Source organism: Hydra vulgaris, chromosome 15 (genome assembly GCF_038396675.1).
Source record: "Hydra vulgaris chromosome 15, alternate assembly HydraT2T_AEP".
Lineage (NCBI taxonomy): Eukaryota > Metazoa > Cnidaria > Hydrozoa > Anthoathecata > Hydridae > Hydra > Hydra vulgaris.
The window spans coordinates 21,580,689-21,652,777 of NC_088934.1; the positions used below are offsets into that span (position 1 = coordinate 21,580,689).

Here is a 72,089-nt window from a genome sequence, read left to right on the forward strand (position 1 = left end):
AAATATAAAATTATGTAGTATTATACCAGATTCTCATCAGGAAATGGATATAGTATTGACCCTTATAAGGATTCAATACTCTGGTATATGACGTTTCGAATGTTTTAATGCTCATTCCTAAAAACCCCCGTCGGGATATCATCCTCAAAACAAGCAAGTAAAACCCACTTCTACGTCGTCAAAGCCTTCTTATGTTGCAACATTTGATAGGGCATACTACTGTAAAGCCAAACATCCTAACTCTCTCCCTTTTAAAAAGATACGTGCTGATATACTTTTAAGAAAGTTAGTAGAACTTATTGCGCAGGAGGTAGTCTTAAGGATCTAAATCTAAAAAATTATACCAAACAGCCCAGTAAGTGCTGAATACTTATTTTGTACTTATATTAACTAATAAAGATTAAAAAACAAATTGATAAAAATAAAAATAAAAATAAAAAGTGAACATTCAACTTACCATATCTTGATTGCAAAAAGTTTTGAAATTTGTGATACTAAAGTGGACTGTTTGTGCAACGCGAATGAGCAGATAATTAAAACGCATGTAAAAGTGTACCACGATGCTCTATGACGCATGTTGCGGTAACACGGTGAAAAGCAGAAACAATAGAGAATATGCTCTTTGAGTCAAATTTCAACAGATGTATATGCGGTTGGTAAATAAAAGTGCAAATCAATTGGTAGATAAAAGTGCAAAATGATTGGTTGATGAAAATGAAGTAGTTCAAGTGTATTTTAAAGGGTAAGTAGAAAGTTCCAGAAAACAGTCAGCAAAAGTAAGATACTTTTGAAACAGTTGTGAGGGAAGAGAGAATATGAATAATATTATTAGTGTAAACTATAATTTATTAGTGTAAATTATAACTTTGTTTTTCTCTGTTTCATTATCACCATAATGAAACAGAGAAAAACAAAATTATGCACCCATCTGTCTCTTAGGTCCCTCACGCACGACAAAATACATTAAAGAGAGCTCCCTAGGTAAATAAATTTAAGTCCAGAAACTGCAAGGTTTAACTTTAAATTGGGTAAAATTAGTTTCAAACGGCCTGAACAATCATTTGTTTGTCGCAATGTTTTAGCAATTGTATTTAGCAATGTACAGTACACAAAAAAATGCGCGAATCTACACGAACAACCTAATCCACTAAGCGATAGGGCAATAATTATTTGAAAATATTTAGCCACACAAATAATAAATTCAAGCTGGGTATTAAATTAGGCATTTTTTATTCAAATTGTTCTACTATTTTAAAATGTCATTAAAATCCTCGTTCAAAAACGTTTCAAGATTTTCTGACAAAAACACTAGTGTTTCATTCACTTCTGTCGTCGTATCTTCTTGTATCATCTGTTCTTGCTCTTTTCCTTTCTCTTTTTCTTTTTTGGCTCTTTATACTTAGTTATAATTGGCTGGAAACCTAAGGGGATTGAATCGGTGCCTAAAAAGAAGGTTTATTCATAAAAACTTGTTTGGTTCAAATAAAAAAGATATTTCAATAACCCTAAAAAAAAATTTACATGTCCAACTTCTCCCCACTCTCTCCTACTATTAAAAAATTTTATTCTTTTTGAAATTTTTTTATTTTTGAGTAATAATTTTTTTTTAACTATTAATTAGTAATTTAATAATTTTTTTTTAACTTTAACTTAATATTTTTATTTTTAAATATATTTTGATATTGTTTGCAAATAATATCAAAATATATTTAGTAAGTTTCTTAAGTAAATCAACCATGGTTGTTGATTATTTACTAAAAAATCAAAAAAGAATGCTTTTTTAAGAAATCCTCCAACATAGAATGAAACAGCCAAGACCATTAATATTTGAAATAACATATATCTTTGATTTCTGTTTTTTTCTATGTAATAACGTTGTAATTGTTCAACGTAATAAACTTTGAAATTTTGTGTTTTGACTTTAAATTAGTTCTTGAGATAATTTGATACGACTGAGTGATTTTAAAGAACCCAAATACTTTATAGAAACAAGCTTTTTATGCCAGTTTTTAGAAAGTTTAGGCGTAAAAGCTTTGTAAAAACTTTTGACAGCCATTTTTTGTAAAGCGTCTGACTTAGTATGGCTGAAGTAAAATATACAACTCAGCTAACTATTCTTAAACACTAGAAAGAAGGTCTAAACAATATTTAAAAATATAGTTACAAATGTGAAAAATTGAGTCATTCATGTTGGTCAATGATAAGCAAAATACATTTACAAAATAATCAACAATTTTTGCATCAATCCAGCAGCATGCATTTTGCTCTATGTTTATTAAGTACAATTCATATTCTGAGAGATAACAGAATAAACGTCACGATAGATTCAAATATGTTTGCACGAATAGAAATAAATTTTACATATAGTATTAGCAACCTTTAAATCATATAAAATACGGATTAGTATATCATTCACTTTAATAATTTTTATAGATACTCTAAGATTATTGTATGTTTCATGTACATTTTTATTATTGGCAATAACGAACTGACTTTTGACTTGTGTATTGTATGGAATTAAACTTGGTGGTAAACGTACTTATTTTGATAAATTAATTATTAAACTCATTTTTTTAAACTGACACCTGATCATCAATCCCAATTTTAGTGCAATAATTCTGTAATCAATAAACACGTTATTTTTAAAAGTAGTTAAAATAAATAAGAGTAAAAGGTATGAACTCACTCAAAAGGAACAAATTTTGAGATAATAATGATAAAAATGTTATTTCTCGTAAAGTTTTGTTGCGTTTTTTTTTGTATAGTTACGTAGCTTGATTCAATGCCGTGGCTAGTGGGTTAGAGACCCCTCACCAGAAAAAAAACCAAAAAAAACCCTGGTCATTAGGGCCCCAAAATCAAAAAACTTTTTTCACTCGGTATCAACGAAAAAAAAAGGCTTCCTATATTTACCGCCCCCCCTCTCCCCATGGGGTGTGGTAATAAAAGTGATTATTTTAATGTCATTTACGTGAATATTAGAAGTTTAAAAAAGAATTTTAAAAATTTAATTTATGAAACCAACAATTGATTTAAAGTGATATGCTTTACCGAAACTTGGAGTTCTAAAATAGATTTTGAATCAAATTCTAATCTCCTTCTCCTAGATTTTAAAGAAATTTTTTTAGAACGAAAGAATAATAGGCGCGGAGGAGTATTTTTTATTTGAAAAAAAATATTTTCTATTAAGTTAGAAGCGAAACGAGTGTTTCTGATACGGATCAAGAGATCTTAACAATTGAACTAATAAATAAAAATTCTAAAAACATTTTAATCCGCTGTTGCTATACGCCTCCAACGGGAAGAACAGAAAAACTAAAGGTGAAAATGGTATATTTTTGAAATACAATCTAATAGAAAAAACTAGTCAAGATAAAAAAAAAAGTTATATTTTGAGTGACTTCAACTTGGATTGTTTTGAGTATAGCGAAAACCAAAACATAAAAACATTTTATAACAATTTATTTGAAATGGGTACCATACCAATAATAGGTAGACCGACTAGAATTACAAACCATTCGTCGACTTTAATTGATAATATATTAACTGCAGACTATTTCAATAAATCTCTAGAAAAAGGAATTATAAAAACTGATGTTTCTGATCATTTCCCCATTTTTTTTTTTATTAGATCAGATTATTAAATAAAAAACGAGGGCAGAATGACAATAAAAAAACGAATTGTTAACAATAGTAACTTAAAATCATTGAAAGATAAATTTTAGAGCAGGACTGGAATCACATAAACTTTTATGATAACATAAACATTATTTATAACACATTTTTTTAAACTTTCTTTAAAATCTATGACGCTTATTTTCCAATGTGTGAAATAAATCTCAAGGTCAAAGACGTAATATATAGAAAAAGCGGGTTCTGTTCCAGAAATTATGGTTATGAGCAATTATAGTTAAAAAGCTTTATATAAAAGAGTGTGACCATGATCAATCTATACATTTTAATCAATTATAGCCTAAGCGTAAATGTAATATAGCTACGCATAATAGTAAAATTGCCCTATTAAAACATAAAAATTTCCAGATTGTCCAATTTGTTCATCTCCAGAGTTTAATGCCTATTTTTTATTGACTTATAAACTCTGTATTATCAACACATGAGTTGAAGGACTCAGGATACGCATACCACTTTACTAAAGATTTGTTTTTGAGTTTACGAATAACTTTTTCAATTTTAAATGTTTTTTGTTCAGTTTTTTGAAGTTCTTGTTCATTAAAAGTACCTTGTATTTCATCACCATTATCGTCAGTTATTTTATCCTTCGGCGGAACTGTAAACTGAATCTGTGACACAGTAAAAAACCTCCTCAGTCCATCTCGGCGTGAATCCTTTCTCTAACGCTGTCTTATTTTTAGTTATCCTGACTCTATTACTAATTGAAAACTTTAACAGGCTCTCATCGTGCATTTCCATTTAGATTTAACCAAACAATACTTTCATTCTTTTTATCGCTAGCTGCAACTGGTGTCACTTTAATTGAAGTAGGCCTTGTGTTGTTGTATTTATTTACCATTGCATCTAAAACGTTGATATATTTTCTAGTACAATTAACTCAAAAGTATTTGAACATTTTCTCTTTCATTGTCCTATTCCAACGTTCAACTTCACAACATTTTCCTTCATTTTCAGTTGAATATAACTCAACAGCTAACGCTTTAACATGCTTGTTATAAAATTCTAATCCTTTATCCACCCACATTTTTTGACACCTTCTTTCTTTAAATATTTTATTTAAAGCATTAGCAACATCAACTCCAGTTTTACTCTTCATTGGAACAATCCATCCATACTTTAAATATACATCTATCACCATTAATAAGTATTTTATACCGTCATTGAATTCAGAGTCTGATTGCATGTCAACTAAATCAACAGTCCATATATTTATCATATACCAAATCCAAACTTTGCTTTGGTTGATATGATAGGTTTTATAATACTTCTAGCATAGCTTTATCAGCTTCATTTCTTCTTGCTATGTCTGTAAAGTGTTTATAAGCAAGATCATGATGGTAAGCTGCATTATCAACTCTATCTACTGGTTTACTTCATTCTTTATAAGCGTCAGTAGAAGTTAATCGTTCATCTAAATAAGTACCAGGACCAGCAAAGTTCACACCAGGTAAATGCATTTCAACTGGGAACTTTGCCAATGGTAATTTTTTTTCTTTTGTTACTGAATTAATCGAGCTAACTAAATCACTTCCTGTTTTTGCTGATACTATATTGATTTTTTATTTTTTGTAAATAGTACAAGTTCCTCACAACATATTTCTATTGTTTTTCATCACAACGCTTCGCGGATTCAGTGTATTTGCTTTATTTTATATTTTGACACAGTACATTTTTTTATTTACTATATATAAAAAAATGGATATTATAGATTCATAATGGAATGTAAATAACAATAAGCGATATAATAATAACTTGTCAGGTTGTGGAAAAACTTATTATTATATTTACTTTTAAGACCTGGTTGGTTAGACTATAATAATTTACAAGTTTTAGGAAAATTTTCAACCAGAATACAAAATATTAAAACAATCTTTTAAAAAAAAATTACATAAAGGAGTTATTCTTGAACTATTTAAGTTACAAGACAAAATAAAAAGATTAAATGCGAACCCTGAGTTTATAATTGAAGACATTTCAAAAAATTTAAATGAGAAAACAGATATAGAGTGCAAGTTTTTTGAAACAGCTGAGGATGTCCTGAAGATCTTGATTTTAATAAGAATAATTTGATAATATTTGATGATTTACAATTAACAAAGCGAAATAAGAGTGAAAAATATTATATAAGAGGAAGGCATGGTAATGTAAATTGTTTCTATCTTGCACAAAATTATTTTATGTTGCCTAGGCAAACTGTACAAGAAAATACACATTTTATTTGCTTTTTTCCCGAAGATTCTAAGAATTTAAGTCGTATTTATAAAGATTGTGTTTTAAGTGGTATGACAAAAGACGAGTTTATAAAATTTTGTATGGATGTTTGGTCAGAGCCTCATGGGTTTGTTATTATAGATCTATCTACTAAAGAGTTTGTGGAAAATATAGTGGATTAGTGGAAAATAAGTGGATTAGATAACTTTTATATACCAACTTGCGAATTTTAAAATATTTATATATAAAAAACAATAATGATTTATTTATTGTGGAAATAGCAATAACATAAAGCTAAGTTTGCTCCTATTATTCAACCTAGATAAGATAAAGAATATGAAATGGCTCTAGTTAGTTTAAAGACATATTACAGTTTAGAGACATATTTCCTAATATTGATTCTTCAAACAACAATTTTAGATATAGCACAGATAATGGAGCAACTTGGCATGACAAAGACATCCCAGAAGGGTGTTATGAAATTACTGATATAAATGAATATATTTAATTGATTATGGCAGAAAACGAGCATATAAGCGCAGGATTTGCCGGTATTAAACTTGAAGGAATACATTAAGATCAGTTTTAAATATTGTATCTGGTTATAAAGTTGATATTACAACTTCAAATTTAGTTAGAACTGTTTTTGGTTTTAACAGTTAATATGTTTACTATATTAGTTGTTATATATAATATGTTTACTATATTAGTTAACACTTAATATGTTTACTATATTAGTTGATTCATGGTAACCTGATGAATATATTCCAATATATTCATCAGGTTACCATGAATCAACTAATATAGTAAACATATTAAGTGTTAATAGTATACGTGTTACAAGTGATATAATAGAATCATCATATATAAATGGAGGAACAAAAAACGTTATATATTCATTTTTCCCAACTGTAGGTCCTTGATTTAAAATTGTTCAAGAGCCGTTAAACTTAATTTACTTACCAGTAACACTAAAAACAATTTCAAAAATGGAAAATAAATTGCTTGATCAAAATGGGAATCCTTTGAATTAACAAGGAGAAGATTTATTTATTAGATTTCATATAAGAGAAAAAAAATAATCTTGTATTAAACAAAATGAGTAAATATACTAATACTAAAGTGTATGTTTCGCAAAGCCAATTAATAAAACTTAAAAAAGCAATTGAAGATGGTTATGGAGCTAGTATTAAATTATCTCATTCAGATCTTAATGGTAAACATGTATTAGCTGTAACAAATACACAATTGAATAGAATTACAAGAGCATATGAAAAGGTACTGATGTAATAATTAATTTCAGTAAAGCACAACTAGCTCACAATTCTAAAATAGAGGGAGGATTTATTGGCGCACTTTTACCTTTACTTGGTACAGCAGGAAGATTTTTATTATCAAGCGTTGCTCCGGCATCTGCAACAGGACTATTAACAAGAGTAGGTTCAGCAGCTGGATCAGCTATAGTTGATAAAATTTCTGGAAGGGGTATTGTGTACTTAAAAAAGTATGGACAAGGAGTTAAAATGACAGCTGAAGGATCCGGTTTATATTTGAGACCATGGAGTAAAGGAGGTTCTGTAGGTGATGGAATGTACTTACGTAGTGGGAATGGATATACATCAGCTGGTTCTGGTTTATTATTAGGACCAAATTCACCATTTGCTAATATTCCATTTTTAAATATGATTCTCTGATTTTTTTTGAAAATCTTTTTTCAAATTTATAAAATGTCAAGAAATAATCCGCCAATGCATAAATTTATTAACAAATATGAAAGAGTTGAACTTCCTCAAATACTTTTGAAGCCACACAAAGATTTAGAACACCCTTCAGTATTAATAAATAAGAATAGATATGAGATATTTGGGCAACATGACAATAAATTACAATAAAATCTTTATCACATCAAAATATTCTTTTAAAGTTTGGTGTATCAATTAATAAAAGTGTTGCGTTAGTTTCACTACAAAAAGAACTTGAATTAAAAATGTTTAGTTTACAAGATTCTGTAATATCAAAGTCTATTGCTGATATTGTAGTAAATGCTGTTAATAATTCTGTTTCTGATGTATTAATTAAAAAAGGAGGAAAAGGAGAAAAGATATCTATGTTAAGTAATAAGTATCATAGAGCTGTGAAAATAATTTCAGCAGTTGATAATGTATTACTAATAAGCACTATGGCACTTGGAACTATTGGAATTAGTTTTTTGACAACAAGAGTTGCAGCACCAGTAGTTATTTTATGTGAGGGTATAGATTAGAAGCAGGTGTGTTATCAATAATAGGTGGACAAATTAATAAAAAATTAAATTTAAAAGCAGAAAAGCATGACAAAATTAAGATACTTGCTGATTCAAAACTAAATACAATAAGTGATTATATTTCTAAAGCTTTAGTAGATGGACATATAAATACCAATAAATATGAATTAATACTTGGTGAACTTGAAAAATTTCAAGGAATGCTTGAACAAATTAGAACAAAAATAAAAAATGAAATTGATGAACAAACTAAGAAATCATTAACTAAACAAGGAAGAAATTAGGCAATTAATATACTCCAAAGTAGATTTAGTAAAAATGTAAACGTAAAAACACAAAATAATTTATTAAAATAAAACGTAAAAAAACGTAAAATAAAAAAAACGTAAAACATAAAACGTAAAAAAAAACATAAAACACAACGATTTATGTTGTGTTTTTTTTATTATATAGTAAATAAAATGCCATTTTTAAAAATTGAAGATCCTGAAAAAAGAGATCAAATTGTTAAAGAATTCTTAGATAATAAAAAAAGAATACACCAGAATAATTTATATGAAAAGATGGGTGAAGCTAATTTACAGTTAGATTTGACAAAATTGTACAAGCCATTAATTGATAATAAAGCTGGAATAAAAGTAAACATATCTAAATTGCACGATCAAGCTAATAAATTTGCACTCACTTTTTCAAATGCTTATCCTGAAATAATGGCTGAGCATACATATAAAGAACTAATACCTTCTTATAAAAAAACAAAGAACTTGAGACTCGGAAAAATTGCAACAGATTATCTAAGAATGTATACTAATAGTAAAAAGTCTACAGATACTACATTTGGAATACATTCTAAGGATGACAAGTTATACATTGGAAAAAGTCCAGTATTTATTAATGATGATGACATAACTATTGATAGTAAAACGTATTATGGTACTCCTGGTCTTTGGGAGTTGATAACAAAGTTTAATCCTGATAAAAACTTATATACTGAAGATGATCTTAAAAATTATAAAATATATTAATACAAAGAGATGCAATTACTACTGAAAACCCAAACAAACCAAGGTCATCTAGGAGTGGAAAATACAGAGAAAAAATAGCTCCAATTTGGAGAGATATAAAGAAAAATGAGAATTGTGAATCAAAAGGAACAGGATTACCAACTATAATTCTTCCTAGCGACCTTAATGCACTAATTGAGATGTTTGAATTACGTATAGCTGCATGGAAAGCAGGTAACACTGGATCAAGAAATGAAGCTTTTGCAATTTATGATGAATTATTACAGCAAGTTGTTATAAATAGTGCACAGTATAAAGCAATACAAAATAATTTATAATTATATCTCAATGCATATAAAAAAAATATATATTACATAAAAATGCTAATTGTTCATAATAAGAGATATAAAGAAACATGCTATTGGAGAAAGTGGTATATTCGAAAGTATAAGAGATTTATTTAAACGAGCAGCAGCGTCAAAAGTAACAAGAGTATCATCAGCTATGTTAAATAGGCTTGCTGCAACCAAATTAGGAAAAACTGCGATAAATGCTGCTAAATCAGCAGGAAAAGAACTTTCAATATCAGCAATAGAAGCTACTTGAAATGCTGCAGTTGAAAAAGGAAAACAATTAACTGATAAAGCATCTTCAAAAATAGTTTCCCAACCAAATACTGCTATTAATAAAAAAATTGAAGAAACAATTTCAAATTTAATCAATAATGGAGATGATGCAACAACAAATATAAATAAAATAATGACGAGGGCTGCGATAAAAAATCAATAGAAAAAAATCTCAAATGAAAATGCTATAAGAATAGAAGATCTAGTTACAATAGGACGCGGTCTTAGACTTGCGTAATTTTTTATACAATTATTAGTTAGCAAAAATAAATTTTTTTATATTGTTTAAAAAAAACTAAATTGGAACTTCTGAAGTAGTAAATTTTACAGAAATCCCAACTGTGGATGAAGGAATTGAAAGATTTGAATTCCATGCACATGAGCCAGTGGCTCGTACAAATCTAAATAGTTCTGGAGAAATAAGAATCAACGTTGAGCAACAAAATTTGTTCACACTTTCATCTGAGGCTTTTTTCTTGTTTGAAGGAAGACTTCTTAAAGCTGATGGAACAGCTTATGTTTATGCAGATGCAGTGTCACAAATAATGGTATTATGCATTTATTTAGTCAAATATCATATCAATTATCAAATCAAGAAGTAGAGGCTGTTTATCATCCAGGTCAAGCAACTACAATGTTAGGATTGCTTAAATACCCAAACAACTTTCAATCAGCGCACAGTGGGCCAGTAGGTGGACAAAATGGGAAAAATTTTAGTTGTCTAATCTTGAAAACCTATTTAATTTTAGTATCTACATATATTAGGAGAAATCTATTGATAATTTATTTATATTAAATCCCTTAGTTACCAGGACTCTAAGCATTTGAATATTGAGATAAAATTAAAAAATTATAAATAAGTAATTAACGGTGACATCAACGTTGTGTTATATTTCAATTACATCTACGTTTTTGAAACAAAAAATTAGTACATGTTATTCTAGAGTATTTAGAGATAAGAAAAACCAATGTGTGAAATAAATTTGTCATAGCATGTTATCTCAGTTATACTTTGAAAATCACAGATTAAAAAAAAAAATTTCTTAAGAAACTTATTTTTGCCGCACAATAACTAATAATTACCACAATTTGCCATGTGTTGTCTTATATTTATTTGAGCTATATGATGCTTCAATCGAGTTTTAATTGATTGCTCGTCCCCTTAAATCCCCGTTCAGATTTTATGTATGTTTTAACTTGGTTGCTATGGTACTAAATTTTGCATAGCAACAACTCATTTTTACATTAACGTTGTTTTAACAGTATTTTACTTGCGCTAAATACACAATATTGGGGGTATGTATTAAAATGAGATTCAGAATTCTTATGAGGTTAACTTTTTTTGGTTACTATGGATACCTTACTTTGCATAACATAGCAACAACATATTTTCGGTAGTTGTTAGTAATTTAATTACTAACACTGACAGTAATTTAATTACTTTTAATTTTAATTACTAACACTTGTAGTAACTTAATTACTAACAAGTATTAGTAGTCCAGGCGGCATATATATTATAACATTTTACTTTTAAATACAAAATACTTGTTACAATAATTATTTAGATATGGTTTTGTTAAACTTAGACATTCATAATTTTCTCCAAAAAAACAATCTTAGTATTTCAAAACGAAATATTACTGAAGATATATTAAAACTTATTCAGCCAAAATTTGCTGATTTTAAAGACGTTGATTTTAGACATGCTGTTCAACGATTTGTTTACTTGTATAAAAAAAAGTGGAAATCTGCAAACTATACTGTGAAAAATTTTGAAAAGAAGTTTGTGAACTGGCTTAATGAATATTTAATTGTCAGAAAAAAAGACAATGAACCAACTGCAAGTAGACGTGGTCGAAAACCAGTTGCATTTGATAATAGTTCTAATAAAACTAAAAAACGGCGTGTATCTTGTTTAATTGAATCTCATTTATCCAATGAATTATTTTTTGCTGCTAATAAAAAATTTAGAGATGAATCTGTTGTTATTGCTTGCAAGAATGTTTTAAATATATCAAATACAGATAAAGCAGCTAAATATTCAGCAGACGAAGCACTGGCTTTAATAATTGATGCAAGTCTGACAAAAGCTTCCTAGCAATTGATTAGAAGCGGAGCCTTGGAGAAAGAATATAACATCTACCCCGCTTACAATGATGTCAGAGATGCAAAATTGAAATGTTATCCTGCAAACATAACAGTGGAGGACTATTCAGCTTCAGTTCCTTTAAAAGATTTAATGACTCATACTTTGCAAAGAATCTGTGCAGTTCAGGAACCTGTGCTAGGGCACTTGATATTGAACGACAAAGCAATAAAAACAATGACACTAACGTGTAAGGCTGGTTTTGATGGTGCTACTGGCCAAAGCATTTATAAACAAGTTTTATCAGAACCCGACATTAACAGAGATTTAAAGCGCGAAGAATCATTATTTATTACTTGTCTTGTCCCATTGGATTTGACTGGATTTAACAACAGCAACGAAAAGGTGCCTATTTGGAGAAATCAAAAGTCGTCCTCCACAGCCTATTGTAGACCCATAAGATTTGCATACAAAATGGAATCCAAGGAATCTGTGATTGAAGAAGATCAGTACATTAAAAGTGAGATAGAAAGCTTGGGTATGATTTTATTAGAGGTTTGCGGATCTTCTATTGAAGTGAATTGTATTATTGAACTTACAATGATTGATGGGAAGGTTCAAACAATATTATCTGAAAAAAATAACTCATACCAATGCTGTTCAGTGTGTGGTGTCTCTCCAAAAAATATGAATAGTCTTGATATCCTTAATATAGATTATACTAACAGAGAGTTCAAATATGGTCTTTCCAGTCTTCATGCATGGATTCGATTTTTTGAGATGTTATTGCACATTGCATATAAAAAAGAAACAAGAAAGTGGCAAGCAAGATCTAAAGAACACAAAGAAAAGGCATCTGTAGCTAAACAAAAGATTCAGACTGATTTTATGAACAAAATGGGACTTGTTGTTGATTTCCCTAAAAGTGGTGGTTCTGGAACAAGTAATGATGGCAATACCTCAAGGCGTGCTTTTGCAGCATATGAACAAACAGCTGAAATTCTGGGTATTGACCAAAACCTTATATTCAGATTTTACATTATCTTGGTAACGCTCTCTTCAGGATATGAAATAGACTGCTTAAAGTTCAAGGATTATTGTTTTGACACTTTTAGACTATATGTGTCCCTTTATCCATGGTATTACATGGCTCAATCAGTTCACAAAGTATTGATACATGGACATGACATAATTAAAAGCCTTACATTACCCATCGGACTTATGTCAGAGGAAGCTCAAGAGGCTAGAAATAAAGACTTTAAATCTTATCGCGAAAATTTCAGCCAAAAAACATCCAGAAAAGCAACAAATACTGATCTTATCAATAGACTCCTAGTTTCCAGTGATCCTGTTATTTCATCATTGCGTAAATCAACATCACACCAAACAAATCATAAAGCATTTCCTTCAGATGTTTTACAATTACTTAAACAATCTTCAAATGATATTATTGTTTTATAATTTTTTGATGTAATTTAAAATTGATAACGTTTTCTTGCACTATTTTTTGCTTTTATTATTCCTAAAACATTATTTACCTAAATACTCAATTTTTATTCAATAAAGGTGGGTCAAAAATCCGATAAGATATTCAAATATCAATTTACCACTTTGTAACTAAGGAAAGTATCCGGTAACTAAGCAATATAAGTATCCATAACAACTAAATTTAAAAAATTATCACTTTTGTGAGAAGTGTGATCTCATATTGGTACTCATGCCAAATTTAGTGAATATAGCACTTATAAAATATCTGCAGATAACAAAGGTAGGTTGTTGCTAAGCAAAATAAAGGTATCCATAGCAACGAAATAAAAAAATATTACCTTCATAAAAAGCGCAGACATCATATTAGTACTCATACTAATTTTAGTGAATATAGCTCTAATATTAAATTAGTTATGAATTTTGTCCAGTAAATGTGCATTCTGGCCCACTGTGCAGCGCAAGGATTAAATCAATTGTGGTGTCAAGATTCTGCAGCAACAGCAGTACTTGCTGATAACGCAGTGTTTGCATTAAGACAATCACACATAGTTCAGAAACCAACTACAAAAGCAACATTTTTATTTAGCATACCTTTAAGGCACATTTTTGGATTCTGTGATGGTTACAACAAAATTATTTAAACATACACTAACTCTTTTAAAAAAGTGATGATGATGCAATTTTTAGACTTACTGCTGCAGCTGCAGGAAAAGTTAATCTTGATAAAATACCATTGTTTATACTACATGTGATCCCATCAGATGTAGAAAGAATTAATCTTTATAAAACTATTGAATCAAAAGTGACACTTCCAGTATCTTTTTGTGCGCGGCAGTGTGATACTATATCTAATCCACAATCTGCTACATTTTCTTGGAGACTGAGCGTAAAGACATCTCCTGAAAAACCAAGATACGTCATTGTTGGATTTCAAACAAATAAAGATGGAGATCAAGAACTTAATCCTTTAATATTCGATCATTGTAGCTTGAAAAATATGAACATTATGCTTAATCAGGAAAGATATCCTGCTGTTGATTATAAATTATCATTCCCAAATCATCAATTTTCAAGAGCTTATAGAGATGCATCTGTGTTTAGTGAAAAATTTTATGGAATGAATGAATTGATCACGCAAAGCAACACAAATCCTTCAGACTATAGAGATTTGTACCCACTTATGGTTTTTGATGTTAGTAAACAATCAGAAAGAATAAAATCATCAGTGGTAGATGTTCAAATTAAAGCAACATTTAAGCAGCTGTTCCAGGAAATACTGAAGCATTTGCTGTTGTAATATCTGATAGATTGTTACAATTTCAATAAAACAGAAATAAAATGAATATTGTTTATTAAAAATTTTTTGAAAATAAGTTAAATTTTTTTTCTTTATATAATAAAATGAATATGAAATAAACAAAGAAAAATTTAAAAAATCTATTAGAAGAAAATAACATTTCAAAAACACCTGACAATCTCGCTATATTGCTAATGATTGCTATAGATAATGGGTTATTAAATAAAGAATCTATTATGACTGAAGTGAAAGAAGTAAATAAGAAAAAACAGGTTGGGAAACCTATAATACATCCAGTGAAAGAAGTAAACGAGTAAGACCAGTTGGGAGACCTAGAAAAAATCGTAAAACACTAGAAAAAATTATAGATACAAAATATGAAAGATTAGGGGCAATTAGAAATAATCCAGTGTCTATTAAATTAACTAACATGGAAACAGGAGAAATTAAAATATATCCATCATTATATAGTGCTATGCGTATAACTAAGCATGGATGGAGATATTTCGAATTACGTGATGGAAAAGTTAATAATGGTGTTAAAATTGAGATAATAAAATCAGAAAAAAATCAAGAAACAATCGTAGAAATCATTTAAAATCTTTACATTTATAAATAAAATTTTATATATGTATTATTTAAAAAAAACTTTATGTATAGAAAATAAAAATATTAAAATGATATAAGGAAAATAAAAATATAAAAAATAATCTAATAAAGGACCACTTTTATTTCTCGTTTATATTAACGACTTATATAAATTTTCTAACATTTTAAACTTAATTTTGTTTGCAGATGATACAAACTTGTTTTATTCTAGTAAAGATATCAGTAAATTATTTCAAACAGTAAACAAAGAACTTGAAAAATTAACCCAATGGTTCAAATCAAACAAACTATCTTTGAACATCAATAAATCCAAATACACTTTGTTCCATCGTCTTCATAAAAAACAAGATATTCCATTAAAACTTCCTGATCTTTTTATTGATAACGCATTATTAAAAAGAGAGCAATCAATAAAATTTTTAGGTGTGGTTCTGGATGAAAATTTAACCTGGAGGGACCACATAGGTCTAATTGAAAATAAAGTATCAAAAAATATAGGTGTTTTGTATAAAGCCAAGCAGTTTTTAAATCTATCTTGTTTAAAAAACTTATATTTTTCTTTAATTCATTGCTACTTAAATTATGCAAACGTTGCTTGGTGCAGCACAAACGCAACAAAAGTAAAAAAACTGTTTAGTAAACAAAAACAGGCTATAAGGATAATTACAAACGTAGACCGTTTCTCTCACACTCAAACATTATTTAATAAACTTAATATTCTAAATGTATATAAGCTAAACCTTTACCATATTCTTATCTTCATGTTTAAACTTGATAAAAAAATATCACCAATGTTATTTAATTCACTTTTTGAAAAAATAAACCACATATACCCTACCAGATTTTCAAAAAACAATTACATTCAATCCAAAACACATTATTCAGCAACCAAATTCTCAATTGCTAACCGAGGTCCTAAGCTGTGGAATACAATATTAAATAATGAGCTGAAATCTAATTATTCTTTAAACCAGTTTAAAACAAAACTTAAGCAATTACTGATGATACATGAAAATGAATTAAAGTTCTTCTTAAAAGCTTTTTAAACTAGCAAACAAAAACAAAAATTAACCTACTAATTACTCTTTAATATTATATTTAATATTCTAAACAATAGTCTGCTATTGTAAATGTATTTCTTATCTTATAAGTTTTGAATTTACAAACGATTTTTTTAAGTTTTATTATTTGAAATACTAATTACTAAAAATATTGTAAAATTTTATAATTTCAATTTTTATTAAAAAAAGTTATTGTAAATTCTTTTTGTAATATTAATACTTATATATCATCTTATTTTACTAATCAGTTCTTAAATATAAATACTCTTTGAATTACTAAATATTTTAAACGTTATATATTTTATTTTTTGCATTTTGTTAAAACATTTTATTTGATGAATATGCATTTTTTTTTGGGGGGGGGGCTTAATGATAAGATGAATTTTGTCTTCTTCAAGCCCCAGTCATGTAAAGATTTGTTTTTATAAATTACGAGTGTAAATTATTTTCAATCGGCAAATACAATACTAAAAAAAAAAAAAAAAAAAAAAATCTTGTTATATAAAAATGGAAAATAAAAATGTCAGAGAATTACAACAAATTGAGCGAAAAATTAAATACTTATTATAGAATGCAAAAAAGTGAATTATTAGAAGCGTTAGTGCACACACCTGTTGAGCACACACCTGTCGAGCACACACAAACGCAATCTACACCATTTAGGAACACACCGACACGCAATCTACTGCAAGCTGGCTAATGTCATATGTTTCTAATACGATTAAAGATACAGTCAATACATCTACAAATTGGCTTATGCCATATGTGCCTAATACAACTAAAAATACAGTGACAGCAAAAAAAGAATCAGCTGAAAAAGTGAATTTAATTCTATTGCAGATTGGATTGTATCGTATGTACCTGATGCAATTAAGAATAAAGTCAATCAAAAAATTAACACATTAAAAAGTTTATACAATAAATTAAAAGGTAAAAAAAATAGCGAATCTGAAAATAAAGTTGAACAAAGAAAACCAATGGAATCTAAATTAACGCCATCATCTGTTAAAAATGTGACAAAACAATTTACAGCTATGGGTGAAAAAGATTATGATGCTTTATCATTTATGAATTTTGTAAAAAATAGTGCAATTAAGTACTAAATAAAAATAGAAAATCAAAGGTTTATGAAGTTCTCACTTGCGAAATGGAACATACTGATATTAAAACAGGAGAAACTAAAACCACAACTGCTGCATTTTTAAAGAAGAATGAGGTTGTATTAGAATCAACAGATTTAAAAGAATTATATGAAACAGCAAAGTTAAGAATTTTAGAAAATTTATCATCATTTCTACAGTTAGGGTCAGGTTGAAGGTTGTTTCTATTAAAAAGATGGATATAAATATTATAGAGTATAATTCTCTTAAAGCTAAGTCATATATTCCACTTGTTAAAAATTTAGCAACTAAAAAGGCAATAGTTAATATAAAAAATGAAGATAATGAGTGTTTTAAGTGGTGTGTCACAAGAGCATTAAATCCTAAAAACAAAAATTCTGAAAGAGTAGAAAAGGAACTTAAAAATCAAGCTGAAAAAATTATTTGGTATAAAATAGAATTTCCAGTATCATTAAACTAAATTACGCAATTTGAGAAGAACAATACAGATATAAGTGTTAATGTATTTAGTTATGAAAACTCATCAGTGAATATTTTGCGTTTGTCAAAAAATAATAATCGTCACCATTTAATAGATTTATTATTGATATCTAATTTTTATTATTAATATCTAATTTTTATTAATAATATCTAATATTAATAATTTAATAATTTAATTTAATATGAATATCAAATGGTAAATCTAATCACTATTGTTTAATAAAAAGTTTTAGCAGATTACTATCTTCAAAAACATCCAAGAAAAAATGTACTTATCACTATTGTAGAAATTGCTTACTTGGGTTTAATTCTGAAGAATCTTTGTCGAAACACAAATTACATTGTTGCACATATAATTCAGTACGTATTGAACTTCCAGAACCAAATTAGTAAAAGTAAAGTACGTGACCAGTAGCGGATCTAGCTTTTTGGAGGCCCAGGGCTTAAAAATACCAAGGGGCCCTAGCCCTACACGAATAAAGATTTTTAATTGATTATGCAATTAATTGATTTTCGGTTCATAATTTAAATAAAATGAAAGACGATATTAAAGATTAATTATTTTTATTATTATTATTCCTATTCACTAACAATCACAAATATCGTAAATATTTAAGCATAATAAATTCATAACAAAAACAAGTTATTTAATTTTAAGATTTTTAATGACGCAGTTTTCGAACCTTTATTAGGACATATTCCTTTATAACCTCATTGTAGTTTAATGACTTTGTAATTTTATGTTCTATAGATAGAAGCATTAAATCAGCCAATCCGTCATCACTCATTGTATTTCTTTGCTTATTTTTAATATAGCTCATTCTGGAAAATGATCTTTCTGCTTCACAATTGGTTATAGGCATTGTAAGGAAAATTTTCATTACTGTGTACAAATTCGGAAAAGTATCGATAAGGTATTTGTCATAAATTATTTTTAAAATTTCAGCACAATTAATTTGGCTTTGCTCGTTAACTACAATTATGTTAATATATTCTTTAAAATGAATGCATTCGTTTTTCAGCGTGGCAAAATCTTCAATATCCTCTTTATAAAACTTACATGCATTCTGCATACTGGATTCATCTATTATTTTTGTTTTCTTGTTTCCAATATCAAATTAGAATTTAAAATTCTCAGAACTTTCCTTGTATATTTTTTTTCTTTTTTGAAATTCATTTTGAAATTTGTCCAAAATGACATTTAAGATTTCAATTTTAAATTTGTTTTCCCTGTTAAGTTGCTCCCACACCCTGTTGTACCGTCTGAGTATCTTAGTATTCTTTTTCTTTTATCTTTATATTCCGAACTAAGGTAATTAGTCAAAGTTTTTGCTAATATCTCGTATTGGGTCAATTCGGTGTCGATATTGTTTCTTTTTTCTTTAATGAATCCTTCAAGTGATGAAAGAAGAGCGGAAGCGTCTAACAAATCTAGTCCGGCTGTCTATAATTTTTTATTTACTTTATTAATTCTTTCCAGAATTTGTTCCCAAAAAATAACTAAAATTCCATTTTCCAATGAAGTCATTTTTGAAAATAATGTCTTCGCTTCTTCTCTTTGGTCCATTTTTTCTTGGTCATCGTTTGCAATTGATTTTAAAACCGTTAAAATTTCTTCATAATTATTTTTCAAAGCTTTAACAGCTTTATAATGGCTGCACCATCTAGTTTTGCCTAAATTTTTTAGGGTGTGCGAAAAATATTACAACTTCATGCACAACTTTTGCGGCTTCTATCCCTATCAGACTTAAACTATGTGCTGCACACGGTGTATATACTGCCAACTGATTTTCTCTCTGCAGTAGTGGCCTTAAGCCCTTATATTGGCCTGACATGTTCGCGGCATTGCCGTATGATTGGCCGCGACAATTTTTGATGGACAAATTATTTGTATCTAATATTGTTTTGACTACATTTAGTAGAGATTTTCCAGTATGTGAAGTGATTGGGGTAATTGTTAAAAATCGCTCGAATACACCTTCGAATTTCGAATACACCTTCGAATACACCACCTTGATAGCAATATCTTAGTATAATAGCAAGTTGATCAACATGCGCCACATCCGGGGTTGAATCAACAACAATCGAATAATATTTTGTCGAATTGACTTCCTCTATAATTGTTTTTGTTACTTTTTTCGCCATTAATGCAATAATTTCTTCATACACAGTTTTGGTTAGGTAAGAAACAGAGTGTTTTTTTCCTGAACATTTCTGTATGTGCTCTTAAAGAAACGGATCGAATTCAGCAATCAGTTCCAAACAGCCCATAAAATTGCCATTATTTGGAACACTAAATGTTTCATTGTGACCACGAAATGCTAAACCTCGTTTACTCAAAAACTTAACAACAGCAACAACACGCTTCAAAATTTTATAAAATTTATCTGATTCCTGCTCTAATTCTTGCATTAATTATTTATCGATTGTATTTTTCCTTTCTTTTCGCTTTGTCCAATTTATAACGGCGTTCTTGTGCGGCGTAGAATTTTTGTGGAGTATGACATTTTGATCATCATGTTTATCTTTAATTTGAGCTGAAGATGTTTCGTCGATCTGGGATTGGATTGAAAAGAAGTTGGTTAATGTTTTACATTTTTTTATTGCGTCTTGCTTCTGTTCTGCTAATTTTCTTTTTTGACACCCACTTTTATATTTACGACCCGTCATCGTTAAACCTATATAGAAATAAAATTTATATAAATTTTATTTAATGTGTTATAATTTTAATACCGAGCGAATGAAAAATAATTAGTGGAATTTGCACAAAAATAAACTTAATCATTCAAAGCTGAGTCGCAGGTGCACTATTTTTACAAAAGCTAGCAAAGACATTTAACAATTTTTCAATACAAAAGCATTTGAACATCATCGTAGCGATAACAATGCCAATACAATTTTTATTCTCTATTCTAAAAATTTAGTTTTCGGTCGCTTGAATTTTCACATACACTTACTTATGTTTGAAATAATTAATTATTTAACCACTTTTACATTTGATAAATGAATATTCACAATAATATGTAAAATTTCTCTTTTCATACGGGCCCCTTACTGGTCGGGGCCCCGGGCTTAAGCCCTATTAGCCCATATATAGATCCGCCACTGTACGTGACCACTGTCATATTACTGAAAAGTATAGAGAGGCTGCTCGTAAAATTTGTAATTTAAATTATAAAATTCTTTCCAGTTATATTTCACAATTTATCTGGTTTTGATTGTCAGTTGTTTATAAAGAAATTATCAGGAGGAAAATTAAAGTGTATACCAAACAATGAAGAAAAAAATACTAGCTTTTCTATAAAAATTAAAGTTGGTGAGTTTATTAACAAAGATGACAAGAATGTTGAAATTAAAGTTGGTGAGTTTATTAACAAAGATGACAAGAATGTTGAAATTAAGCGTGAACTTTGTTTCTTAGATAGTTATAGATTTATGCCTTCTAATTTAGATAGTTTATCAAAAGATTTAACAAAAGATCAATGTAAAAATATTGAAAAATTATATTCGGGTAAAAAATTAAATTTGTTACTAAAAAAAGGTGTGTACCCATATGCCCATATGATTGGATTAATTCTATTAATAAATTTTCTGAGACAAAATTACCACCAAGAGAATCATTCTTTTCAAAATTAAACGATGAAGATATAAGTGATGATGATTACTCAAATGCACAAACTGTATGGAACGAGTTTAATTGTAAAACATTTAGAGATTACCATAATTTGTACAATGTTTCAGATGTGCTGTTACTAACTGATGTATTTGAAAATTTTAGAGATGTTTTTATTAATTGTTATGAATTAGATCCCGCTTGGTACTACACATCACCAGGATTAGCTTAGAAGGAGGCATTAAAAAAACAAAAATAAAATTAGAATTGTTGAGCGATTATGATATGATATTGATGATAAAGAAAGGGATAAGAGGTGAAATTAGTATGATATCTAATAGATTAGGAACTTCTAATAATAAATACATGGGTCACAAGTATGATGAAAACAAACAACCAATATACATATAGTATCTAGAAGCAAAAAATTATATGGGTGGGCAATGAGTAAGCCACTTCCAACACATGATTTTGAATGGATGGATGAAAATGAATTGATAAACTGGAAATCGATTCCATGTATACTGGAAGTTGATTTAGATTACCCTGAAAATCTACATGATGATCATAATGATTATCCACTTGCACCTGAAAGAAAAACTATTAATAATGTTGAAAAATTAATACCTAACTTGAATAATAAGAAAAATTATATAGTTCATTACGAAAATCTAAAACTGTATGAAAGATTAGGATTAAAGATTACAAAAATTAATAGAGATATAAGGTTTGAAGAAAGAGCATGGTTAAGTGAATACATTGAACTAAATACAAATCAAAGAACTAAAGCAACTAATGATTTTGAAAAAGACTTTTTTATACTCATGAATAATTAAGTATTTGGAAAAACAATGGAGAATATTGAAAATTATGTTGATATTAGATTAGTTACAAACAGAGATGAAGCTGTTAAATTAGCATTTAAACCCAACTATGAAAGTAGAACAATATTTGATGAAAACTTAATAACAATACATATGAAAAGAATAAAATTACTTTATAATAAACGAATTTACATAGGTATGTGTATATTAGATTTAAGTAAAACACTAATGCATGAATTCCACTATGATTACATAAAAAATAAATATTCTGATCGAACAAAACTAGTATTCACAGATACAGATTCTTTAGCATACGAAATAAAAACAGAAAACTTTTATGCAAATATTTCTAATGATGTTGAAAGCAAATTTGATACAAGTGAATTTGATCCAAAGCACCCAGCAATTAATAATGTAGGTTTTAAAGTTGGTGCTAATAAGAAAGTAATAGGAATGTTTAAAGATGAATCAGCTGGAGCACAAAGTCTCAGATCAAAGTTGTATTCTTACAAAGTTCACGGAAAAGATAACAAAAAATGTAAGGCAGTAAAGAAAAATGTTGTCAATAAATATATAACACATGAAGATTACAAAAAATGTTTATTAAGTAAAGAAAATAAGATGAAGAAAATGAATGTAATAAAATCTCATTTACATGAAAGTTACACAGAAGAAGTCAATATAATAGCATTAAGAGCAGATGATGATAAAATAGTTATTTTAGAAGATGGCATACACACATTGGATACTACAAACTAAAAGAGATCAATAGCAAAGAGGTCAATTAGGCAAAGAGGTCCATAAATTAAAATTAGACTCTACAAAATGAAAGAAAAACAATAATTTATAATTAAAAATGGAGAAGATTAATAACAATTATCATAAACTTATTAATGTTGAAGGAATAATTTTACCAAATGAACCACTAACAAATTTTTAATTGATAAAAGCAGCAAAAAAGCTAAAAATAAAACATTTTAAAGGTGTATTTGTAAGAGATGAATTACCTAAAAATACACACAAAAAAAAGAATGTGGAATATTAAATACAGGAGAATCAAGTACACAGGGATTTCATTGAGTTTGCTGGTACAAAGACAGCGACAAAAAAGTTTTGACTCTTATGCACAACCGCCACCAGTATTTAAAAAACCCTGTTTATTATAATTGTGAAAGAGTTCAGCTTGGAAATACTTTATTTTGTGGACACTTGTGTCTATATGTTTTAAAAAAACTAGATAAAGGATGTGATTTTCAGAATATTATTAATAATCTGTGGTAAAAATTTTTTATTCATTTATACAAAAATGACTGTTGATAAATTCGCAATAATAATTGAGCTGCAAATCAAGTAGCAAATGGTTTAACAACATCTCAAGCTACTAACTTGTTTATTAGGAGAGATGGACAAAATAATGCAACTAGTAATATTAACATGAATTCTAATAAATTGATAAATGTAGCAGAACCTACTAACTCAAATGACGCTGCTACAAAAAATTATGTTGATAAAAGAATATCTAATCCTAGCATTTTAGAAATAATACCATTTTCAAGTTTAACGTGCCTTGGAGTAGAATCACAGACTCTTATACCACATACAGGTACTGAAGGAACAGCAATTTTTAATCAATCTACTGGTCCTGGTATTCTCAGAAGATTATGGTTAGTAATTACAGAAACAATTACTACTGGAAGTGTATCAGGTAACTTATTTATTAGAATATACGCAGATAATACACTTTGCATAGGAGATTATTTTTCTTCTACAGATAATACCGGAATAAATACTATACCTTTAGTCTGTGATTTTTTGTTTGCTCCACTTAGTGGACCAATTTAAGCAAACTTTTTACAAGGTTGTAATGCGTTTACTAATGATGCATTAGGAGGATACTTTACACTTGATTTACTATTTAAAACCAATCTAACAATTTAATTGCTCAATAAAACTGGCAATACACTAAAATATTGGTTACAACCTTTTATTACAATAGGTTCATCAATACCACAATCAACTTCATCTCTTAAATTATACTCACCAACATTTAAATATATGAACACAACTTATGGTAGAAAATATATATTATTGGATACTATAGGCAATGGTAATGGTGTTTATTTAAAATATATTAGAATTCATGTTATTGGTAGATCTGGAGATTGGTTGGAACCAAGAGTACGCATGTATGACGTACTCAATTCTCCTGTAAATACTAACTCTGTTATACAACCTTGGACGCTATACAACCATAGTAATTATACAATATTTCCTGAATATGATGTTCATAGCTCATGTTTTTACTGTTCATCCGGTTTAGAAAATTATTATCTTTCTTTATGGAACGGTGCTAATATTACCTCATTCAATAATACATCAGCTGAAATATTGTATCAATCAAAATATACAATTGATTCTACAACTACTATCTCACTTTACGTAAATTATAACGATTCCATGCCTAGTGTTGCTAATGGAAGAAGATTAGTAGTTACATTAAACTCTGGAGATGAACAAATTGGACAATCTGGAAGTTTTTCATGTTTTAATAGGACAATTTTACTATTATGCGTAGCTATATTACATTTACGCTTAGGCTATAATTGATTAAAATTTATAGATTGATCATAACAACACTCTTTTGGATAAAGCTAAGTTTTTTAACCATAATTTATAGCTTGCTCATAACCATAATTTCTGGAACAAAACGCATTTTTAGCGACACACTTTTATTTGGGGCCAAAACCCGCTTTTTCTATATATGACATATTATCTCCTTGGATAACTAATGGACTAAAAAAGTCTTCAAAACTAAAACAAAAGTTGTATAATAAATACTTAAAAACTAAATCCGGAAAATATAAACAAAATTACAAAAACTACAAAAAACTGTTTGAAAAACTCCGCAAAAATGCTATTAAAAATTATTATTCTAAATTGATTACTCAGCACAAACATAACTTAAAACGCGTCTGTTTTAAGTTATGTTTGTGCTGGAATTTGATATAGCTTTTAGATCGATAAAGAAATAAATCAGTAGAATCTGACGGTATAAATGGAAATATTGTGATAGACTCTATTGTGAAAGATATTCTTTACAAAATCTTTTAATCATCCATTAAACAAGGTTCTTTCCCAGACTCTCTGAAAATAGCAAAATTAATTCCCATTTTTAAGACGGGAGACCGGATCAATAAAACAAATTACAGACCTATTTCTGTTCTTCCAGTTTTTTAAAAAAATATTAGAAAGAATAATGTATAACACAGTGTACACATACCTTATTACCAATAAACTCCTTTATCAAAATCAGTTCGGTTTTAAAAAACAACTCAATGGAACATCCTATTCTTCAATTAACACGTTGTATTAACGAATCATTTAAAAATCAAAAATTTACACTTCGTGTTTTTATTGACTTGTCAAAAGCTTTTGACACGGTCGATCATAATACTTTGCTTAAAAAATTTGAATGTTATGGCAAACAGGAAAAAATCTAAGTTGGTTCAAAAGTTATCTCTTCAACCGAAAGCAACTTGTTTTTAACAAAGATTCTCAATCTCAAACATTAATGAACATAACATATGGTGTCCCACAAGGATCCATATTTGGACCACTTCTTTTCATTATATATATAAATGATCTTAACAAAGCATCCAATTTAAAGACTATAATTTTTGCAGACGACACAAGCTCATTTCAGTCACATGAAAATATAAACATACTTTTAATAATATGAACAGAGAATATAAAAAAGTTTCATTTTGGTTCAAAAAAAACAGGCTATCTTTAAATATTGAAAAAATAAAATGGATACTTTTCCATCCAAACTATAAAAAACAAATACTGCCTGTCATATATGCAAATATTATATGAGGAAGTACACATAAAACTAAACTTAAATCTTTTTATCGGCATCAGAAACACGCAGCTCGCATAATAAGTTTTAAAAATCGTTTTTCGAATTATGAACCGCTTTTTAAAGAAATGGACGCCTTAAATGTTTATCAACTAAATGTATTTAATGTTTTGTTTTTTATGCACAAATGTAAAGAACTTATGTCCTCGATGTTTTTATAAACCTTTACAAAATTAAACCCCAAAATAAATGTAACCTACGTAATAATAGCTTACTACGAAATAATAGAGAAACCTTTTTGCGAAATTAAACAAGCTCAATTTTGTATATCCGTGGACCTTTTCTCTGGAATTAAATAGTACGGTATAATTTTGTTTTTTTTTATCTAAATTGACCTATTTCTTTTTCAAACAATCTATTAAAAAAATCATTTTTTCAACAAAATATTTTCTTGATTTTTTTTGAGTTTTTAAAAAATATTTTCAGTTGCTATACTGCATATTGATTTGTTATACTTTATTTTGAGTTTCACTTCTGAAGTATGTAGATTATTAAATTTATGATATATTTAGTGATTATATATTCTCGGCATATATTTATTTTATATAGTATATAGATGTTTTATTGTAGAAGAAATTAAAGTTTTGTTAAGGGCTTCGTGATAAGTTCATTAAGATCTTGAAGTCCTGCCCGTATAATATTATAAATCTTAGTGTAAATAATACTATACGGCAAATAAATAAAAAATAAATAAAAATAAATAAAAGTAAGTACTTTTTTATTTTAACACTACCCCCCCCCCCCCACCTCCTCCACCTCGCATTTTGATATACGTTTTATTGAGTACCATCCCCTTCCCTAAATGTCACCACGCTTTAACCTACCTACCCAACATTTATGATATTTTTTTAAATTTAGTGTCTCCTTACTTTTATAATTGACTCTCTGCCCCCAATCTCATATATGCCATTTGCAGACACCCTCTCCCCCATCCGAGCGTACGTACTTTAAGGACGATCCCTTCACAGATTGTAAAATCCTTGATAATTTTGTGGGAATAACTCGAAAATGAGATATAATCAGTAGGTAACCAGATGTTTATGTAATTACAACGTGAATTTTTGTAAACAATAAACCTAAATTTTTATTTAGCATAAATAATTTTGCATAAAGCAAACGATTATTAAATTTACAAAAAGTAATCTTTTAAAACTCTTTTAAAATTCTTTTTTTAGAAGTTTATTTTAACAAAAACCATAACATTTAGTTATAACTACATTATTATAATTATTAATTATAATTGTTAATAAATATAATTTGTAATAAGGGGTCGTCCATAAATTACTTGACGCAATTTTCGACGGTTTTGACAACCCCCTCCCCCCTCGTCACAAAATCGTAACACTTTATTAGCAAGTTTTGAGCGTGACGTAATTTATGGACGACCCCTAATAACTCATGAAATTATTTCAAAAATGATTAAATCATTTTTTTATCTTGTTAAGCCTAAACCTCTCTCTCTCCGCCCCCACTTTCAAGTAAAACAGTTTCAATTAAACACGTTCTATATCTTTAAACTACTTTTAAAGCTATAGAAAGTGTTTATTAGCTACTATTGTGACTCTTGAGAAACTCTTCTATTCAAAGTTGATCTAATCAAAATTTGATAACAAAAGTGATTTGTACCACTCTAAAAATATTTAAGTATATAATAAGTAAACCATGTAATTTATGATTGCGTAATATGCTTATTATATTACCTAATATTAGGCAACTTACTTGCTATATATAAATCGTTAAAATGGATTAAAATCAAGGTATTTGTTCAAAGTTATCTTACCTCATGGTAAAAGTTGCCTCGATAACATTAAAAAAAAAATGTGTAATATTAATTTTTTTTTTTTCTCTAAAATATAAATTTGTTAACAAAATAATTGGCAACATCTCTATGTTAAAGTTTATTACAAAATAATTGTGAAGTTAAATTTGTTAAGTTTGTAAAAATTTAAATTTAAGTTTGTAAAAATTGGGAAAAACCTAATTAAAGTATTTCTTAAAGTTTTGTAGAGGTTTGAATGAACTAAACTTGTTTAACATTAAATGTTTCTTGGTCATAATGAATATCTGAACGCTTGATTGTTTTTTAATAGGCTTTAAACACCACACATTTTATTTTTTAAAAAGCTAAAACAACTTTATATAAAGACTTCCAATTCTGTTATATGAAGATATTGATTTTGAGTTGGTACTTTTGTTATAAGAACATAACGTATGGCTTTTGAACAATTATAGGTTTGTTTCCATTTACTTGTTAAAGTTGCTATCTCTGTGTAACTAACAAGGTTATCGCTGTCGCTAACCATTAGTTTATAGCCAATTAATCTTTCTTGATTACTAAAAGTGTTTGTTACTTTAATACTAGTAATTGTGTATATATATTTTAAATCAATTTTTAGCCAGTTTACTTCTGTCATGTCAGTTTGAAAATATGAATTAGATGTAAAGTCTCCATCTATTGCTAAAGCAGCCCTAGTTTGGTAGCTGTAGGTTGACGATTGATAAGCTATGCCAAATCTAGCTATGTTTTTGCTACCTATATGAAATTAAAGACAAAAAGTTACTAAAAAAGCTAACAATACTTAAAGTAAAAATACTTTAATACAGCATAGAATAAACTTTCACAATTGATAAAATAAAAACTGAAATAGAATAGTTACATGAAAAAAAGTTTTGAATTAAAAATCATTAACAAGTTTGTCGATATAACTATTCGTTTCCAGGAAAACACGTTTGCATAAAAGCTATGGACAATTGATGATGTAGGGAAATTTTTTGCAACAGCTGCAAATATTTTCAAATTTTTAAAGACTTCTTAAAAAGAGTTAATATCATCTTACTTATGCAAACGTAGTGATGCACATTATTGTCTTTGCATATGTCTCTACACCATTCTGTATTCAAACACAAATAACCTTGTTCGCAATATGGTCCAACCTTAAACAAAATTTAAAATCACTAGAAAAAAATGAAGTGAATCAAATCTACCCTAAGGTACAACAACAACAACAACAACAACAACAACAACAACAACAACAACAACAACAACAACAACAACAACAACAACAACAACAACAACAACAACAACAACAGTTACAACAACTAAATGTTGCTGTTGTTGTTGTTACTGCTAGGATTTTTATTTTATTATTTGTTAATTTTTTACGAAATAAATAATAAATTCTTTATCATCAACTCATTCTTTTCATATCAATTAAAATATTTGGTAAATATACAAATAGCGCTTCACAAAATTAGTTCAAAATTATTGAAGATTTTTCGGAATCCTCACTTTTTTTAACCATTGCAATAAATAATACAAATTCAGGGGCGGATTTAAATCCCGTCAAGTGCTGCAAATGACGGGGTAAAAAAAATAAGTATAAATATTAGTACTAAGACGTCAAACACCCGCTTAATACGAATTGCCGATCTTTTTATTTTTGTTGTATTTTGTGAAAATACTATTAGGAAAAAGTTCACAGTGAAAACTATGCTTTGCAGAAGTTGCAAAAATTATTTTATAAAAATAGCTAATGTAAATTAAACTTTGCAGGATATGAGAAAATCGGATAAGGCAACTGGTTTACGCTATTAAAAGTAGCAATCTGATTCGTTTAAAAAATTTTTTAAATCGTAGTGTAAAATATAATTTGCAACATTTGCAGCAGTTTTTTGATTGGTTTCAAATATACAACAAAGTATTTCCTTCAATTCGTGATAGGGTACTTTCGCCAATTACTGGCCACATTTTTACAAGAAACACCCGTTACAGAAAAATACCTAAGTATATGTTACATACCATATATAAAATTTTAGAAAATTAAAAGCTCTGACATTTTAAGTAAAAATTATTGTGATTATAAATAACATAAAATTATATATAACCCAGATATTAAAAGTAAACAATTTTACCAAATACTGGCCATCTTAACCATTTATTGGCCGTTGGCTGTATTTAGTTGAATAGGGCATTGTAATTGATTTATTATCATAAATTTAAAAAAAAATAAAAAGCACATTATAAAATCAAGATAACTTGTTCAATTAAATTATTTATGCACTCATTAAGATGAATTAACATGAACAAAAATACCTAAAAAATATTTCTTATAAAATATCATCTTTTTTCACCTTCTTATAAAATATCATCTTTTTTCACCTTCTTATAAAATATCATTTTTTTTCACCTTGGTCAATTTCTTCAAGTTTGATAAATGATCTAGCTTTTTTTTTTTGCAAAATTTTCTTTTTTTTCTTTCAAAATCTTTTGTTTTTCAACTTTTCTATTTTCAATAGCTACCTTTGAAGCCCTATCTTCAAGCTTTGCATTATAAGCCTCCTGTGGTCAGAACAAAAAACTTTAAATTAGAGTTTTTTGAGTGTTTTTTTGTTTGTTTAATTTGTGGAGAAGGATATGTAAGAACATCTGAATCTTTGTCTGATGGACAAGATGAATTAGCAAATGGAAGATCTGTTGATATTTTGCAAAAAACTTTTTTTTAACATTTGAATCTTATGTTGATTCAATTACTTTTACTTCTTCAAGACATATATCAGTAATAATATTCAAACCCAAAGTATTGTCTTGAACAGAAAAATCAATAAATTCATTGTCTTGTACCGGTTTGATTCTTGCATAGCTGTATTCTGTAACAATATTTGAATATTGCACAGCATTGTCTTGAATTAAAAAATCAATAAACTCATTTTCTTCTAGTGGTTTGGTAGAAGACAGCGAGTTAATCGCAAAGCTGTTTTCTGATAGATCAGACTATAATGGAAGGTTGTTTATTGTTGAAATGTTGCATACATTTTGACCTGGGACAGCATCTGAAATTTTACTGTATAAAATGTTTGGGATATATGCCTCTTTAGGAATAGCATCTGGATTAAAGGGATAAATTCCACAAGCTCTAAATCCTGAGCGTATATTTGTGACAGTCATAGCATATTTCCACGCTTTTAAAAATAAACCGCAAAAGTTAGAATGCGAAACTACTACACCTGGGTAGTCATTCATCATTGTTTGGCATTCCTCAGAATAGGCATTTTTCAGTGACTTGAAAACTGTTGTGTCACAAGGCTGCAACCAGTAGCTGGTGTGAGCTGGAAGTTTGACAATTTCAATTTGATTTCTGATAGCCAGCTCAATCATTTCAACAAAATTGTGAGTCATGTCCATCTAGGATTAAAATCTGTGGTCTTGCTGAGCCAATATTTGGAAGAAATGTTTTCTCAAACCATAACTCTGCAATACCTCGTTTTATCCAGCCCTTTTCAGACACATTCCATGTTGCTCCTCTTGGAGTATTTTCGGTATCAAAACCATAAAGAATTCGTACAGTTTTTCCTTTCCCTATTATATGAGGTGATATGACTTGACCAGCTGTATTTAGGCAACATATAACAGTAATTGTTTCCTTGTTGTCACTTGCTCGACTCTGAATATATTTTGAGCCTTTCCTGGCAACAACACGTCTAGGTTTATGCTCTAGTTGCATCCCTTTTTCATCCATGTTCCACATACATTCTGGTTTGTCCTGTAAATTCTTACTTTGTATCAGAACTTCTAAAGAAGTAAAATGTTTGGAAACCTTTATCCTATCCATACACATGTGTCGTATAGAAGCTGTAGCTTCTGGACAACGAAGACTAACACAACTGTGTCTCTTTTTAAGTTGTCGCCACCACTTTTCACTAAGTCGACCATTTTTAAAACTTATGTTATGTTTTTAGCAAGCTTAGCAGTGTAAGGGATAAATGTTTTTTTCCCAAAACTGATTCCCCTTTGGGCACGATTGCCAGCATAATCAATTAGTTTTTCTTCAAGATCACCTAGCATTGGCTTTTTCCCTGGTTTCGCTCCTATTTTGGACTTTCCAAAGATTATGGTTTGCAGAGTCGATCGCGGAACTTTATATGATACACTTGCTTTCCGTTGAGACATACCTGATGCAACTGCATGTACTGCTAGCTTCATGTTATTCTCAGTCCATAGCATGCGTTTTTTTATTATCCTTGTTGAAATAACTGGTTTCATGGTTTCATATAATATTATTATCTATTAAAAATAAAAACATACATTTATAAAATACTTTTAGGAAAATCATATATTTACTTTAATGGTGTATTTTTATTGAATCAGCACTATCAGAACATAATAAACTAAAACTTTCTGAGTTCATTCTACTTTTAGAGTAACTTTAAAATTAGTAACTTTAAAATGATTTTAAAACTAACTTTAAAACGATTGAGCATTTTACTTTTAAAGTAACTTTAAAAGTAGAATTAACTCAGAAAGTAACTTTAAAAGTAGAATGAACTCAGAAAATCAGAAACTATTTTAAATGTGGATTTTGTTAATATCTTAACTTAACTTTTCTCACACATGAATAATAACTAAGTGTGAGAAAATCCTATATAAAAATATGAAACTAAAAAATTTTATACCTGATACCATTTATTGGCCATGGCCAGTAAATGGATTAATTAACTGGCCAGTAAATGGTTTATTAGAAAAGGATTAATCTAATTCAGTTAAAACATTATATATGAAACATCAACTAAATACTTTTGTTTCAAAGTGTACATAAGACATTTATCTTTTTATTCCTTCCTGAATGGACTGGCACAAATATTTGCAACGCACAGAAAAAAAGACTCTAAAGTATAAATTTAAGAAAACAAAGCGTAAAATTGTTACATTTTTTATAATGTTTTTGACATTTAGTTTTAGCGACTAAAACCTTCTAGGACTTTCCTGAAATTGCGATATTTACAAAGTTTTAATGAAGTCATTGAGTTTAAATAATAATATAGGACAAGTTGTGTCATAGTTTTTTATAAGAAAAGCTTTTAAAAGTGGCCAGTAAATGGTTAATGGCCGTTAATTGGCGTATTTACCCTATGGAGTTTTTGAATTCTAATGTATTAGCCAAATTCATTAGACGCGGTTCGCACACTTATGTTTACGGTGCTGGGAAAAAAATAAAAATGCTAGCTTTTCAGTTTGATAAAGTATCAACAAGTGTTCCACATCTTAATATTTATACTTTTTCTGGATAGATTTTTAAAACGCTTTAATTGTATTGTGCTTCTGCTTTATGCTTTATAAAAATTTTAAATCAAAAGATTCGAATGTTCTGCTCAAATACTATCGTTTACTAAGATCAGAAAGTGTACAAAAAACCTATACGAAGTTGTTTAAAACAAGTTTATAAAAAGAGAGATTTAATACAAACAATTTGCCAGAAATACAAACAATTTGCCAGACATTATTTCAGTTAAATAATAAGAAAGAAGATGCAAAAAAAACTGACTAGCTAAAATAAAACTTGAATTAATCATAAAAACAAAGTGGTATGAAGAAACAAAAATAAAATTCAGCAAAGAGAAAATTATAGTTATAAAAATTATAAAAGGAACCCTTTATATATACAAATTCAAAATTAAAATTTTCAAAATTAAAATTGCTTTTATCTCGAAAAAATTACAATGGCAAAAAAAGTTTTTTATAAATTTTCTTAATGATTTTAACATAACAAAACCAGATTGTCAAATTTGACTTTAAACATAACAAAATTAGATTGCAAAACTTGATTTCAAAATAATTTCAGTTTTTAATCATATATTGAACTTACTGTTTCTTCAACAATTACTAATAAGGTATTAATTTGTTTAATTTTAAAATGTTTGATGTATTGCATCTGTACACTCAATCTGTAGCTGGCATTGAACATAAAATTGAAGAAAATTTTCTACTTGTTGTTCATGGCCCAAAACAATTAACACAATCTTGAGTTTTCTAGTCTAACAAACTTCTTGATAGATCTAATTTATCAGGGCTACAACCATATTTATTGTTGATTAGGCTAATAAAGTATAGGTATTTTTCAACTTTTGCTTTAAAAAGAAGTTTTCAAATAATTTACGTTTTTGAATATTTTTATAAATGGCTTAGGCCTGGTGTAAAAAACATTCTAAAAAACATTCCAATATAACATAACTTTAAAAGTTTTCCAAAAAAACCAAGTAAATTAGATAGTCAAGCAGCTGTAACTTTATGTTTTCTGTAATTATGCTACTTTTTTGTATTTTGTTCTATGCTTATGTAATTAATACCATATCATTTTGGAATCATGCGTTACTAAGGTTAATATTTACAATACCAGTATTAAAAAGTTATCTATTAATGAGAAATATGCTATGCATTTTAAACCATCATGTTCTTTGTACATCAGCATTTTCAGTCTTATTTCGAATGATATTAGTGACAATTTTGGCATTATTTTTAAAAGTGTTAAAAGAAGTTTCTTCAAGTATTATTATAACTTGAATCTTCCATGAGTTTATTAATGTAGAAATCAATATTTTCAATTTTAGTATTATCTATGTGAATTATAATTGGATCAAATAATGAGCTATTAAAACAAATATAATCTGATAAAACAAAGGCAGTTCTTTGTGAGTATTTATAACATAAATGTTGACAGACAAATGATTAACGTTCAAATTTCAATTTCATTTGTACAAAAAAAAAAAGTTACAACTAAACAGCCATTTCTTAAAAGTGTTATTTCAATTTTTAAACAATGATACATCTGTTTAAAAATAGTTTAGTTCTGGATATGCTGATATAGCTATTGTCATCTTTTTTTATTTAGGACTCATTTAATTTTAAAAAATGATTACACTTTGTAACTGTTCTGTGCAAGAAAGAGCCTAAATTTTTTCTTTTATAGTTTTCATTGTATTTAGTATTTTATCAGTATTGTGTTTTAAAAAACACAAAAGTGAAAGTAAGTAAACACAAAAGTGAAAGTAAACCCAGTACACAACCGACTAGAACTAACAGGACAACTTCAATATTCTATTTTAGGAATAAGTCAATCAAAAAGTAAAACAACTGATCTCAAATAGTCAATATATAATTTTATACTCATAGATTTAATGCATGTAACATTTAACCGGGTAACTATTTTATTTTGCAACTTTGTAGCATTTTTTATGTTTTTTCAGAAAGACGCAGTTCCCTTCCTTTTTATGGTCACAATATCTGTAAACGATATCTTCACTAATTTTCTTGTCGTAAAACATTTTGTTTGATGACCATTTAGCTGTAATTATCGGTATTTTAAGAGATACTTCATTAAAAATACATTTATAAAAATACATTTAGGCTATTTAATAACATTACTCAATAGCCTTTTTTTCTTTTAGCTTTAAAAAACGTAAATACATTTGCATTTTCTTTCGCAATTCCACGAAAGTATCTTTTTAATCATTTAGGTTTTTAATCATGATGAATTAAGAGCTAATAGTAGCAGCGGCAGTATTGTTTAGTTAATTTTTTTAAATAACAAAGTAACCATCTTTACTTTTTTCTCTACATCGAATTAATTTCGAGACCAGGCCTCTGAAATGAATTTGGCTAATGGACTATAACTTAATTGAAGATGTTATAAAAAGATTAAAACCCGACGATCTTGTTTGAGGATTTTGTAAATTGATGATCTTGTAAATTTTTTTAATGAAACTTTTTTGGATAAATTTATTAATAACAATAACAAAAATAGTTACTAATAAAGATCTTCTAAGTCGCTTTGTTGATATCAACATCTTATTGTGCCATTATGATGACACAATAAGAAGAAATATATGTGCAGAAGTTTGTATCTCGCCTTACTTAAAAAACAATAAAAAGCATTGTATTGCTCTGAGGTAAGTCACTTTACTTTTTTTTCAAAAATAATTATCTTATTTTATTTTAATACAATAAGTTAATCTGTGTTAATTGTGTAAGCAACTTTAATCTAGATATAAAAGACTGTAGGGATTAAGGATATGATGAATCCAGTTCTGTCTCTGAGTATATAAATAGTCTTTCTACTCAGGTTCTAATTATAAATTTAAAGGCTCTTTGTGCACATTGTCATAGCCATTGACTGAACTTATTTGTTTGTGAACCGTATAATGTCTAATTTGTCTTAGAGGTTTTTTTTAATTATTCAGAATTAATTATTCAGAAAATAGATAAAGTTTTTAGGAGCTAGTATTTTAGAGCTTGAACAAACGCATAAGAAAAATTAAAGCATGTTTGTAGAACTAGATGGATTGAGCGTATAGATAGTTCAAACACTTTTCTTGAACATTATTCATCAATTTTCTATGCTTTATGTATCGTGGCTTTCCCTAAGAGTTCTCTTAACAAAGGCACACAAAATAAATCTTCTACTTTTTAAAATTCTATTAGCACTTTTCAATTTATCTTTACTTAATTTTTTACAACATGTGTCTTTGATTTTACTTTACCTGTTACTCTGTTACTGCAATTAAAAACTATTGATGTCTTAGACGGTTTGCACCTTATTACAGCTCTTAAAAATAAATTTGTTACTATCAGAAATGATATATATATAATTTTCAAAATAGCTGCTACAAAGCATCATGTTTGCATCCCTAATAATATCCCTAACTCTTAAATAAATATTATTTCCTGGATTTAAGAAAATTAATAATATTTATATAATATAATATATTTAAAAATATTAATAATTTGAATCAAAATTTTTTAATTTTTCTCATACAAATAATTTTGAAACTGACGAAAAATATGATCAAGATCTAAACAATTTTTTTAATACAGGTGCTCAACAAAGCAACCCTTTTTATTTTTATAACAATAAAATAAAAGAATTTCTGGAGCGGGATCGTATTAATGCTATTCATTTCAATATAAGAAGCTTAAAAAAAAACTTTGAAACATTTTGCAATAACTTGGAGGAAACTTCAAATATTTTTGACATAATATGTGTGACAGAAACGTGGTGCAGTTCTGATGATGCTACGTCAAACGAAAATCTCCACCTTTCAGGCTTTAATATGATCCCACTCGCGCGTAAAACAAATAAACGAGGCGGTGGTGTTCTTATTTACTTAACCACAAGCTTGCGATTTATTATCAGGCCAGACATGAGCATTTCCGATGGCGAAAAAGAGGTTTTAACGATTGAAATTACAACCAAAAATAATAAAAATATACTTTTGAGTTGTTGTTATCGCCCACCTTCAGGCGTAATTGAACAATTTAATAGTTTTTTAATTACTGATATAATAAAAAAAGGTTTTCAAGAAAAGAAATTAAATTACATAATTGGTGATATGAATTTAGATTGTTTTGAATATCACTCAAATAAAAATATTAAAAAGTTTTATATTGACTTGTTTGAATGTGGATCAATTCCTTTAATAAATAGACCAACAAGGGTAACTGCAACATCTGCCTCGTTAATAGACAATATCATAACAACTGACACATCTTATAATTTACTAAAAACAGGAATAATTAAAAGTGATACCTCGGATCATTTTCCTATTTTTTTATCTATAAATATTAATACAGATTCGATATTACATAAAAAACAGGTCATTATCAAACGCTTTATTAATGATAAAAATATTTTATCATTTAAGGAACAATTATCCTTAATAAACTGGAATTCAGTAAGTAATTTGTCAGAGGCAAATAATATGTATAATGCATTTTTTAAAGTTTTTTATGAAGTTTATGATGTAAACTTCCCAAAATGTAAAATTAATAAAACAAAAAAAGTTTAAAATCACCATGGGTAACAAAAGACCTTAGAAAATCTAAAAAATAAAACAAAAACTATATATTAAATACCTTAAAGCAAAAACAATTGAAAGCAAAACACTCTATATAACCTTTACCAAACTATTTGAAAATAAAAATAAAAACCTTAAAAGAAATTATTACAGTGAATTATTTGATAAATATAAAACCGACTATAAGCGAAAATGGCAACTTGTTAATGAAATCACTTGTAACAATAAAATGAAAATATGCTCTTTGCCAAAGGCAATTAAAATAAATACTGACATTTTTTATAACCCTACCATAATAGCAAACGAAATAAACAAGTTTTTTGTATCAGTTGGACCAAACTTAGCCAAAAACATCCCCATAATTAATAATTCAATCAATTCAAAAAAATATTTGACTTCTTATTTGAATATCTTCTCTAAATAAATTTAAAGTATCTTTTGATGAATTTGAGATTGCTTTCAAAATGCTTAAGACTAATAAAGCAATTGGTCCAGACGATGTAAACGGGAATATTGTTATTGGTTCATATGACATAATTAAAAATATTCTCTTTAGGGTCTTTACGTGCTCAATAAACCAAGCAGTATTTCCCGACAAACTCAAAATAGCTAGAGTTACCCCAATTTTCAAAGGAACTTACAAACCTCAGTCATTATCGCCCAATATCAGTTCTCCCAGTTTTTTCAAAAATTCTAGAAAGAATATTATATAATAAAATTTTTAACCACTTATCAGAAAATAAAATATTATATAATAACCAATATGGATTTAAAAAAAATAATTCTGCAGAACATGCAATACTTCAACTAACAAGAAATATTGGTGATTCATTTGAAACATCGCAATACACATTAGGTATTTTCATAGATCTATCGAAAGCTTTCAATACTATAGATCATGAAATTCTTTATAACAAACTAGAACATTATAGAATCACTGGAAATACTTTATTATTACTAAAGAACTATTTAACTAATCTTAAACAGTTTATTCAAATAGACTCATCATTATCATCAAATTTATTAAATATAACTTGTGGAGTGCCACGAGGCTCAATACTAGGCCCATTGCTGTTCCTGATATACATCAATGATCTCTACAAAGCCTCAAACTTAATGACAATTATGTTTGCGGATGACACTAATCTTTTTTTAACCAGCAATGATCTAACAACATTATTTAGAAATATGAACACTGAGCTTATTAAAATCTCTGACTGGTTCAAATCAAACAAATTATCAATTAATATAGAAAAAACTAAATGGATGCTTTTTTACCCAAATTCAAAAAAAAAATTAATTCCAAGTATTACGCCACTTATTTTTGTTGACAATATTGAAATAAAGCGAACAAAAATTACAAAATTTTTAGGCATTTATATTGATGAAAATCTTAAATGGAAACACCACGTTAACAACCTAAATAACAAAATTGCTAGAACTATAGGAATATTATATAAATCAAGAAGTTTCTTAAATAAACATACTTTAACTCAATTATATTATTTCTTTATTCACTGCCATATTAACTACGCTAACATTGCTTGGGGTAGTGTGAACCAAAGTATACTAGAACCTCTTCATCTTCAACAGAAACACATTGCACGTCTTATAAACTTTAAAGACCGTTTTACTCATGCCAGGCCTCTCTTACTTGAAATGAATATTTTAAATATATATCAGCTAAACGTTTATAATATTTTATGTTTTATGTATAAATGTAAAACCAACGATTCCCCTTCTTCCTTTCATAACCTATACTCAATAAAAGAAAAAAACAAGTACAATCTACGAAATGATAATTCTATTCGACTACAATTTTCGCATACAAATTTTGGTAAATCTTGTGTTTCTTTCCGAGGAGCCTTTCTTTGGAATAAAATAGTTTTGAAACATTTTAACTTTTCTCATAAATGGACTTATACCTCTTATAAAAGGAAACTTAAGAAAATCATTTTGTCTATTGATAATATACTTTTATACTTTTAATAGGAAATTAATCAAGTAATGATAGTAATTTCAGTAGAAAAACATTAAAAAAAAAAGTTCTAAAAAAAATTTGCACATTCATGAAGAAAATCGATCATGAAACTACAAACGAGTTTCAAAAGCCACTAGAATACTTCTAGTTTTTGAGACTCGTTTGTGATGGATTTTGTCGTTCCATGATGGAACCCTTCCAACAGTAGATATAGTAATTATTACTACTGTTGAAAGGGTTTAGAAATTTGTATTCAATAGTGCCTTCAAAAGAGCGACTTTAGCCACTCTTTTGATCACATGCTAGACCTTGTTTGTTTCGGCCTGACTGAGCTTTGTGCCACTACCCTAAAATAACTTTGGAGTGATATAAATTGAGAACGGTTAATTTTGCACCAAAAAAGGTCAATACATCAAATTTCCCACAATTCTGACCCATCGAAAATTATTGGGGTATTGGCAAAGGATACTTGCGTAAAACAGGTTAAACTAATAGTTCTGTACAAGAAACGTTGAAGGCATGGTCAATTATAAACAAGGAAATGATAATAATAGTTGTACAGAAATAATGATAAAATATTAATTGGCACCAACACCAGTAATACACAAATATTTTTTTTAAATAAAAAAATTATTTGAAACTAAAAGTACTTTATACTTTTTAATTTCTTAATTTTAAATAAAAATTAAAAAAATTTGTAGAAAAACAGTTATTTTGAGTATTTTTGAAAAGATTAACCTTTCTCATTTTTTTTATCTCATACTTTAAATAAAAGTTTGTTTGGAGCGTTTAAGTTTATCTAATAAAAAGCTTAATGCAACCGTAGAGCAGTTATTAAGTGCATACTTTGGTTAAACTCTCGCTCTAGGCATACAAAGAAAAACGGAATTAGTGAGAGTTTCTATGGGAAACTTTTTTATTAAATGGTCTACGGTGTACATTAACAAGACCACTAACTTTTCTTGAAGTGGGGGAAACGCGGTTGTGAGGCCACAAACATTATTATCCGTCAAAAAATTAAATATCGTTTTTTATTTTATTCAGTCTTTATCTTTACGATTTTAAAGGCCTATAAAATCTCAAAAATAAAGACAGAGTAAAACAAAAAACAATAATAAATATTTTGACGGATAAAGGCTTCACAACAGCTTTTCATCCACTTTTTGTGGTATCGACAAATGATGTAATGATGTGGTATCGACAAATAATGTGGTATCGACAAATAATGTAAGATGTTATTACAGTAATACTACAATAAACTAAACTATTTTTAAAAGTAGAAAGTAAAAGTTACATTTTTGTCGTCGCTTGAATTTGTCTCAAGAATATCCCAATTAAAACTTATTTCCTCTGTTCCTGTAGAAGAAACTAATTGACATAAACTTTCTTTATTGTTGTAGTTAGCTAATATACACGCCGAATTTGAGATGCACAACAAACCACAATCTACTTTCGTGATGGATTGCAATTCATTATTGATTTTCCCAACAATGTATCGGTTTGAAGATACCTTAAAGCTAGCATAATGAACGCACGGAAGCCGAGTGATAAAACACAATATAGCTGTTTCGTATGATAAAATAAACAGCAACCTAAAAAGAAATTTTTTTTTCAAGAATCTATAAACCAATGACGAGTAAAAAATTTGTACTTTTATTGTTCTTTCGATTTGTTTTGTGGGAAAAAGGAAAGGTTTTATCAAAAATAATACACCTGGTTATATTATTCATACACAATTAATACAAAAAATAATATAATATACCTGGTATTATTTTTTAGCAAGTTTTTTTAAAAAAAGTAGAAGTCTTTATTAAAAGTTCTATTTTTTTTATTTCATTTAAAATATGCAAATTTAAAAAAATTTAAAATTGGCAGAAATAAAGAGCAAGTCATCTAGATTAATTTTAAAGATTTTTGTATAAATCCTAGCCAAATAATTTGTTTGTAGCACAACGCGGAAAATCTGGACAATTTACGTTTTGATCTACCGTTCAAGACCATTACTTTTCTGCATTTTAGAGAAAAATTTGAAAATGATTTTTATATTGTTGGAGTTTAGTTTGTTTAATGAGCATTTCAAAACTCTGTTTTGGCATAAATACCAAAAAAAAGTCAATTAAATAGTTTTTAAAAACGTATTTTGCACTGTGTTAATGAATGCAGGAGGAGCCATCGTACAACCTGAGTAAAACCATTTGTTGCATTCCTCAATAAAAAAGATTGCAGTTCTCAGCAATATCTCAGTAGTATTTGAATTTCCAACTGTTCTAGTTGTTCATGATACTTTTAACCTTTGACAGACTTTTTGGAAAGCAAACATTCAAAAAGTTTAAACAAAAAAACTAGTAATGGCACAATGAATACCGAAAGAGCCCCAAAAACAATGTGCTTTTGCTGCCAACTCATGAAGAGGACAGATCTAAAACATTTTGTTATCAATCATCATTAAATCTGAAATCCATGGAAAATAAATATTTCAATCCAAAATAACATCATTAACTCACTATCATCCGTTTACCGAAAGTACTAACCAAGCCCATTTGATATAAAACCCTTTAAACACGGTGAAAAATTTATACTATTTCCGCTATATTAACTTACATTAAGTAAACAGTTGATGATCAGTTAAAATGGCTCTTTATTAATCGAGTGACGTAAAAATACAACAATTTAGTTTCTTCTTTAAAAAGGATGGAGGAACGTTTTGGGTTATCATAAGTTATTAATACTGTCGCAAAAGCTGACATGAAATGCATCCCACAAGACATGTAAGTTTGAAAAAATATACATTTAAGTTTTAAAACTAAAACAGGCATCCAGTTTATTTCTTGAGGGTTTAAACTGCAAAAAATTGCAAAAAATTTTTGGAGGTTTTAAAATTTACTCAAATAAAACAGATCTCATAAGTTATTCGAAGTTGCAAAGCAGCCGGCATAATTGCACAAAAAATACCTTGTAGAAAAAGCACAAAATATGCTGTGCCATAGTTTCCACTTGCGGGATTTCCACTTGTCGGATTAGAAAAACAACAGTTCCATAAAACAAATAAATGCTTGTTTTTAAACTAGTATTGTATTTTAGGTTATCAACAGCAGCAGTTGCAAATAAATCAAGATACATCTAACTTGAAACACAGCTTTCTTGTTTTTATATATTCGAGTTGTTTGATGATGGATGTTGATATTTTAAGCTATCGAGATTAAAAAATGCAAATACAAAAAAAGCCAAGAAATTCATGCTGTGACGAAAGGCTAATGTAAGTTTATAATGGTTCTTTCTCTTTTGAATGTCTTACTGTTTCATAAGTCTCAACATTAGTTGTTAAATTTAAACTAAAGTAACTTTACCATGATTGCTAAAAAAGGGGGTAATGATTGTCAAAAAATTTGCTTAGATTTAAAATAATTGACAATAACGCAAACAGGGATAATAAAGGAAGAATGTTTTGATTAAATTAAACTGTTTTGATTAACATTGTTCCAATTGAAAGTTCTTTTCAAATTTCTTTCTCCTGGTCTTTGATAAAGTAACCACATCTCTGTTGTAGTCTACGTCATAAATTTGAGAAGTAACAATAAATACTTGATTTTTGAACAGTAGTAGGTATTCTTTACTTGTTTTTTGCATAATGAAGTTTTTAAAGGGGCATGTGCTGTCACATGCAGCGCTGTGCAAGTGCTGTGAATATATTTACAATTATTTTACGCAAATTAATTCCAAATAAATTACAATTGTTATGCGCAAAATTTTTATTAAAGCAAACATGTTTGGTTGCAAAGTTTTTTTTTAAATGTAATATTTAAAGGTCAAGCAACTTAAACAAAAGATAATATCCTAAACATTTTTTATTGTTTCGTCAATTAGTGTATTGAAGTAGGCAAAAGACAACAATTTTACGGTTTTTAAATCGTGGTTTAAAAACCAATTCAATATTTAATAAAATATTTTTGGTTATATTTTAGGTCTTGTGCAAACAAATCGGCACTAAAAATATTTAGTAGCTATATTTAAAATTCCCCGGGTTTATTTTATATTGCATTCTAAATGTGCAGCATAGATTAAAATATGCCATCTCCTGCTTTTCCAAAAATATACAATAAAATATAGTAAGTAAACTGGATTACATAAGCAATTTGCGAAACAAGCATGAATATTAAACGAAATGTGAAGCTATCTTAATTATTTTTGAATATAGTGCGGCCGTGGCGCAGTGGTTAGAACGCTTGCTTTATAAGCAATAGATCCAGGTTCGAAACGAGCTCTGAACATATTTTCGCGTCACGGTAAGGAAGGAGGCGTGAACTTCCTGGTTAAATGCACTTCCGCGGTGCTCTGTGACAAGACCATTAGGACTTCTTGGGGCACCTAAAATAAAAAAAAAGATAGGGGAGACCGGGGCTAGTTGGCCGCAGGGGTAAGTTGACAAACTGCGTTTATCTTTAGAGCCTTTCATCAGAAAGTGACAAAAATTTCTTAGAAACTTCCTCATTGACCATTTCATCATTCACTGTAGTATTGTCAGGATTCGCACATGCGCATGAGAGATATTGAGATTTATGCGTTTTTTGGACAAAAACGTAACTTTTAGAACATCGCTTCCTTTTTACTTTACAAAGAAAATATTTAGTCATATGAAAAAAAAATTATTGTAAAAGTTCCAGTCACAATTGGTTTACTATATCCAGTCAGACTTTTTTTTCAAAGCTGCCGTTTTTCAGGATCTATAGACTGTTTATTAAAAAAAAAAGCTTTTGGGGTAAGTTGACAAATTTTTCACGGGGTAAGTTGGCTCATAGCATTTACTATGGAAAAAAATATTTATTTTTAAAAAACTACTTTTTTTTATTTTTAACAATATTGAAAATATTTATTCTTACAAAAAAATTTAAAAAAAATTTTGTTTACTTTTTTTTTCCACAGATAAAAGGTGGGTTACTGTTTGGCTTTTAAACGGACTAATATTTGGTACCAGCTAAAAGTAATATTAAATTTTGGGATAAAATTGTTGCTAAAATTAATTTTAAAAAAATTTCTATTAATTTTGCACTTAATAGTGCATTAATAATCATTTTTATAGTTTGCGCCAACTTACCCCGTGGTGGGGTAAGTTGGCGCAAAATTTTTTTTTTTTTTGAGGGTCCGGAAAGGCCCCAAGAATTTTTTTTTGTAAATGAATGTAAATTTTATAAGATACCCTAATCCATACTCTTTAAGACTACACTTTAATATTTTAAAAAAAATGTACTGTTAGGGCTACAGAGCTCATAGAGTAAAAACCGAGCCAACTAGCCCCGGTCTCCCCTACATTTTTGTAAGCCTTTTTAGCCGTAAAATTGACCGAAGCTTGACAAAACTTTATAATGTTGTAACTCGACATTTCAAATCAAGTTTTTTAATTAAAAAGATGTACTTTGTCTACATGTAAACAATGTATACATATATATATATATATATATATATATATATATATATATATATATATATATATATATATATATATATATATATATATATATATATATATGTATATATATATATATATATGTATATATATATATATGTATATAAATATATATATATATATATATATATATATATATATATATATATATATATATATATGTATATATATATGTATATATATATATATATATATATATATATATATATATATATATATATATATATATATATATATACACACACACACGCGAATATAAATATAAAACAGACATATATATATATATTATTTACATACATACAACACACATGATATATATACTGAAATATTAACCCTATGTATAATTTAATACATAAGCTAGTTATAATAAAAGTTTAAAAAACGCAATAAGTTTTAAATACGTATATTAAATGTTTATGCTACTAATTGAGATATAAGTATTCATAACACTAGTAATAAAAAAGCAAATGTGTGTGTGTGCGTGTGTGTGTGTATGTGCTTGTGTGTATGTGTGTATGTGTGTGTATGTGTGTGTGTGTGCGTGTGTGTGTGCAGTGGTTAGAGTTCTGGCTAACCACTCTCTTATCTCTAAACCAAACTAAACAAAAATATGGATGAAAAGTTAGGTTTAGAGTAACAAGACTTGGCTTAATAAATCTCTATTGTGTACTTAAATTCTTTAATGTTAGTAACTTACACCATGTAAGGTTTAACTTTGATCATTAAAACGAAGTTAAGACTCTCCATAAACATTTAAATCTTTATATAAATCTACGATTATACTTCACAAAAGTTTTTCAGACAAGAATGTTGTTGGTCCAAAGTATATATATATATATATATATATATATATGTATATATATATGTATATATATATATATATATATATATATATATATATATATATATATATATATATATATATATATACACACACACACGCGTATAAAAATATAATACTTACATTTATATATTTATTATTTACATACATACAACACACATGATATATATACTGAAATATTAACCATATGTATAATTTAATACATAAGCTAGTTATAATAAAAGTTTAAAAAACGCAATAAGTTTTAAATACGTATATTAAATGTTTATGCTACTAATTGAGATATAAGTATTCATAACACTAGTAATAAAAAAGCAAATGTGTGTGTGTGCGTGTGTGTGTGTATGTGCTTGTGTGTATGTGTGTATGTGTGTGTATGTGTGTGTGTGTGCGTGTGTGTGTGCAGTGGTTAGAGTTCTGGCTAACCACTCTCTTATCTCTAAACCAAACTAAACAAAAATATGGATGAAAAGTTAGGTTTAGAGTAACAAGACTTGGCTTAATAAATCTCTATTGTGTACTTAAATTCTTTAATGTTAGTAACTTACACCATGTAAGGTTTAACTTTGATCATTAAAACGAAGTTAAGACTCTCCATAAACATTTAAATCTTTATATAAATCTACGATTATACTTCACAAAAGTTTTTCAGACAAGAATGTTGTTGGTCCAAAGTATATTTAAAGTTAAGCTACACTAAATTTAGTTTTGTCAATCATAATTATATAATCTTTTGCAGATGGTTTAATAATTTAAAAGACCAACTTATTGTCTTAAAACTATATAGAAACAGTTTTTTTTTGAAAGTTAAAAAAATTAAAAATTAGATTTTAACTTTTTTTTTTTTTTAAATTTTAAATTCGATATATGAATAAAAACATAAAAAACTTACTATTAAATCTAAATCGGGGCTTGGCAACAAGATATAATATGCTGCTTTTGTGTCTCGATTTGTATTTGCTTTGAAATACTTTGCGGTTCCGCAAAGTACTTTGAATGGTAGGGTACTTTGAGTGTTAAGTAAGACTTTGAATAGCGGGTTAACTTAGAAAACAAATTTGTTTTTTGCTTTTTTTTTCTAGCTACCATTATGAGAAAACGTTTATATAAAACTGTTTAAGCCATGAACATTAAAATATCAAAAACAAGTTTATATTTTGATTACTTAAAAATTTGAGTTTTTAATGGTCATTATAGATCGTTTAAAGTCATTTAAATGTTTCGGATATTTTTTTATAAATCAAATTACTTTATACTCTTCAATCATACGGTTTTTGTTTATACAGATCGTCGCTGTTATAGTTAATGTATTTCACAAATAAACAGATTCGCCATAGCAACAATCAGTAGCTTAAAATATTTTGCTACATGTTTAAATAATTTAATGGCATTTAAATTAATCTCACAAGTTGTCAGAAACATCAAAAAGTTCAAAACTTCTTTTTAACATACTTGAACAACATATGATGTGCTTTTAAATTTATATATCATATAAACTTGACTCCTTTTATTTATACAAAGTGGTCGTCAGTATAACAAAAAGCTGGATGACTTAATAAAATACAAATTTCTGTATTTTTCTTGATTATTATACTTGATTGTTTATTAGTTCAAATGTGAAAGATAAAATTTTTTAATTGTTTTGTCATGATTTTATGAGATGTATTTCAGAAGTTAAAAAAATTTAATATCTTTATCATTATGGGTAAAACCGTGTTTAAGGGCTTGTTCGAGTAGAACTTAACAACAAGGGGTGTGGACATCTCCTATTGTATGTACATCCCTTTTATTTTCTTTAATTTAAGTTTTAGATTTTACCAAAACAAATTGTGTTGATTTTATCATTATTCAATATATACGAGACTAATCTTACATACATATGAGGTTAACCTTTGCAAGACATCCGATCATCTTCCTAAGGACTTTAAAAGTAACAATAATTCATATTTAAATTAACTTTATAATTATCTTTTGAATTCAAGATGCCACATCCCAGCAAACTAGTTTACTAAATGAAAAGCAAAGTTAAGAACTATTCACATTCAATTTTTGATAATGACTACTCCCTAATTCATAATTGGATCATTCTGATCATATTTAAAATCATAAAGAGGTACTTTGTGAGAAGTATGGTGTACGTTCCAAAAGTATCAAATAATATAAACTTAGAATCTGGATAAAGATTATACTGATCTTGCCGCCAGAGCTATATAAAAGTTGCAATATAAATATAATATAATACAAGTTAATTTTATCGTGTTATAAAACAAGTTCTTCTAAAAATTATTTTACAGAAATTCAAAAGATTCAAAGATCAAGATTTCAAATGAAGCAGAAATGAGTAGCAATCAATGTTTGACTCTCAGAAACAATTAATAATAAATCATTTGAAATTGAATGTGAGACGATAAATGAGAGTCTATTCTCAACTAGAGACAGTGTGCCTAAAGGAACGTAATATCTGAACTATGCTGTACTCTAAATGAACATATTCTTTGGGTATATCAAAAGAAATGGATCAGACAGAGAGAATAGTGGAGTTATATTGGTCGAAAACGGCACAACATATTGCATGAAATGAAAAAAAGAGAGAAAAATTGTCAAAGCATTTTTCATTAAAATCTCGCGAGCCTTATACTATTATAATTAGTGAAAATTTGCTTCCGTTTTACATTATGATATTTTGCATACGTATATCAAGAATACACTATCAAGTTTGTCTTGATTCACTTGTTGGAAAGCTGTTTCTACTGCGCTAGTTAAATCATCAATACTTTTAAGTGACCATCTGATGCCATACTTTTATAGAATTAAAAAGCCCAAGATCCAAAACATATAAGTCTGGATTATTCAGAGGTTGAGATTTCAATTGCAGACTCCAACCTTCTTTTACAAGTTCTTCTTGTAATGCAACAATTTTGAAAATAAAAAAATATTCACACTATAAGACAAAATCTCTTAATATATCATATATGAATATGTCACTCATATATGATATGTCACTCATATATGATATATATGAGTGCCGAATCCCAAAACGATTTTACAACTAACAGTAACATTAAAAAAAGAATTGTACAGATTTGTGAGATAAATGACAAAATAGACAATAGAATTTCAAAATTAACAATACTGACGATCATCAACCTTTAACTTTTTCTATTTAATATATGTTTTTGTAGTTAATTAGGTGCTTCCAGAATCCTGACTGTCTTATCACAGAGCGTTGATGTTAATAAAGTTTTATTTTAAGAATATGATTATGCCAGCTCTATGTCCAACAAATTTAAAGAAGTTCATGCAAAATATTTCTGCTAAAACGCTAAAAATAATTATAATTAATATTCCATATATTGCTTATCTAAAAGATGCTAAAAGAAATAAAATTGCTTCAAATGTCTTTAACTTACTTTAATTGTGTCACGTATTTATTTTTCCATGTACTAAACAATTCAGCTTACTCAATTATAAACTTGAATACAATAAATATTCATTGGAAATTTGCAATCTATCAAAAACTAGATGGTCAGCACGTTCATAAATCAGACAAGCATTTTGGATAAGTATGGAACTTATTGTTGGACGTTTTTATGAAATAAGTTAGTCTGTTATATTTGATAAAAAAGAAAAATGATCAAGCTGCATCAATACTTAAAGAGATCGTAAACCTAGACTAGCTTTCTGGCTGAGCAATGATCTAAACATAAAAGATTTCGTAGTAAGGATAAAAAAGGAGTTTTCTCAGAAGTTTTCTCAGGAGTTTTCAAAGCAATTTAGGTAATGTCTTCAGCATATCTTGCAAACAAAAAAAGTACATATTGCAAATAAAAAGTTGTTAAAAGTTTTTTGTGTTTTTGATGCTAGATTAAATTTATTTATTTGGATGGTGTCAAAAATATTTAGTGGACAATATAAATGTTGACCAGTTGGAAAAAAGCGGTGTATAACTACCCAATGTCGTATTCAAATTCAAAAATTATTTATATCGTTTTTTATTTTATTCTTTTTCTTTGTTATTATTTAAACTTTAAAATCTTTAAACTACTTTTCATTTAAAAAAATTCTTTAAACAAATAATTTTTTTTTTTAATTCTTTGCAGGCAATTATACATTGCTTCGATTTAGAGGTTTTAAGTTGACCTAAAAGCTACTCAAGTTGTTTTAAAAGATAACAATACTTTGAGTGTGCATGAGGTGTGTTCCATTGAAAACAAAGTAAAAAGCGGTCCTTTTTGAGATTTATACCCTTTGTTAATTAATCACTTTGCAGAAGAAATTTCAACTTAGAGGCGGATCCAGCCTTTTTTTGGTGTTTTAAATACTTCCAAACATAGAGTAAACTCCAAGTATTTGTATGTTTATACTTGTGTCAAAATGGAGAGCAACATTTTTTTTTTGTTCCAATCATAACAACGCTTTGCAAAACTTATTTGACATAAACATAAAAATGTAAATGTTTGGAGTTAATCTTAGGTCTGGAAGTTAGCTTTCTAAAATATCAAAAAATGCAGAACTATATAAAATAATTATATATATACAAATGCTTTTACTTTTAGATTTTACATTTAGGCATTAAAATTTAAAAAGTTTGCTAAAGACTCATTAAAGTACTCATAGCATTGGGTCAAAATGAGTTTAACAAGGCAGAGGTTTCATAAAGAAAACAGGAATTTATCTTGTTATTGCTGTCTAAATAAAGACGTAAAACGTCATAAATTAGAGAACAACACAAATCTGCAAAAACTCATTATTCAATATGTGGATCCAGGGTTTAGTTTAGAAATAAGTTGTCAACCATCTGGAGTTTGTTCAACATGTATAAATTTTCTTTATTTAAAAAAGGTTAAACAAAAGTTTGTCATTAATCGGATGTATTGATGATATATGAAAATGTAAATATATATAAACGTATACAAAATACCATATTAAACAATTTTAGAACAAAGGGTATATTTTTTAAGGGTGGAAGATTGGAAGAAGATTAATACGGAAACTAGGTACATTCCAGGATCTGGTCTATGCGTATGTCTCTTTGCTGTTTTGCGAAAGAGAAGAAAAATTATCAAAAAATTAATCTTTATGAGCTTATTGAGTAATGAGCCAGAATCCTCAGATGTGAATAATGCATCTTTTTTGCACAGATTGCTGCCAAAGGTTAGGTATAGGTATCAGATACTCTTGCACAAAATCTCAATAGTGCAAAATCTACTCCTTGATGATACTTTGTATTGAGACTGAATGTGATACAGATGGTAGTCTGTATCACATTCATATATGTAATTAGTTTATATTTTTTACTTATAGTTTACATTTATAAGTATCTATAAACGTAATTTCTTTATATTTTTTTATTTTATTTATAGAAGGACGTTTTGGAATGATGATTTCTCTTGAATTCAGCAGAGGTATTTAGGAATTTGTCTCAGAAATGTGCAACTTGCATCACACACAAAATCTGTCTATATTGAAAATTTCACATCATTTCTCATTTGAAAAACAAACTCTTTTGAATTTTCAGTGAACAAAGCTGTGAAGCTGTTCACAAAAAACTTAATAAGACAATCAAAAGATTTGCAGAGCTGAGCAAATGCCATGGAAAAAAGTTTTGTAAAACGGCCATAACCAACTCTAGTATGAGGATGTGACTGATTTAATAAATAGTAAAAAATATTGCACTACTGTAAAGTAAAGAAGTAATCATAAATAAAGAATGTCTGCAAAAATTAATACTTTGTTTGTATATACTCTATGTTGTTAATTCTAGAGATATTCCGAGTTTTTAGATTGTTGAACAGGGGCGAATTCTGCGTTTTTTTGGGTTTGAGAAAACTAACTTCCAGACATAAGGTAAAATCCAAACATATATATCTTTACGTTTATGTCAAATAAAGATGTTTTGCAAAATATTGGGATGATTAGAGCCTGGGAACAAAAAAATAATAATTTTATGTTCCTTTTCACTTATGAGTGAGTGAAAAGAAACAAAAGTTTTTGCTTAAAATTTGTAATTATAAGTAAATTGCAGAGTAAACCAAGTTGTTTAATGAAGCATTTCCAACCTAATGAAATTACTTAAACTCGGTGTTGTTAAGGCGTAATTTTGCCAGCCTATTATGTCCAAACAAGAGATTTAGATGCTATAATTTTTTTTCCTTCAAGTTTTTATAATGTTTAAAGAAAATTTTCTCTTTTTTATAAAATTTTCAAAACTTTTTTATTACCCTGAATCTAAAGAACACTGTTTTTATGCCTTTAGATCAATTCCGCTCATCAGTGTAAACATAATTTTAATTAAAACTTTTTGTAAAAGTGCCTAATTCTACTATAGATCTTAGTTCTAGTCTGTTTTAGTACATATTATTTGAATATGTAAAAAAAGAGCTTGCAATTAAAAAAAATTGCCAATAAACAATCAGAACAGTTCATATTACTAAACTAAAATGTTCCTTTTATCTAAAAAACCTATTTATTTATAATCTTATTTAAATTTGGATGAGCGAGCGTGAATTTAAAAATTTTTTTTTTAAATAAGGTCTCTTTAGTCTGGGTTTTTTTGCTAAAAACGTTTTTATTTTATGTTAAGGCAAAGTTTATTATTTTAATTATTTTTGTCTTATCATAATACACAGACCTGATCATTTAACGGAAACATGTCGTAATCAGCAAAATATTACATAGAGGCTATAATCAAAATTGCCGTAACTTCACCGAGCATGAACCTTCAGTACATTAAAATTTTCATTTTATTTTTTAATTTTTTGTCTTTTTCATCATTTTTATGATGAATTACAATGTTACAACCGCTTAATTCTCTACAGAATGACTTTACGAAATTACAATAGTATAAAATAGTTTTCACGAGCTTTTCATTTCAGAGCACATTCTTTCAGATATCATGTGGTATATAAGTTATATTCAGCACCAAATTTCTAATAATATGGTTATTTGTGATTTAACATACAAAAAAAGCGAAAAGAGTAGACTTTAATAGAATAGTAATAGGATAGAATGAGTATTTCACTCAGCGAGTAAGTCACAATATTAAAAAGTCTTGTGCATTAGCTTCATCTTCTAAACTTAAAATATTTTTCGTTATAAAAATTACATTAAAGTATGACATAAAAATAAAAGTTTTTTTATGTTATGTATCTAAGTAAAATGATTATTTAATCAATCAATCAATGTATTTTTAAAGGGGTGTAAAATATTCAGAAAAAACAACGGTCAAATGGTTTTTTCTTATATTATTTTTCAAATGGTCCTTTTTTATCTTGCTTTTTCAAGCAAGATAAGCAAGATGTCCTTTTTTATATGTTGTTTAGAAAGCCGACTATCTATGAGCAACACCGGCCAAAGGTTGATTGCCTTGTTTATAATATAATTGAAGTCAAGATGGTTTTCTGACTTGTTTGAGACTTTTCAGATTTGAAAAGATGTATCTGAAAATAAATTTATTGTTAATGATCTGACCAAGTATAAATAACCTTATGCCATGCTGCTTTGTAGGTTGCTTATGTCATGCTACTTTGTAGGTTGCTTATGTCACTCTGCTTTGTAGGTTGTTTATGTCATGCTGCTTTTTAGGAGTTCTTGGCAAAGAGAAGTTAGTATAATAGGCGTTTTATAAACTTTTTATTTGGCTCAAACATTAGGAAGGCGTGAAATGGCGTTTCGTAGAGATGATTGGGATGAAGATGAAAATCTTAGGCACTTGGTATTTTTTATTTCAAGATATAATTCGGTACTAAAACGATAATTGAACAAATAAAAACTTATATCGCATGACATTCATGAGGAATATATACGCGAACAACCAAAAGGCTTTTGATTGCTCAAAGTATAGAAATGGTGTCTCAATAAAAAGAAACTTTTCACATAATCGAATATTTCTTGAAAATAGTTTATTCTGTAAATAGTGTTCAATATTGTAGATAAAAATAAATATCTGTCTTTGTTCTACAATCGAAAATAACCGAATTGATAATAAAAAAAATATTTGTTGTAAATTTAAAGCAATACTTTCAGCAATTACTGCTTATACATTATTGCATTAAATGTGTTAAATATTATTATTTATATCATTTAAAAAAGATATCATTACTGAATGATTATAAAGTTAAAATTAAAGTTACAATTTTGAAAAGTTAACATAACAAAATTCAAATGTGAATTATTTAAAGAATGAAACGAACGCAACCATTATTGTACGTTACCCTTTGATATGAACCTAACCATTATTAAAATGGTTGTAACAAAACTTGAAACGCAAAAAAAAAAAAAAACTAATGATAAAAATATAACTGCATGAATCTCTAAATATCGCAAAATGACAATGAATTTACATTGTCATTTTGTCGAGTAACTAAAATCAATGGTCCGATAATATTGCACCATTGATTATTATGCTATGACAAAGTTACTTATGCATATTTATTAACTTTTATTGAAATATATTATATCAAAATTTAATATAATTTAGTTATTTTTAATCTTATTGTACTTTTAATTATAATTAAAAACTTTTGAGTATAATTTAGTGGGGTTTCAAACGAAACTCTTCTAAATTATATTATAATAATGCTAATATAAACATATCTTCTTATTTATTATAATTAGCATATTGAATTAACTTATTATATAATATTTTTTTATTCTTTCTATTTTATTATATTAAGTTTTATATACGACGTTGAAACAATTCAATCTCGTCACTACATCAAATTAAGTCAATCACGTCATTACATCAAAACAAGTCAACCACATCACTATATCAAAACAAGTCAATCATAGCATTACACCTTCGATCTAGATTGTTTATACTGAAAATAAGTGAATAAAGTTAGGCCATGGAATGTTTATATTAAAATAAAGTTAATTAAGTTAAACCATGGAGTAACTATAATAAAAGTTGGCGAATCAAGTTAAACCAATTTAACTAAGAGTATCCTTTTACATTCTTTAAAAAGATGTTACACTAAAACAATGTAATGGCAACGAATAAAGAATGAAATCGCATATTATGTAATCATTTTAATGTGCTAATAGAGCTTTAAAAAAAAAAAAAAAAAGAATTACAACATTTTATATAGTCCATTAAACAATGAAATGAAAACAATGTAAGTAGGTAGGTGTTGTAGATAAGTAGGTAGACATGGCCAGTATGTAATGAGAACTGTAATTTAATAAAATATTCTATTTTTTAAAGGATTTTTATGCACACAAGCTTCTTTTCTTCGTTTATATTTTTTAATATCTTTTTAAATTAATTTAATGAATAATTGATTGTTAACTTTTAAATTAGCTCGATATATATTTTGCTACTTAAAATATTGTGTTCTGCGATTTAAGGAATAAAATAGAATATACAAAATAAATAAAATTAATGATATTTAAGGTTGTATTTTAATCTGAATTTATGAAAAAAAAATTTTCGATAAAAAGATTTATCTTGAATCTTGATTTTATTTTCAAATAATATTAGTTTTAAAATCATACTTACTTATACTTGTACAGAGAAAAAAACTTTATAGTTTTGTCCATCATGTCAAAAAAGAAAAAAACGTAAGGAAAACGTAAAAAAAAAAAAAAAAAAAACCCGTGTATTTTTGAGAAACTCACCATTTTTCTTTTTTGGAAACCATTTTAAATTAATAAAGCTAATTCCAGCATTTCTTAAATTTTTCAATTTTCAACGATAAATCCAGTTTTTGGCGAATTTCTTTAACTTGTTAATTTATTTATAAAAGAATAACTCTTACATTTTAAATGACTCGGTAACAATTTGTGATTAAAGTTACTATAGCAATATATTTTTAACCTTGATCTATTTTTTGTTTATAATTTAGTTCATGTTCAACGTAGCGTGCACATATTCGTGTATTAATCTGAAAAAAATTAAAAAGTAAAATGAAAAAAATAATAGAACAATACTAAAAATTTATAAACACGTGACCGACCCAATTTTTTTGAAGGGGGTCGGGGTGGGGGTGGGATAGGGGGGAGGGAGGGAGGTTATGTGTAAAGTGAGTTGGGGGGGGGGGGGGGAAAGAGGTTATGTTTAAAGTCAGATAAGAAAAAGTGTAAAATTTAAAACAAAAAAAATAAACTTTTATTGTGAAAATTAAATTTTTTTTATGGGTTGGGAATATAGGGAATTTGATGGGAACTCAAAAACTTTTCTTTTATTCTACTATATAATATTTTGTTTTTCTCTCGAACAACTTTATTAATCTTGTTAATCTTCCTATACAACCTTATTGTTAATCTTCCTATACTATTAATTTGCGGACGTTAAAGTTTTTGAACGTTGAAATTTCTTTTTACTTAAAATATAAGACATCTACAATGTTTAAAGGTAAAAACATAATAAACTCTATAGGTATTTTTATTATAAATATTAGTTTTTTTTTCAAAATCGAAAAACTGCTTTCTTTATTTTTTTTAGAAAGCAGATGGCAGTTTTTAATTATATACTCACCACCCACCACTCTCATTTTATTTCTTGAATCACCCATGACCACTAGGTAGAAAAGTAAACAAATCAGGTTTTGTTTTTAAGATAACTTAAAAAACCATTTTGTATAAAAATTTCTACTGAACATCTTGGTATTTTAATCCTTGTATAGTTGATCTACTTTACCTTTTTAACAAATAGATAAACGATTTGTCTGTTTAACTTATTGTCTGTGTAAGTTTCTTTAAGTTTAGCTTTAAAATCCAAATAAAATTTGGGTTTTTTCCTACGTGTTCTTGAGTTACAAATTTAGCCAAGAAAAACTGTTGGTTAAACTGAAAAACCGTTGGTTAAAAAATTCCTTAAAAAAATTACTACGGGTTGTACTATAGGGTAATTTGGGGGAGGGGCGGAATATGGATAAAATTTTATATATTTTTGTTTTTGTTTTAAAATATTTTATTTAATAATCACAAAAAGTTTTTTATCTTTTTTTTTAAATTCAAGGTGTATACAGAAACTAACTTACTATTCTTTTTATTAACAACACTTTTCATACATCGATAAGATTATATGGGGTACACATTTCATTATAAGGTATATATATTTTTTATTTATCTTTTTTCATATATTTAACATGTCCTAAAATCTCATGTTGTATTGCTTAAATTTAGTAAGTTCTTTCTTCCTGCTGACACAGCCAAAACATTTTATTCCTCTCTATTCTTCTAATAACTCCGCCACAGCACTTTTTGCTGTTAAAATTTACCATTTTTTGCATGGATATGTGCTCTAAGTTTTTTTTGCAAGTGGTGTCAATTTATTTTCATTTGGAATAGGTAAAAGTACAGACTCAATAGGTCTCTCCAGTTTTTATTAGATTTATCTATTTCATCACTCTCTTTCATCACTTTCATCACTTTCTATTTTTATCATAAGTTTTGATTCATCAACAGGGTAAAGACCACTAACATTAAAAACCCTTTTTAGTAGTTCTCTATTCTAAAACAAATATTTTAAAACAAAAATACTCTTGTCAGTAAGATAGAATCTCTATCTTACTGACAAGAGTGCTTAGCAAAGTTTGAAATACAAACTTATTAACATCTTTATGTTAAAGAAAATAAATTTATCTTGGACTATGATCTATATTGTTAAGAAGCATTATGTATAATTTTTATATGTAGCAGTTAAATATATAAGATTATATTGATTAAAAAAGGTTTGACCCGTATATCCATTTTACCTCATTTTAGTTTTTAATTTTTTTCTCAATGGGTGAAAGAGTTCATAAACTAAACTACACGTTTTCACAAAGTGGTCTCACTTACTATACTAAACATGTAGTTACATCAGTGTTTTACTTTAAAATTTAAATTATTATGCTTACTTACCTAATATTATTAAAGTTGCAGATAAAAGTTTTTAGTCGTAAAAATAGTTGCGTTTTATTAAAAAATTTTATTTTTATTTGTTAACTATTAATTTAAAACAAATAGTTTTTACTGCAGACAAAAAGCTAATATTGTATGTAAACTGTTGGTATGCTTCGAGTTTTATTGTGTATAGTTTAAGCATTGTATATATATCTTAACCCATTTATAATAACTTAGTATACCCATATTACTCTATACTTTTTAAGTCGCATGAATAATATTGAAAATCTTCAGCTCAATTGCTTTAAGTTTGTTGCGCACATATCCAACACATCTATGGCAACACATCTTTGGCAACACATTTGAAAACTTTTCAACATTTTTTAGTTGGTTTTTCTTATAGGTTTGAATCTGTTTAGTTGATCTAAGTGCATAAGAACCACTCTTCTTGTTCCTTATTTTCTTTTATGTTTTTTTATTTTGTTTTTTTTTTCCTAGTAAAAAATGGTCAAGTCTTTTGATCGCTTTAAATGTGGTACTGCATAAACTTTAACGTAACTGAAGAAATTTTTAGTGGATTGTGGTAATAACATAGTTAATGTATGTTAAAATATGTTAATAAATCTGCGTTAAATTTCAAGTCTAGAAATTCATTTTTTTTTGACATATCAATCATTACCTCAGTAACTTAATTTTGTCATCCGATACCGTGGACTAGAGAAGATTTTATAATAATAGGAAAGGGGTTAATCAGAGAAAATTTGTTACAAATAAATTGAAAATGTGACGCTAACATTAAAAAATAACTACTCTATACAGAAAACGCAAAAAGACTTCCAAATAAACTTCTAAAAAAACTTTCAATAGAACAAAACACAAATAAAAAAGTTGATAACTTGTTAAGAAGCTCTTTAATACAAAATCACTTCCTGTCATTAATGTTGAAAAATACTTTTGTTTCATTACTAAAACCCTGAATTAAAAATTTTTTATTCTGAATAATCTTGAATTCTGAAACAAACAAAAAAAAATATGCCCAGAAACGTGTTTGCTTTGTACAAAAAGATAAGTTTCTTTAAAAAAAATGGATGTGCTTAGCAGTGAACGTGGTATGTCGAAGCTATTGTTTCGCACTTCCGAGGCTGCAACAATCAAAACAACATTTCATGTTAATAAATGTTTAAAAAAACTACTTTTATTCGTTTACAAGAATCATGGCATTTTTAACTATATATATTGGATTATCAAGTTCTTTATCTTGACTTATCAAGTTCTTATTGCTCCAATTTGTTTTATTGAATTTAACCATTATGCTGATAAGGAGTCCAACCCAATGAATGTTACTCAAGTAAAACCAGTTAAAAGATTTTGGGGATAATTGGTTCAAGTTAACGTGGGAGGTTGCCGAACTTCCACATAGTTGAAGTCTTGATTTATCGCAATGAATTCAAAATAGAAATAATTAATTTGAAATTTTTAAAGTTGCTTCTGAAAAGCATCAACACAAAGTTGAGATATGTATTGTAGATATGTTTTCATAAGAAATAACTGTTTTTAAATAAAAAAATAAATACATTCAGTTAGAAAAAAAAAATTTCTTTATTTATAAAAAATATTTATTTATAAATAATAAATGTTTTTGTTTTGTCTCATAACTTATGCATCACATTTTTTCCTTTTATTTTTAAATCTAAAAAAAAAAAATTACGCCTTATCATTAAAAATTTATTAAAATTGATTTTTCTTATCTGTTGGACCACTTCTATTGCATTACGCCACTTATAGGATATTCATTTACTGTTTTTCATGAATGTTTCAACGCTATTACAAAAAATATGAATCTTAAGTTACAAAAAACATGGTATTTTTATCTTTTCTAAATCAGTCTTTAAATAATGAAAATAGATTATTATTATTTTAGGAAAGATAGATTAAAAAGTTTAATTTAATATTTTTAAACATAAAAATGTTTAAAAAAATGTTATTTAAATAAATATTTTATTGAAATATTTAAGTGAGAAAAAAAAGTTTATTTTTAACATTTATAAAGTATTTGCATATAAAATATTTAAGTGCTTACCTTAGAAAATACATTTTTTTAACATAAAGATTTTTAATCAATCAATTCATATATTCTGAAATAGTTGTTACATTCACAGAAGTTTACAAATAGTACATGTACTAATCTTAAGTAAAAACCTTGTAAATAAAAGCTACTAAATATATTGCTAATGCTAATAGTAATATTAATCGTCCGCAGCTGTAACAAAACGAACATTAAAAGTTGTAGGAGTAAAATACTAATAATAATAATAAGAGTCCTAGTAATAACAATAATAACAATACAATGATAAGAGTATAATGATAATAATAAAAATAAAATGACATCAAAAATAATTACAATAATCATACAATGAATAATTGTAATTTAGTATTAGTCACACACATCCACCTTTTATTAATGTGATTTATATTATACTGTGATTTATAACTTAAAACCTTCTTTGTTATTTAGCTTTACGAAGTTCTGCATTGCACATTGGGCCAAGTTTGAGATAAAATGGACAAAAAATCAAAACTTCTTTATTTTTAAAGTCATAAAATTGAAACTTTTATGAGTGACTCTAATAATAATAAAGATCTTCTTTTTTTTTTTTAATTGTTTTTTTTTTTTGCAGATGCAGGCACCCTAAACACCTTAATAAAAAAGGATGTATAAGGCGTTAGAGATTTTAGACATAACTTTTAGCTGTTTTTAGAAACAGTTTTTCCCAGATTCAAAGCATTATTTAAAATGTTTGTTAAGTGTTCGAACTCTTTTTTTGTAAACATAGAAACATTTATTTATTAGATATTAATCATAAATTAGAGTAAAAATATACAAAACTTAAAATTAAAAAAAAAGTTAAATAAAAGTTTAATACAATCTTTGTTAATTTCAAGCTTTTTAATACATCTCAAACTGCACAATAATCTTCCCATTAAATTTTCATTAGTGACTTTTCTTGAATATTTTTTCGTATAGTGTTTTCTATAACTTTTAACGTCTTTATTTCGACATTTCTTAGCTTCCTCAGAAAGAAGACCTACTGATTATTGTTTATTTCTTATAAATTGAGAACTATGAATTAGAATTTTATGTATAATTTGATGCCATGAGTACAGAGAAACGTAGAGCTCTGCTGTTTCTTTGGTACATTTTTCAAGTTCATCAGCGTTAATTTTGTATTTGCACGATAAAACACAAAGATTTACGTAGAAAATATAAGGTGTCTGCTGAAATACTCAGCTTAGATTTTTATCTCAGCGAAGTATTTCAGCAGACACCATATATTTTCGGAATACTTTTTGTGCTATTTTAAAAAGCTGGAAATCTAAGTGAAGGTTAGTAGTAATTCAATCCTTCCTTGAAAAAAAAATCACATTTATTTGAGTTATTTAAGTAAATTTTGAAAAACTTGTTTAACGTGTTTATACTCATTGACGTTTGACAGTACAGCATCATTCAAGTGTCATATTTAAAGCTTAAAGTGTAAAGTTATTTTAATATATAATGTTCCACAAAATTAGTTGATGGTTTAAGAAGAAAGTTGTTCATACTCTCAACATGACAATAGGGCAGATTGGCCCGATGCAACCGGGGCACGTAGATTTTTAAAAGAATTCGGGTAAATTTGTGAAGCAAAAACTGTTTTTGTTATAAAAAATTTTAAACTTGTAAAACATATTAGATCAGAAATAGCCTCATAAACAAATTGGTATTTGTTTTTATACATTTTTTTTTGGATTTTATACGTCGATAATAAGAAAATATCACTCGTATACATAATATTTAAATTTGGATAAATAATCTTATTATAAAAGGTAATTTTAACTTAGATTTACATATGTCTAAACTTAAATATTGTATATATTTATATATTATTATTATATATATTGTTTAACTTATAATATAACTTATATATGTAAATTTAATTGATATTTAAACTTTTACATACTAGTTATACTTGCATATATAATTTTAATTCTTTATACATAAAACACTCAACTTTTCACTTAAATTTATATATGATATATAAATTTAATATGACATGAGTTATGTAAATTATTTATGATTAAAAGTAAATAAGTATTCAGTTTTTTAAAAAAGAAATATATAAAATGCAATTTTTTAAATATATAAGTATGCAGGTATACAAATTGTTAAATAAAAAAAATTGTTAAACAAAAAACTTGTAATAAAGTAATGTACTTTAGGTTTTTGCATTCTAGACCTACCTAAAAATGGTACAAAATTATATTTGCAAGTCACAATGTGGATAAGTGTCAGAAGAAACAATGTTATTGGCAGTGATACAAGTTACAAAATATAAAAGATCAATTTTAGCAGTTAGTAGAGAATTTAATGTACCACGTAAGACTCTAGGAAGGTATTGCATATCAAAAAGGTTGTCATCTGCTTCGGTTCAATCTGAAGTAGAACCTGATTTCCAAGTGATTCTCTCAAACTCTAACAATGATAACACACTTGAGTTTGATGTTACTGCAACAGTACATAAGCCCAATACAGAACATATGCTTGATAACGCAGCTATAGGGAGTGATTTACTATCACCTAAATTAGATTAAAAAAAACCTGGCACAAGTTTTGCTATGCCAAAAGATTTCAGGTATTTCTATTTTCTCTAACTAATTTGAATATAATTTAGTACTGTAACTTATTTAAACATTTAATAAGATACTTCAATATAAAACACTGCTTTGATATATTTAAAATTTTGAATTTTTTCAGAGACTGGGACTGATACCTAATATGATTTTAATGTTTATGTCTAATGGTAATATATATTTTATATTTCTTTAGGTATTTGAACCTGAGCAGGAAGTTTTGCTTGAAGAACACCTAATGAAAGCAAGTGATATTTACTTTGATCTTTCTCCTAAAGAAGTTCGACAGTTTACTTATGCATATGCTGTTGCTTGTAGCAGGAAAATTCCTCACTCATGGATAGAACTTCAATCTGCTGGTAGTGATTGGTTCTCCGGATTCTTGGAAAGGCATCAAAAGCTTTCTATTTGGTCTCCTGAAGCTACAAGTTTAGCTCGGTGCAGAAGTTTTAATAAACATAATGTAAATTTATTTTTTGACAACTTAAAAAATGTTTTGACTAGGTTAAAATTAAGTGCTCCAGACATTTGGAACATTGATGAGACTGGAATCGCAACAGTGCAGCGGCCTGATTGTTTGTTGCACGTAGAGACTTTCGCCAGATAGTTTGAGTAACATCAGCAGAAAGAGGAACATTAGTGGCTATGGCATTGGCTGTTAGTGCAATTGACAATAGCATACCTCCATATTTTATCTTTCCCAGAATTAATTTTAAATCTCACTTTATTCGTGATGGGTCAATAGGATATAATGAATCATCACATTCTTCAGGATGGATGAAAAATTTTCTTAAATACATCAAACATTTTTATATCCATGCACGTTGTTTTAATGATGGCTCTTGTCTGGTATTGATTGACAACCACAGCTCTCATCTTGATGCAGCAGTACTTGATTTTCGTAAAGAAAACGGTATCACACTTTTATCTTTTCCAGCACACTGTAGTCATAAATTACAACCATTAAGTAGAAGTGTTTATGGTCCTTTTAAAAAGTTTGTGAACTCAGCATGTGATGCTGAGTTCACAAACAAGGGTTACTGTAAACAAACAACCTATGACTATCTATGACATACCTGGTATAGTAAAAACAGCACTTCCTAATGCTATAACTCCAAGGAATATAATTAGTGGTTTCCAAGCAACAGGTATTTATCCATTTAACTGAGATATTTTTTTAGAAAATGATTTTTTGCTATCATATTTAACAAATAGACCAGACTCTAGCACTAAAATGTCATCTGTGGATTTTAGCATCACTAAAAAAACACCTAGAAACGAAGTTTCAGTTTTGGATTGTAAACAAACACCTAGCAACAAAGTTTCATCTAAGGTTTGTAAACAAAAAAAGTTCAAAAAATTTAATTCAAATGAATTAAAATCTAAAAAAGGAAATTTTCCAGATTTAGACAGCACATCAGGTGCTACTCCAAACTCTTCACTTATACCATCTCCTGAAGAAGTGAGGTCTTTTGAAAAAGCTCAGCCTAGAAAAAAAAATGTAAATAAGCTCAGAAATCGGAAACGAACTTCTGCTATATTAACTGATACACCAGTTAAAAAAACCTTGGAACAGGAACAGATAGCAGCAAAAAAAAAAATAAAAACAGAAGAGCTCAAAAAATAAAAAACGATTTTTTATCAAAGAAATCGGGCCAAGTAACTCTAAAACATGCAAGATTTTTACCAGTCAACCTATAAAGAAAAACACAACAAGAAAAGATGATAATGAGGAAGATGTCTTGTGTCTTAGTTGCTTCAAACCGTTCTCAAACAACCTTCCAGGTGCTGTGTGGATACAGTATTTAAGCTGTCAGTGTTCGGCCCATGTGAGTTGTGTAGAAAAAGATGCAAAGGGGTTAGATTATAAATGTTTATACTTTTGTTGAATAAAATGTTATTGTTGTATTTTGTTTTTACTTCATTTTTTTGTAGTTTATTGTTTTAAAGTTTTTTTCAATTTTTTTTTTATCAAGTTATAAAGTTGTTTTTGCTCAATGAGCATTTTCTCACCTCAAAGCCATAAGTTGTATGTGGGCCAACCTGCCCCAATAACGGGGTAGGTTGGCCCACCCGACATGACCTAACAAAAACAGTTTTAAATGTATTGAAAAGCTACTACGAACTTTTATTAATTTTTTATCTGGATAGTCTAGGGACTAGTCAATAAAGAAAAAAAGTTTAAAAAAAAAAAGCTAAAAAGTTACACATCAAGGAAAAAAACCGGTCAACGTGCCCCGGTCTCCCCTACCTGAACCGCTGCTTTTTAGTACATCTACAGTTAAACCTAAGTGATCTTTCATCTTTTGTAGAACGATAATCTTTTTTTTTATAATAATTTTATAGCATTATCTCCCCTAACTTGCCACTTTCCTGATTTAATTCTATAACTTATATGAAAGCAGCATTCAAAGCACCTAATCCATGGATGTAATGTGCTCAATCCATGCTCAGTGGAAAATGATTTTTAGAGATTTTTGAAAAAGCAACATTTAGAATGTTCATATTTGAAAGGGTCAGTCCACAAATACTGCATACTTGAAAAGAATTACTTAAAGGCGAAACTATATTAGCCACTTTCCCATCAATCATTGTGCATTCTAACTTATGTTTGATAATAAAGCAATTAATGACCGTTGGTTTCAAATTACTGTTCTTGAAGGAGTTATAAACTCAGCACTTTTTTTTACATATTGAAATCGTACTGGACGGCAGTAAAATGTAGAGGATGGTTTTTCTTTAGTCCATAGTGATTCGCCAGATTCCTCAATATAAAGTTTAATTGGAATGCAAGATAGAAAAAGATTGATCTTAATATTGCTGATATTTATCTCGTCTTCTGTATTTTGCTTGCATAATGATTGGCCAACTTTGTGTATAAAGATAAGAATCGATTTCTCAGGAGCCTTTGATTCAGATTTATTGAGGTTCATTGAGTATTTTTAATCTCCTGGTGGGAGAAAAATAGCCAGATGATACAAGACGTGTTTAAAACGTCTAAAGCACGTTTTACTACGTCTATTTTATACGTCTTAAACGGTATTAGCTAGCTATTCGCTACACAGTGAGCCAGCTATGGATAAAAGTCCAAATTTTGACAAGATCTAATCTGTCTAAAAATCGTATACAATATTCTTTATATATATCTAATTAAAGTTCTGGAGTTATTTTATTACATTTGTTGTTAAATAATTCTTAATCATCTATCCGGAATGGCTTAATGATAATTTGGTAAAAAGTTGACAAATTTTTTTTAATTTTCTTTACATTGTTACACAGTTTTTTGTTTAATTATTTTTGCATTAAAACAGTATTGATTGCTAATTCAATACATTTTAACATTTAAAAGGTAATACTTAGCTATAGTTATGGATTTGGTAATATCATTTTAAGCTGTAATAAATGAATTCTCTGATTTTAATATTTGCTCCACTACGGTAAGTATAAAAATGTAAATTTGAAGAGTGAGATGAACACAATCCTTTAAGAAAATTTATCACGCGTAGTATTTTGGAGATTTTCTGTTAAAAATAAGATGAATTAAAAATGACTATAGTATAGATGTTAATGTACCTTCATCGCTTCAATGCATCGATGAGCCTTGATAAGCACGAATGAGCCAAGCCATCGTTTTGAGCCTTTTTTCCTCTTTTACTTTCAAAATTAGCGCGCAAAATATTTTTAATGAGAAACCTTCTACAATATTAGGACACTGTAAAAAAAGTTATTCCCATTGTGGGGAGACGTAGGCGAAAAAAGATCTTGAGTCTTTTATGGTAACTTTTTATTATATTTATAATTCAATTTTATGAGTATTTTCTGTCGTTGTTTTTTTTTTCTTAAAAAATAACGTTTTTTAAATGGACGAGCGTGAAAACTTTCCCAGGACTCCTAAAACAAAAATAAAATATTTAAACAATTTTTTTTTTGTGGGGTATTTTTTTTGTGGGGTATTTACTTTTAAAATTTTGCAATAAAAAAAAGTTTCCACAAATTCTCATTTTCGCCATTCATGTCAATTTCTGGCCCACTGTGCATTGCTTTGAAAAATTTGATTATAGACCCAGAAATAATTATTACAACTGTTATGCGCATAGAATGCTCTTTCCTTTGCCAAATGTTTTAATTATAAGTAAAAAGACATTCACCTCTCTTTTTTTTGAACGTTCAAAAGTCGTTCATAGTTTTCCATTTTTTCATCGTTGCAAAAAAAAACATCAGCACAATAGTATCAATTAAAAATAATGGAAAGAAATAATAGAAATAATAATGTATCAATTAAAAATAATAGAAAGAAAATATTGCTATTTTGCATTGTGTTTGAAAGCACAATGCAAAGCAAGAATGCAACCTCAGCTAGAAATTTGAACACCTTGTCGTTCAAATTTCTAGCTAAGGTTGCTCAAGTCGAGTGTCAACACAAGTTGTATCAACGCTTCAATACAAAAAATCCGTTTAATGTAAAAAAGTAAGAAAACCTTTTATTTTGATCGTCTTTTAAAGGAACTTAAGTTTTTTAAAGTTAATCATTTTAAAATTAATCATTAAGCATTTTAAATGAAGACTGTTTCCTAATTTATTCCTTATTTAGTTAATTTTATCTGAATACTCAACTGTTAAATAATAATAAATTTAAAACAAACTGAAAAACCGTGAAAGAAAATTTAACAGATTTTTTATTTGAGTGCGTGCTCTTTATTTTTAAATAAAAAGCAAGCAGGTAAATTTATTATTTATTAAGTTATGAAATTTTTACCTTATTTATATGTTGATTTTATCGCCAACTTTGCCATCCCTGAATGGCTATGGTTAGAAGTTAGAAGGACGCCGCTGTAAATGTGTTCGTATCAGCTTAAATGTACCACTGTTTGCTGCTCTTTTGGATACCAAAAATTAAAATGCAGCAATATTTATTAAAATAATAATTTTGTATTTATTTTAATTATTACCCCTTAATGATCACAGGTATCAGACCTGATACACACATTTTAAACCACAGTTTCAGACAAAAAACAATTTTTATCTGAAAACACCCGTTGTTGCAAATATGAGAAGCAAGTTTTAGGTTCCATATAAACACTTATTTTCATCCGGATCAATTTTCATATAGTAATCATTTTAAAATAGCACATGTTAAAAGTGGTTTACATGATGATTACTAAGTGTTGTTTCTGTATTTATTTCGCGTTGTTTATATTAATTTTTATGAAGGTAAATCCGCAGTTAAGCGGCGTAAAATAGTTTTATTTTTTTGCTTGTTGCGAGACTTGCTCAAAGTGGTGACTTTTTAATATAAACATACGGAATATTTTAATATCATTTTAATTTTTTTTTTTTTTTAAGTTTTTTTTTATTATTTGATAGACTGCCTGCCCCAACCAAACCCTCAGTCGATGTAGCGGCACTTCCTTGTGCAGCAGACTATAAGATAGTCGATGTAGCAGCACTCCCTTGTAGCAGTTGGCTATAAGATAGTCGATGTATGTACTGAAGCCAATAATTATTACTTGTTTATATTAAAAAGTTACCACTTTGAGCAAGATTCACAACAAGCGAAAAAATAAAACTATTTTACGCCGCTTAACTGCACATTTACCTTTATGAGTTATTTTGCTTTAATTTTTATAATAAAGGTAAAAGATAACTTTACTAACTTTTTCATGAGTTTTTGTTATCAAATATGCATAAATTTTGATTGCTGAATTTGTATGTATCAAATTTGATACAACGAGCTTTTTTAGTATGAAACCTTATAAAAAGTTTTTTATTTATCAATATTTTTAAGTTTTTGGTTATGTTTTTCTAGATGAATAGGAATAAAAAATAACTATATCCGATGTTTTAAACTATGTGTTTGATGGGGAGAGCGATTTTAATGACACAGATGAAAGTGATAATGAGTTTTATAATGAAAATGATACAGCCAACACTGGTATCGTAGAAGAAGAAAGTGACGAAGAACCTTTAGCAAACATAGCATCAAGACTATCTAAGAATCTTAAAGAGACAACTAATAACCCCAATAAGAAAATACAAATTAGTTACAAATGGAAAAGTAAGAACTTTGAACCCCTTGATGATGTAACTTTCAAAGAGTCTGAAATGAAACCAACGCCAAATTCGGAAACAACACCCTTTGAATGTTTTAAGTTGTTTGTGAGTGATAATATGTTAAACAGCATTGCAAATGAAAGTAATATTTATATTCTGCAATCAAAAGTTTCAGAGAAAAATATCTCAAAAAAGAATTTTGAGAAGTTTATAGGTGCTTATCTCAGAATGGGTTTGGTAAAGCTTCCAAGTCAAAGATCATATTGGGAAACATTTATGACCTACAACGGAGTTTCTTCTATTATGGGTAGAAATAAATTTGAAACTATACTTCGAAATATTCATTTTGTAAACAAAATATCTAAGGAAGAAAAAGCAGATGACCGTGTATGGAAGTTACGAACATGGATAACAGAGCTACGCCTAAACTCTCAGAAGATTTCACCGGAAGAGTTCCATGCTGTTGATGAGATTATGGTTCCTTTTAAAGGAAAGTCTCTCTTGCGTCAGTACTTGCCCAAAAAGCCCCACAAGTGGGGATTCAAGCTTTGGGATCGAAGTGGCATTTCAGGCTTTTTGTATGACTTTGATATTTATTAAGGGAAGTCAAAAAACATTTCGGATACAAGTTTAGGTGTCAGTGCAAATGTTGTAATTAATATGACATCTTCACTTCCTGATAAACACAACTTCAAAGTCTTTGCTGACAACTACTTTACAAGCTTGCCCCTTATTATTGAATTGAGGAAACGAAATGTCCATTATTGCTTGAAAAAGGTTTGAAAAAGCAAGGCAGAGGAGCCTATGATTTTCGAGTCGAGCAAAAATCAAATGTGGTTGCAGTTCGTTGGAATGATAACAAACCCGTTAATTTAGTTTCTTCATATGTAAGCATTGAGCCACTTCACACTGTTTGCAGATATGATCGTTCGTTAAAAAAAAGATTGATATAAAAAACCCCAACATTGTTCATGTATCTAACCAATACATGGGTGGCATAGATAAGTTGGATATGATGTGTGCATTGTACAAGCCAAAATTAGGAACACAAAGATGGTACATATATATTTGGTTATATACAATTCAGGACTTTCATATATAAGCTGTAAAAAATGCAATGCATGGCTTTGTTTTAAGAAAGAAAGAAACTGTTTTGAAGTTTTTCATTCATAATCTTTTTATGAATGTGCTAAAATGTTTATGTTATGTATATGTTTAATATAAATATTTTGATAAATAATTACCCGTTGTATCATATGAGGCGTTGCGAACAAAAGGGGCACACCAACCAAAATCAAGTTTTGAGTAAATCACGTTTGAAGTTTCTAGACTGAAATTTGCAAAGGAGCACACCAACCAAAATCAAGTTTTGAGTGAGCGCGAAATTACACTTTTTCCTACCACGTGGTAGAAGAGTTTACACCCCTCCCCCTCTGGTATTTAGTGGTTTATTTTCAGACCCCTCTTTCGGACGAACGTTTTACTCGTTACAAAGTGTGTTTCTTCAGATTTTATCACGTGTAAATTACAAGGGATTTTCAGTCAGAAAGAGGCCCACTGACACGTTAATCTTGTGTTATATTGTAGATGACAGACTAAAGTAAAAAATGGTTAAAGAAAACGGATTTTCAAAAATTGGTTGGTGTACCCCTTTCGTTCGCAACGCCTCATATCTGATACAACTTAAAACAGAGCCTAGTCGTCATTTTTTTGTCTCAAATTTTTTTCTCCAATCAACTTATGCCATAAGAGTTACTTATATTAAAAATAAGATTTTTTGGAGTTTTTTTAAATGTTTTGGGCATTTAAAGGTTAAAGGTTGCAGTAACTTGTTAGCAGCTGTAAATGTGCTAAAAAATAGTTAAAAATAAAGTTAATCCGCAAAAACTGGTTTACCGCCCAGTTGTTAAAGGAGGATAGCTGTGAATACTTATTCATTAAAAAAATCTCTATAATATGATAAGTTTTATTATTCATAAATTGTTAGGTAATATGTGCTTTTGATGTGATTTTACCAGGCAAAAACTGTATAATTTAAGATGGCGCAATCACTAATATAATAGCCACTAACACAGTGATTTTTGCACTCACGTTATATCTGGAATGGAAATTAATATATGCTTGGTATAATTTACCTTCTATAAATTTTTTATGAAGATTGATTAAAAGGTTAAATATTTTATATGGTTTTGATAAATCCAAGTCAGCGGTAGCCACCATTATAGATTTTAACCAGTTCTGGTTACGCCATGTTTGCCCCCATATCTCAAAAAAATAGTACCTTTCTTATCTATTTATTTATTCTGTTGTTGTAACTTATTGTATTCTGTTGTAATTATTTATTAACTTGTTTGATATAATGAGTACTTGTAAATTTATATAAGGGGTCGTCCATAAATTACATAACGCCAAAAGGAGGGGAGGGAGGGGTTAGTGATTCAGTGATTTTGTAACGACTCATACGAAACTTGTAACTAAAGTGTTACGTTGTTATGACAAGGGGGAGGGAGGGGGTCAAAAACGATCAAAAATTACGTGACGTAATTTATGGACAACCCCTTATGAAAGCTTTAAAAAATAACTTTAGGTTTACAGAGGAACTTGATGACAAGACTTCTGTTTTCTACATACTACTTTCGTTTTTGTATTCTATTTACATTTTGTAGATGAACTTTACAAAATAACAACATTGTAAAATGTTTATAGATGACGAAATAAGTAATGATAACGATAATAATAATCCTGTAAAATAAATTTGCATAGTATAAAATTTAACATGATTTGTAAAAAGAAATGGTCACATAGTAAGATCTTTGATAAAGTTTGTTACAAAGATTCAATTTATTCTACAAACCATTTATATCATGCTAAAAAAATTGTTAGCAAAAACATTTTTTAAGCTAACAGAAATTAGCTGTGTTAGGGGCTGTCCACTATATACGTTAACAATTTAGCTTTTTTTACCTCCTTTCTCCCCGTAGTCAGCAACTTGTCAAACTTCCAGAGACCTTTCCCCCCTCCTACTTTTTATAAAATACGTCAACATTCAAACACTCTTTCCTTGTTTGAAAATCGAATTAAAATGGAGAAAAAAAAAAACAGTTATTTTATTATGAGTCTAGTATAACAAAAAATGCATTTAACAAACTGTATAAACCCTGGATTGGCAACATTTTGAGACGAAGGAGCTAAAAGTTACAATTCGCAAAGTTATTCAGTTTTTAAAGAGCAACAAATATCTGCATTTTATTATTATACAATTTTTTGTGCAAGGAGCCGCATCTTAACATTGAAAAAATTGCATAAGACTTTCAAGCCGCAGGTTGTACCCCTGGTAT

General features: G+C 28.0%; 4 protein-coding genes across 6 annotated transcripts; 3 read left to right on the forward strand and 1 right to left on the reverse strand.

Annotated features, from left to right (window-relative positions):
- The first annotated feature begins 8,628 nt into the window (after positions 1-8,628).
- On the forward strand, positions 8,629-9,509 carry LOC136091815 (uncharacterized). The gene is made up of 2 exons (XM_065819527.1): positions 8,629-9,131; positions 9,200-9,509. The coding sequence occupies exons 1-2, from the start codon at positions 8,629-8,631 to the stop codon at positions 9,507-9,509; spliced, it is 813 nt and encodes a 270-aa protein (XP_065675599.1).
- An 18,627-nt stretch (positions 9,510-28,136) lies between these two features.
- LOC136091306 (uncharacterized) lies at positions 28,137-55,971 on the reverse strand. 3 transcript variants are annotated; one of them, XR_010643892.1, is made up of 4 exons: positions 47,096-47,343; positions 41,196-41,493; positions 29,133-29,229; positions 28,137-28,828 (listed from the first exon to the last, which is right to left on the reverse strand). XR_010643892.1 is itself a non-coding variant. In XM_065818706.1 (4 exons), exons 1-4 carry the CDS (start codon positions 55,842-55,844, stop codon positions 28,431-28,433), a joined length of 816 nt encoding a protein of 271 aa, XP_065674778.1. In that variant the 5' UTR covers positions 55,845-55,971; the 3' UTR covers positions 28,137-28,430. The 3 variants fall into 3 exon arrangements, 2 of the variants coding, with proteins under 2 accessions (XP_065674778.1, XP_065674777.1); XM_065818706.1 differs by lacking the exon at positions 47,096-47,343 and adding an exon at positions 55,822-55,971; XM_065818705.1 differs by lacking the exon at positions 47,096-47,343 and adding an exon at positions 46,060-46,186.
- Positions 55,972-63,345: 7,374 nt separating this feature from the next.
- Positions 63,346-63,771, forward strand: LOC136091816 (uncharacterized). The gene has a single exon (XM_065819528.1). It carries the CDS (start codon positions 63,346-63,348, stop codon positions 63,769-63,771), a length of 426 nt encoding a protein of 141 aa, XP_065675600.1.
- A 163-nt stretch (positions 63,772-63,934) lies between these two features.
- Positions 63,935-69,351, forward strand: LOC136091817 (piggyBac transposable element-derived protein 3-like). Its single transcript, XM_065819529.1, has 2 exons — positions 63,935-64,255; positions 68,566-69,351. Exons 1-2 carry the CDS (start codon positions 63,935-63,937, stop codon positions 69,349-69,351), a joined length of 1,107 nt encoding a protein of 368 aa, XP_065675601.1.
- The last annotated feature ends 2,738 nt before the right edge of the window (positions 69,352-72,089 follow it).

Coding starts and splice junctions, on each gene's coding strand:
- LOC136091815 (XM_065819527.1), top strand. CDS start 8,629: ATGCCATTTTTAAAAATTGAAGATCCTGAAAAAAGAGATCAAATTGTT. Junction 9,132..9,199: donor CTTTGGGAGTTGATAACAAA/GTTTAATCCTGA, acceptor ATTAATACAAAG/AGATGCAATTACTACTGAAA.
- LOC136091306 (XM_065818705.1), bottom strand. CDS start 46,115: ATGTTTATGGAGAGTCTTAACTTCGTTTTAATGATCAAAGTTAAACCT. Junction 29,230..41,195: donor ATTCAAGCGACGACAAAAAT/GTAACTTTTACT, acceptor ATTTTGTTTAAG/GTTGGACCATATTGCGAACA. Junction 28,829..29,132: donor GCATCACTACGTTTGCATAA/GTAAGATGATAT, acceptor AATTTCATATAG/GTAGCAAAAACATAGCTAGA.
- LOC136091816 (XM_065819528.1), top strand. CDS start 63,346: ATGGCATTGGCTGTTAGTGCAATTGACAATAGCATACCTCCATATTTT.
- LOC136091817 (XM_065819529.1), top strand. CDS start 63,935: ATGTCATCTGTGGATTTTAGCATCACTAAAAAAACACCTAGAAACGAA. Junction 64,256..68,565: donor CTATATTAACTGATACACCA/GTTAAAAAAACC, acceptor TTTGATGGGGAG/AGCGATTTTAATGACACAGA.